We start from the raw sequence: 72,089 nt of genomic DNA, 5'->3' as shown, positions 1-72,089 counted from the left end.
TTGGATTTTCCATAGAGATTTTGTCTTATCGCATTTATTTATTTATTTATTTATTTTCTTTCCTTCTTCTTTAATGGTGTTTTTCTACGTTTTATTTTCATCGTAAGGCATAAAGGGTGGGATCGACCTGCATATAGCAGGATCGATCCACCCATTGCTACATCAACAAAATGCTTCATTCCAACAGAATTTCCCCTTTCCTGTTCTTATTTTGATTTTCTTTTGATTTCCAGTTTATTCTGATCATATGTTTACACTCGGTTTCTTGTTTTGACAGTAGTCGATGAGCGTTCTCTTCCTTTTTTTTCTTTTTGCAGATCTGTCGTTATGTTTTTATTATCCACAGTTATTGTTGTTATTTTGGATTAATGTATAGTCAGATTGCTAGCAATTCCCTCTGATCCATGCTCTTACCGTCATTATCATTTCTCATTTCCGTTTCATGACATTTTGTTCCTCTTTAGTGTTTAATCTTGTTTGTACCAATCCAACGTGATATAGCATTTGCATTTCAAGTTAAGCTTGAACGGTTGAGCATCGACATTCTGCAGATATTAGCATCTACCGTGGAAGGTCATGCTCAGTTGATCGAAAGTGGGTCCTCATTTGATTTATCATAGAGAGGGGCCCTATGTTAGTTTATTTTCTTTCCAAATCAAGGGCCAACATCACTTTTTATTTCATCACGTCTTATGTTCTTCTCTGTATATCTTCATTTTTTTTTAATCCCTGCATTACAGGTGTTTAGGTAGGGAATTATATTTTTTGTATCTCACTAATGCCTCTTTCCATTTATAATATACCATCAACATGCTACGTTTTGCATATATATGAAAGATTGGCCTCATCCCTATATCTGATTATCCCCTGCTCATCTATGTATATTTGCATTTTTAATGTCATAGTATGTTCCAGCGCCATCTTCTGTACTTCAGGTGCAAATCAGCATCTCATTTTATATAGTGTATCTCATTATATTTATGCTCGTTACATTTCTTCTGCAACTTTATTTTATGTTGCGATTTCCTTCCTTCATTCACTCGTGTCACATACTATCTGCAAAAACACCTTAGTAGGGATATGATCTCTTCACAATATCCCTACTGTCATAGCACTTGCAATCACCGTCCCATCCCTTGTACATAGCTTCTATCATCATTGATCATACTTCATGCCCTTTTTGCCATTCATTAGAATTTATTATTGATCTCTTAAGTTTGAAACGTTCAAAGAAATTGATTCTGGAAAATTGTGAGAAACCCCTTTGCATCTGGTTATTGGGCTGAAGAGATATTTACAGCATGCCATTCAAATCACTGTTTTGTGTTTCTGTGACATGCATTGAAAAGCAGTGTTTAGATGCCATTCACTCGTAGATGGTCATCTAACGTTTTCTTTTGTTATGAACTCACTAAGGTCACTTACTGGGTGTCATAATGGTGACGTTATTGGTAAGTTTTAGCTGGGCTTAGCTAATTCTTTGTCTGAGATCTCCTGAGGGGGGGAGAACTTGGGATCATTGATTCAAATTTTGCAGGTTATACAGTGAAAAGAAGGAGATATCAATGTGGTCTTCGGTGTGATTTCTTGTCTGTCAATCAATAAAGTAATGATATTGCCTTTTCTAGCATGTGGGTTGTTGTTATAGATCCATGAATGGCAACAACATACCAGAGTTTATTTTCAGTTGTGGATACTTCCAATGAAGAAGCGTAGGAAGGATTATGAAATTGACTAACGTGGAATGTTTGAGTCAGGTTGTAGTAATATCGTTACATTGATAGAGAGCTGGTTGATGAAATTGGCTGAATCAGATGTTGGATGGAGGGACTAAGCTGGAAAGAACAACCCCTAACACGATATTGCGTTTGTCAGAAAGATTGCTGAATTTTCATGCATTAACATCCCTTGAGCATGTTTTGCAAATTACTGTAAGTATTAAATAAAAAACCATACCTATATGGATGTTGTGCAATTGAATTGATCCCATACAACAGGTTGGATTGGCCGGATATCTGTGTCGAGGATACAAGGTGTTTCATACCAACTGCTACTGATATAACTAAATGTCCTCCATTTGAAAATCTTTAGTCACCTCTCTTCCAGGCCATGAAGTGATCTCTTTATCAGTGCATTCTTAGTAGTAGTATTTTATCAGCTGAGATCTTCAATAGATACGCTGCTAATCTCATTGTATTTCATCATACATAGTATATACATCTAGCATCCCTTATACCCTTACACCGCCCCCTGCTACCTCACCAATGACACCCTTCCACAAACCACCATCCCTACAAAGTATGCTTGACATTTAAGCTTTTTCCTGCAAAATATACTATTCACGTCACCATCTCTGTTTTCACTTATTAAACTGGCATCATTTCAGCATACACATTCACCTTACTGTGTTCACTATATTTCATCTTCTGTATGCACCCTGCTGTGGTTACTTGCTTGCACTCGTCTCCTGCATACCCCGCTGCCTGATGCTATCTTCATCATCGGCCTTCCAACCCAGCACCATCCTCACTGAACCTCTTTTCTTTTACAGCAACACTCTGTTATGTTTCATACATACCCATATGCCTTCATCTACCATATGTATACCCTATGTTGCTAGCAACTACCTGTTGCTGAACCACCGATTACAGTTTTTTTTTCTGCAAAATCCCCTCCATCTATGCTCTAGCCTTCATCCTACCTATATCCTACATAACTGCCCATCCTTCATGTGTCAGCTTCATCATACTATTACCATCCCATCTGCAATATGCTCACCTATTTCCAACTTCACAGACTTGCCCACAACAATACTTACCTTTGCACAACTCCACTTCATTACTATCATTAGCAGCTATGCCCATCTACTATCCATTGTCATCCTTCATTTTCAACTGCCTTCTATCATTCCAGTATATCACCCTCAGCCAACCCCTTTGTTGCTACCTTGGTGCTATCATCTGCCACCTCCATGGCCAAAACCCACCTGTACTTCATCATTTTAAATACATTAATTATCAGCTAGCATGCCTTCATTTAGTGTATAAAATATGCTCCAACCTATGTTTTCATATAAGTTCAAAGCTTTATACATATATTTTTTACAATCATTTCTTGATTAAAATTAGGATATCATATACATTTTTCTCTCTTTTACATCAGTTACATTTTTTTATCATTCATATGCTTTTTCAATGTATTTTAGTTGTGTACTAACCATGTTTTTTTGCAGGAAATGTATGAAAAGGGCTATTTTTCTTAAAGCTTAGAAATTGTAATTTTCATCCCAACGATATAATAGCTAGATTATAATGAGAAATTTTCATTCCTTACATTAGATTAGAATGAATGAGCATGTAAATATCATGAATTATCCATTTTCATATCATTCTCTTATTTTTTCAAAAATTCATGAATGGGAACACGAATGGCACGTGCACCATTCTAATAAGAGGTGATTAAATCCTAAGTTGATGATTTGCATCAATGGCCATAGTCAAGGTGTAAAGAAAATTTAGGATTTTCATCTTTTATGGAATAACACTGGATCCACCCTGGGTCTATTTTCAAAAATCATCATATTTTTTATATTCCTTTATCAGAGTTTAATTTAAAATTAACTCAAAATATATATCAATAGTCATAGTCAGGATATATTGAGAGTTAATTTCATTTTAAACTCTATAAAGACACCAAAAATGTGTTTTATTCTTCACTTGAATTTAAGTATGATTATTATATAATACATCTTATGACCATAGTCAGAGATATATTATATTTTCAATCTTATTTCAATTCATTTAAAGAACAAGATATGATTTTCAAAAGCAAATTTTAAATTCTTTAATTCATTTCATCATTTTGGATAGAATTGCATCATATTTTCAAAATTCTTCTTCAAAATCCAAGTGATTTTGAGATATATTTTCAAATATCTTCTTCATTTCTCAAATCAATCTTCAAATTGCTATTTCAATTCATTTTTCTATCTCATTTCAAAATTCAAAATTTAATTTCAAAGTTCAATTTGACTTTGAAATTTCAATTTCATTTTTTATACTCAAAATTCAATTTCCAATTTGAATCAAATTTCAAAGTTCAATTCAACTTTGAAATTCTAAATTCATTTTCAAAACTCAATTTCAAGATCAATCCAATATTCCAGATTAAATTTCAAAGTTCAATTCAAACTTTGAAATTCCAGATTCATCTCCTGATTTCAAGATTCAAAATTTGAAAATCAAGTTTCATTCTCTATCCTTCTTCCCAAATTTTGAAAATTAATCTAGGATTTCTCAAATCCAACTTCAAGTTCTATCTGAGTTCCCAAAATCCAAATCCCATCTATATTTTCAAAGCCCAAACCCATCTTTGGATCCCATCTGGATTTCCAAAATCCAGATACATCTTCAAATCTCTTCTGGATTTCCAAAATCTAGATCCATCTTCTAATTTCATATTGGATTCCAGACTTCGAGTCCAATTCCATTTTGGATTATTTCAAGTCTTAGAATTTCAAATATCTTTTCAGATCTATCTCAAGTTCTAAGTTAGATTCAACTATTCAAAAATCATTTCTTCATTCCATTATCACATTTACTTCAGAATCACTTAGAAAATCTCAGATTTCCAAAAGTGTTTTCTCAAAAGCATACATTTTTTGCATTTTTATTGCATAAGCATGATTCTTTATGTATTTTAGACTTAGAATAAATTCTTAAATAATATTTAGGCAAAGCAAAAAGGCATAAAATTTGATCCTTGGTTCGATTACCCTTGGTAAAGGCGTCATGAATGGTCGAACCTCGTACCGACGAGCGAACCCCATCTCCCTTTTCCCCGCAAATATTTAAAAATAGAGGCGAGTAATCTTTTAAATCTTTTCAAAAATTAAGGTCAAGTGAGACCTTCGCAAAAGAGTTCCTCTCTCTCTTCTCTTCTTTTCTCTTTTCTCTTCTTTTCTGTCTTTTATTTTTCTCTTCAAAAAGGGAAAATAGAGGCCAGAAAGAAAAAGAGGAGGAAAAGAGAGAAGGAATATAAGAGGAAAAATTTTGCGATGATCATAATCGCGTTAGGTCTAGATTAGGGATTTAGACCTCGACAATGGGTTGGGTCGGGTTACTTCTCCAACTAAACCTATCACACAAAATGAAACATTGTTCAGACTACATAACTTGCTTCGATAATTGCAATTTTAATTCATGGAGGTTGAGCAATACAACAATTTCTAGGCAGCAAACATCTCTTCTCGCTCTGCACTATTTTCATTTACGATGGGCAAACATTACATTGCCTTGACAACAGCATAAAGCGGAAACTTAATTTTGTGATTTTCATTCACAGAGGTTCAGCAATACAGCGATTTATGAGGAACAAATATTTCTTATCGATAATTACTTGTCATTTTGTAAGGGTGAACATTACAAGCCTTTGTTCATCGCATACATCGCAAATCTATTTTTGCAATTTTCATTCACGGAGTGTGAGTTATACAACGATTTCAAAATAGCAAACCACTCTTATCGTTGTGCAGTATTTCTATTTACGAAAGAGAAACATTACTAGCCTTGGTTCACCGCATACATCACAAATCTATTTTTGCGATTTGTAATCACAGAGGTTGAGCAATTCCATGATTTCTGAACCGTAAACATCTTTTATCGCTTACAATATTTTCATTTATAAAAGACAAACATTAGAAGCATTTGTTTACCGCACACATCGATAATCCAGATCATAATTTTAATTTACGTAGATGAAGCATTACACCGATTTACAAGCGTGTTTAGTAAAGTTCAAATTTTATTTCAACCAAGAGCGATTTACATAATTTGTATACAGTCTTACAAAATTTGCCTACGCAAATTGGTGTAGATAGTCTCCAAAATCTATTTACATCATATTAATCCTGGCTGGATCATGCCATTTGTTTTCTTGTAAGTAGTCTTGTTGGATGATTATTTATGTCTTCCGAATTTTTAAACTCAGTCAAATTTTGCCATAGTTTATTGCAGAATCCCGGTATATCTTTCTGCAATAAAAAATGTAATATGAAACCAATATATAAATGGAGTCTCCAATAACAGAGGATACAAAAATCATACAACGTTGAATCAAGGTTCTCGCCCATTGTATATTGCTTAAATATACTTTATTACGAATATGCCACAATCGACCCTATTACTTTGTAAAGGAGCATGGTCAGCACAGAGCAAGATCCACTCACCAATGTTGACACCACAAATGTTGTTTAGGAATCTGGCCTGTGAGTAATAAAGAATCTATTAAAATTTGGGCCACCGCAAAAGATATGATACACCTATCGACATAAGCTTACCAAAAGCATAACGTCATGTTGTACACCATTGTGAAAGTCCAATGAGTTGTAGCACCATAGTTATTTTTCCCATAATTTCATCACGTATAAGACCTAATGCTCAACAGTTTGCCAGAGTGTAGGATTCAAAATCTGCGATTGGATACAAAATTTTATAAATCGATAGACAAATCGTTATATGAATGTTAGGCCTATACCTTGGACAAGAGGTTTGTTCACTTACCTTTTCACTCATCTAAAAGTCTCCACAGTGATCATCGTTATTCCAACATAGTAGTGCATCTTCAAATCCAATGGTGTATGGCTTTCAATGAACAGACGTTTGTTTAACAAAATAGTGATAATAGTAAGGTTTAACCACCACGAAACATGAGTAAATCATAAAAGCAAATAAAACATTAACAAAACAGATATACCATGAAATAAGAGGGGACGATGCATATAGTATTGCTTATTGCATTGCTTTGAATATAATTGATGAAATTGAATATTGTCTGCTTGCAAAAATTTACGAACTTGTTAACATACAAACCAATGACATAGAAACTGGTAGTGGTTACATACGTACAAAATTACTGATAGTGTTCTTGTGATCATCGCAAAAATTTTTCTCTTGTGTTTCTTTCTATTCCTTCTCTTTTCCTTTTTGGCCTCTATTTTCCCTTTTTGAAGGGGAAAACAAAAGACAAAAAAGAACAGAGAAGAGAAAAGAAAAGAAGAGAGAGATGAACTCTTTTGCGAAGGTCTCATTTGACCTTAATTTCGAAAATATTTAGAAAAATTACTCACCTCCGTTTCAAAAATTTGCGAGAAAAATGGAGAGACGGGATTCGCTCGTCGGTACAAGGTTCGACCATTTCTAGCGCCTTTATCAGGGGTAATCGAACCAATGATCGAATTTATGCCTTTTTGCATTGCTAAAATATTATCTAAGAATTTATTCTAAGTCTAAAATTCACAAAGAATCATGATTGTGCAATGCAAATGCAAAAATGTATGCTCCTTTAAAAAATGATTTGGAAATTTCTAAGTGTTTCTGGGATGAACTTGATAATAGAGTGAAGAAATGGTTTTTGAATCTAACTTAGAACATTGAGATAGATCTTGGAAAGGTATTTGAAGCTCTAAGTCATGAAATAATTAGAGTCGGAGAAATAAATCTTGATTTAAAAAGAACAAAAAAAGGGGAATTTGAAGCTGAGATAGAAAAAATAAACTTTCAAAAGTAAAAAGAAACGGATTTTAAATTTGGATTTTGAATCTGGATTTCAAAGTAGAGATGGAATTTTTGAAATGGAATTGAATTCCAGATTTAAAGTTTGAAGTCAGGATGGAGTTTTGGATTTAAGAGATCCCAATGGAGTTTGAAAATAGAATTGGGTTTAAGAAATCTAGATGAGATCTGAAAAATGGAATTGGTTTTTGAAATCTGGAAATCAAGATAGAATTGGATTTTGAAATCTGGAATCCTAAATGGTTTTTGATCCAAAGTCTAGAATTCTAAGTGAAATTGGATTCGAAGTTTGGAATCCAAGATAGAGTTGGATCTGAGGATTGGAATCCAAAATGGAATTGGATCTGAAGTCTGGAATCCAAGATGGAGTTGAATCCTAAATGGAATTGGTTCCAAAGTCTGGAATCCAAAATGAAGTTGAATCCAAAATATGGAATCCTAAATGGAGTTGGATTCGAAATCTGGAATCCAATATGGAATTGAATCCATAATCTGGTGATGAACCTGGGAACTTCAAAGTTTAAGTTGAACTTTGATCCGAGATGTTAAATTCGAAATTGAATCCTGAAAATGAATTTGGAATTTCAAAGTTGAACTTTGAAATTTGGTTTGAATTTAAAATGGAATTTTGAATATAAAAATGAATTTGAAATTTTAAAGTCAAATTGAACTTTGAAATTGAATTTTGAATCTTGAAATTAGATAGAATTGAATGTGAATTTATAAATAAGAATTGATTTGAGAAGTGAAGAAGGTATTTGAAGAATATATCTCAGAATCACTTGGATTTTTAAAAAAAGAATTTTGAAAATATGATAAAATTCTATCCTAAATGATGAATGAATTAAAAGAATTTTGAAATTGGGTTTTGAAAAGCATATTTCATTCTTTAAAAGAATTGAAATAAGATTGAGAAAATAATACATCTCTGACTATGGTCATAAGATGTATTATACAATAATCGTATTTAAATTCAAGTGAAGAATAAAATACATTTTGGTGCCTTTATAGAGTTTGAAATGAAATTAACTCTCAACATATCCTGACTATGACCATTGATATATATTTTGAATTAATTTTAAGTTAAACTCTAATACAGGAAGAAAATATTTGAAAAAATATGATGATTTTTGAAAAGGGACCCAGTGTGGATCCAGTGTTATTACATAAAAGATGAAAATTATAAGTTTTGTTCACATTCTGACTATGGCCATTGATGCAAATCATCAACTTAGGATTTAATCACCTCTTATTAGAATGGTGCACGTGCCATTCGTGTTCCCATTCATGAACTTTTTTTTGTAATAAAAGATAAAATGATGTGAAACAATATATATATGCTCATACATTCTAATCTAATGCAAGGAAAGTAAACTTCTCATTATAATCGAGCTATTATATCTTGGAATTATTGAAATTACAAAATTCCTTAATCTGACAGGAGAAATAACATTTTTTACCAACTCCCTGCAAAGCTAAATTAGCATGAAGCAAAATGCAAAATATGGAGGTTGAGGAAAAAATTTAGACAAAATCTAAATGTTGTGCGGGAAATGCCAATACGAATGGATTCACATAAATGTATATGAGAAATATCTATGAAGGCATACATGCATGCATATTTACACAGATGAGGTACATAAATGATATATATGCAGTACATAATACATATGCTTGTATATGAATGTTATTAGTAGATAACAAATGAGATGTATGAATGGCACTGAATTAATTCTTGCAAAATGCGCATGTGATGGATGTTATATGAATGAAATTGTAGTTGGTGACAGGTATGAGCATATAATAAGTAATGAGAGGATGTTTCTAGGTACTTTGATTATGTTAATGAATGCATAGTGAGCATGCTGGATGGTGAAGATAACGGTGTGGGTTTAGCATGCTGTAGGTGTATGGTAGATGGACATAACAAAACATTGTTTAATGGCTAATGGAGGCCCTCAACGAGTGTTTTGTGGTAAAAGCAATAGATGGATGGGATTTTGTAGGTTGAGGGTGTTGGAACTAAGCAGTTTAAGTGTTGGGTATATAAAGTGGTGAAAATGGAAAGCAATGGGGTTCTTGCAGTAGGGAGAATGATGTGGGACAGCTAATGGATGTGGAGGAAATATATGGAATAGGGTGAAATAAGGTTACAACAGGAGATTGTTGTAACAATACAAGGAAATGATAGGCGGGTAAGGGTGATACTTTAGATGAGGGTGCATCTCAGCTTTATATGGGATGTCCTATGACTGGTGACAGGTGATGGAAGGAGGTCTTATGAAGGTATGACAGCTACTATAGTAGCTATATTGGGCTAGTGGTGCGGGTTGAAGGCTTCAGCAGAGAATAATTGAACCATTATGGGGTTCAGGTGAAGATGAAGTGCAGTGGTGGGTGGACAACTGTGAATTTTTGACCCCTAGAAAGCTAACTATGCATTTCAATCACAGACCTCTAATGCAGTATGAATGATCCAACAACTGGATGAGATTTGAAGAAACAACAGATTTTATAGCAACAAATTTCCTATCACGCCTCCTAACTAGTAGCATTATAAATTCTCCCTTTTATGTACACCATCCGTGGCCACAGAATTGCATGGCACTCCCCTCAAGGGATTCTAAACCACCCCAAGTCTTACAAAAAAAAGACTAGATCAGAAGCCGCAGAAAACAAAGGTTAGGCAAATCTGAAATCGAACGTGACTTTGAAACCTATTGGTTTTATTCTCCTCATAGCCATCATCCAACCATATGCTAGGTTCCGCCTAGCTACTACAGCTCTGTCGATTTGAGTAGATCGCCAGACAAACCTTCAGAGACCTCCAGAAGGTCAATCTATTAACAAGATCAAACCCAAAGGAAAACTAAGCTTCATAGTGGAATTCAGAGCAAGAAGTCCAGAACTCCATTCCTAAACCAATGATATTCACAAAGAAGATATGACAACACTTTTAAGATGGACTGGATGTTTAACAGATGACCAAATCAAATTAATGGTAGCATTATCATGATTATTTATTAAATATAATGGTTACTGGGCCCCTTCACAATTCAGAGATAAGATCTTCATCTTGGAAATGTTAGAGCAGAAGCACGCTTGTGGCATAGGGCAATTCCATCTTATGAAACTTAAACCACATTGTTATTCCTGTTCGGTGGTTGTGGGCATATATAACTCACACCATGGTGTGTATCACGCCCCTTATGAAGGCTCTTGGTAATTCATAACCCACAGTTGCAGATTTTAGCAAGGACAGAAACAAGAATGGCAATCGTAGAGGACATGAAAAAAGTGGTATTTCAGAACAAACTTGTAGCTTCCTTTTTACAAGGTAGAGCATAATGATGGAAGAAAAACAAATTTGGTTACTAACAATTGACAGTAACCAACCTGTAATTGAAGCTGAGGCATATGTACTCAAGAATACAGTTCATAGAGACAAAAAAAAAATCACTCCTAAATCGAGATCAGGTAGCTACTAACATAAATTAAAAATAGATCATGGGAATGCAAAATAACTTAACAATCGTGGTAACATAGCAACATTATTATTTTGAAGCTATTGACAACTTAACTTTGAATAGATTGGGAGTTTTATCATAGCCCAGCAGGCTTAAGTTATTGAATCGCAGGTAATGGCATGCACAGAAATGTCCACTAGTAGAAAAAAAAAACTGAACGTAAGAAGAGTAAATTCCTCAGAGATGCCAGAAATCAATACATTGTCATCAGAGGTGTTCATCAAGGTAATACCCGACAAGAATATTAGCGATAACAGGTATCAGAATTGGTAAAAACGAAAAGCACACGAGGTGATGGGATCGTGTTTTGTGAGAACATAATTGACACACAGTAAAACACAGGAAGAATCAAGTCGATTCTAAATGCTCTTATGATGAATGATCAATGATGGATGAGAAAACAGACATGGTGAAATGAGGGAATCGCATCCCATAGGAAAATTATAGAAAACAAAGAAATAAATAAAATCAACCAGTGAAACACATTAATGTAATGAAAAAGAAAGGAAAAGAGAAAGAAAAAGAAAAGAAAGAGAGAAAGAGAAAGAAAAAAAAAAGAAAGGGGAAAAATCAGCAACTAAGATGGCTACACTCACAGGGGAAAATATGAAACATATTGATGATTCCTATAGAATGAATCCGATCTGATACTAGATCAGATCAGATATCATTGTAGAAGTCGTTCCCAAATGCAAACATGAGGGAATTGAAAGAAGAGAAAAAAAATATATGGATGAAGGGGGATATTACAAACAAAAGGGTATGACGCATCACCGAGCACTATTAAAACGAGAAGATAAATGTGAATCAGATAACCAGATTAAAACTAAAAGAATGGAAACAAAAGATGATGTTGGAATCAGAGGATTCTTGTCACTATTACATAGTGATGCACTGAGGTTGCCATATACAACTCAGCGTCATCCATGGTGTATTAATGGGGGCCCAATTTTAAAATTTAAGAGAAAGACTAGTGAAAATGAAGGGGGAAGATGAAACACTCACTGATGCCTCCAGACCTGGAATGAGACTGGGAATCTTCTCTTTGTTCTACTGTCAGGAGCTCTTGTTGCTGAAGGAGGAGGAGGGAAGATGGTGATTCTGAAGAGCTCTTTTAAGAGAGGGAAGTGACAGAGGAGGAGGAGAAAAGGAAGAAAACGTCAATGGCAATGTATAGTGGATTGATCTTTGAAGGAAAAAGGGAAAAAATGCGGGAATGATGGGTGATAATCGTTGGAGGTTGTTAACAACGGATGTCTCTCTTCTTCCCATTGCTTTGTTTATATAGAGAGGGAAGAAGAATTGAGAATGGGGGAGGTTAGGGATCGACGGACGAGAGGGGGGGGGGAAGCCACCGATCGGAGGGTCGAGCCTCTTTGGGAAGGATCCAGAAGAAGGGGTAAGACGGCGAATGAAGCCTCCTTTGTGGTCTCTCCCCTGCAAAGGAGAAGGCCATTAGGCTATTTGAGGCTTTGGTCCCTCCAAATTAAAAAAATTTCAAAACAGTCCCTTTTTCAAAAAAAAAAATTTGTTAAAATGTTGTTAACACAAACGAGTTTCCAAAAGAGGCTTAAGAGCCATTTTTTATTTTCTTTGCATTTTCTCTCTCTCTATATATATATTTGTATTTTTTGAAATAAAATTCTAAAACTATGGAAAGATAAAGGATTCAAAAAAAAATTTGTATTTTTTTTAGAAATATCTAAAAAAGAAGATTTTCTGAGAATTCGGGGTTAATCTTTTGAAATTTCTTCAGAAAATGGGTTTAGGTCTGAATTTTAAAGAAATCTTTGAGTTTTGAACCTCGAATCAAGAAATACAAAGCAAATGGATCCAAATGGATATCGGACGAACTCTCTGAGCCTTTCAGAGTTTTTTTTTGTAATTCTGTGAATTTGGTTCAAAAATTGAAAAACGAGACTCAGATTTGGATTTTAACACTAGGTTCAGATCCAAAATCGAGTCAGATATGTAACAATGGGGTTTATTCCAGAAAATCATAGAAATAAACTGAAATTTTAGCTCAAAAATCGACTCAATTACTCAGAAAATGAGACTAAGGGAAAAAAGAAAATATTTTGCAAAATTTTGAAAATTTTGGGGTGTTTATAGATGTCCCTCTTTGCTACTAAGCCGGTTGAAAGCCGAGCTTAGTGGCAAAGAAAAACACTCCAAATTTTGAAAAATGCCCCATTCAGCAGATCTAAACTGGGTGTGGAAGAATTTATTCTGAAAGACATGGTTTTTAGGTTTAAAATCTTATCTGAATGGCCTCGAAAAATGACAGAACTGGATAACAGAGGATAAGGAAATCGTGATGGGACTTTAAGATGAAGATCCCGGAATGGTGAAAATGGAAGTTTTGATCAAGTCTCATGAGTGAGACAAGATCATTTTTCTTTTTTGAATGACTCAGGTTTAGCCCTTAACATGGATTGGAAAAAGATATATCAAGACGATTTGAATAAAGGAAAGAATATATGAGGACCTTGATGGGACATTTTTGAGAAAGATGCCCTGTGATATGAAGCTCAAGTATGATCCTTTGCAGGATGGATATACAAAGCATGAATTCTTTGATGAGGAAAACCATGATAGGACTGAGAGAACTGCCTCATCGAAACGAGGCTCAGGTTTAACCCAAACATAAACGGAACGACCATATGAAATCCTCAAACGAAGAAACCATGATGGGACCTTCGAAATTTGGATGAACAAATCCGAGGGGGGGTTTATGAAAGGAGAAAAATGGGGTTCTCTAAAGCCTGGAAAAGGGATGATCTTGGGCGTCTCATTGCTAAGACTGAAATAGCTATTGAAATGGATGACCTTTCACAGAAAGTTTAGGTTTTAACCCTTATCCTGAGCGGGTGCAACCATACGGAATTCTCGAATGAAGAAACCGTGATGGGACGTGAAGAGATACCTCTCCTAAACGAATTAACTCTTTTTTAAAATGCAAACAACTCTAGGTTGCAATATATGGAGCATTTATTTCATTTTTGAATAGCTAGAAAATTTTGCCAATAAGATAAAATTGTAGTTGACTCAAATGCTTGAGAATGTGCACGTGTGCGCGAAAGATATTCCTTCTTTTACCTAGAGTATTTCCTTTAATGAGATTAACTCCCCGGATCTCAGAGTCAAATTCAAATTTTAAAGTTGTTGAGTTTCTTCAAGAAAGTTATTCATTTCCTTGACATGAATAGAGAAGAAGTATTCTTAATTTCATAAAAGCAAGCAGTGAAAAGATATTGATGAAAGGATTTTTTATGAGAAAAGATGATTTCTAGCAACTTTGGCAATTTGATATCCTGAGGCTTTTCCCATAATGATCTTTCTGGCACTATTTTTGAGTCATTGAGCCTTCTCGGGGTTTTTCATCATCCTTAATTTTGGAGATGTCCTGGTTTTTCTTTCTTTTTCATTGGAGAAGGGTACGTCACAAACTCCTTCATCTTGGAGATGCTCCGATCATTCTTTTTCTCAGGAATTATACTGGTGATATTGGCTCATTGGTCATGAATCTTTAGATAGCAGAAATTAAATATCTTTTAGGGTTTGTCGGGAGGTTCAGCACAATTGCCTTCATCTTGATGGTGATTTGAACGTTCCCTGAAAGGATCTGTCACAAACTCCTTCATCTTGGAGATGATCCAAATCTTCTTTGGCCCCGGTGGTCGAACTCGCATATTCATCTTCATCTTGATGATAATTGAGAGATCCCTTTTGCGGATATTTGATTACAACTTAAATGAATGAGGAGATATGGATTGAGTGAATTCTTTTATCGCTCAGAATATTTCCACTGTCTGATTGCCAAAAAAAAATCATCTTTAGACATGCGCTATAACTATGATCAATATCAATTCGCTTCTGACTCTTCAATATCATTGAATATTTCTTTCGCTAATCATACCGAGGACATTTCTTACATCCTTTTGGTTGATCAACAGGGAAAAGATTTGAATTTTATCCCTTTTTAGCAAAAAGTTTCACCTTTTTGGAAAGAATACTAAAGGTAATATGAGATGATTTTTTTGTGCGGTAAAATATTGGAATCAACACATTTTTAGCAGATTGACAAAGTTTTCAAAAATCCTTTTATGAAATAATCACTCAATATAGATTTTGATGAGACCTTTAGCTGAAATTTAGAGAAATGGTGTGAAAATCTGAATTTGGAAATCTTGACTGGTGAAAGACACTAGATTTCAGAAATCCTGACCAGTTATAAGAAACTGGATTTTGATAATCCCGACCAGTTATGAGAAACTGGATTTTGAAATCTTGACCAGTTAAGAGAAACTGGATTTTGATAATCCCAACCAGTGAAAAATGCTGGATTTTGATAATCCCGACCAGTGAAAAATACTAGATTTGAAATCTCGACCAGTTGTGAGAAGCTAGATTTTTTAAAGTCTGACCAGTTGTGAGGAACAGGATTTTGATAATCCCGACTACCAAAAAATATTGGATTTTGATTTAGCTTTGGAAGAAATAATATGAAAATTATATTTTGGAAATTCGAACCAGTGAAAACACTAGATTTGAAATCCCGACCAGTTATGAAAAACTGGATTTTGATAATCTCGACCAGTTATGAGAAACTGGATTTTGAAATCCCGACCAGTTATGAGAAACTGAATTTAAAACCCCGACCAGTGAAAAATACTGGATTTTGAAATCCCGACCAGTTTATAAGAAACTGGATTTTTTATAATCCTGACCAGTGAAAATTACTGAATTTTGAAATCTCGACCAGTTATGAGAAACAGGATTTTTGATAATCCTGACCAGTGAAAAATACTAGATTTTAATTTAGCTTTGGAAAAAATAATATGAAAGTTACATTTTGGAAATCCCGACCAGTGAAAAACTGGATTTTGATAATCCTGACCAGTTATGAGAAACTGGATTTTGAAATCCCGATTAGTTATGAGAAACTGGATTTGAAATCCTGACCAGTGAAAAATACTGGATTTTAAAATCCCGACCAGTTTATAAGAAACTGGATTTTTGATAATCCCGACCAGTGAAAAATACTGGATTTTGAAATCCCGACCAGTTATAAGAAACTAGATTTGAAATCCCGACCAGTTATGAGAAATTTGATTTTTGAGTGAAAGATTTAATCTGATGGTTTGAAAGTGATTGAATTTGGGAGATTATAACCTGAAGGTTGAGAAAATGATGAAATATCGAGAATATTACAACCCAAAGGTTAGGAACTGATAGAATTGAGAGATTGAAATATGAAGGTTTGGCTGTGAAGTAAATTGATTTGGGAGCTCGACCGACGCGAGTTGAAGCCTTTGAAATATATGACCAGTGAGAACTGGATCCTTTGGAATACATAACCAACAAGTGTTGGATCTTTTGGAATACATGACCAACGAGTGTTGGGTCTTTTGGAATATATGACCAATCGAGTTGGATCTTTTGAAATACATGACCAGAGGGAGCTGGATCCTTTGGAATGCATGATCAGCAAAAAGCTGGATCTTTTAGAATATATGACCAACAGAGTGTTGGATCTTTTGAAATACGTAACCAGTGAGAGCTGGATCCTTTGGAATGCACGACTAGCAAAAGCTAGATCTTTTGGAATACATGACCAACGAGTGTTGGATCTTTTGAGATGCATGATCGGCAGAAGCTGGATCTTTTGAAAATAAGTCAAATTTGGAAGCTCAAGTCAGCACTTGATTTATAGCGGGAAAAACTTTGATCAGAAGGTTGAATTTAGAAAGTTACTGGTGCGAGGACTGGATTTTGAAAATGAGCTCGGTATATGATTGAAAAGTTTAAGAAATAACTAGTGCGAGGACTGGGTTTTGAAGATGAGCTTGATTTTCAAAATGAATTTAGAAAGTAAAGATTCTTGGTGAAAATTCTAAATTCAATGGCCATCATAGTTTAACTGTATGCGGTCTACTGTCAGGATTTATCCCCTTATCCTGAATGGGGAAAAAAATAAAGGACTACCCCATTGAAAGGAGGCATCAGGTTTATCCCTTAACCTGAAAGAGTATTAGAAATGAAGATTGATAAAATTTAATAATAAAATTGCTAAAACTTGACAAAAATTGACAATAGATTGATGAAAATTTGATTAAATTGAGAAATGAATCAAAATGAATGAAATTAATAAAGATCACAAGATTAATTTTGAGAAAAAGGGTTTTTGTCTGATCCTACCTGCATATGATGAAGGGAAAACAGATATATAAAAATGCCCCAGTATTATGGAGAAGAATGTGAGAATTGATAGAAGATCACTGTTTTATTGAAAAGGCTCTTTAAAGAGTACAAAAGGCTAGAATGAACATTTCAAGTATAAAACTTCTTCAGATGCAGAGCATTGACAGGATCTGGCATTTCCACCCCATCTGCATTGATCAGACGATATGAATTGTGAGGCAGTGCTTCCTTAACCACATAGAGGCCTTCTCAATTGGATGACCACTTGCCCCGTGGTTGATGCTTGAGATGAGCTATCGATCTGAGTACCAAATCGTTAATTCAGAATTTTCTCTCAATGACGGACTTGGCATAATGTCGAGCTATCCTTCGACGATAAGCTTGAGCATGCTCTTCTGCCTTGAGCCTCTTTTCATCCAGTAGATCCAGCTACACAAATCTCTGCTGCTGATATTGATCAAGTTGCAATTCTATAAGGGAGGCAAATTTGAGAGCGGGCTTCTGAACATGGAGAGGTAACACTACTTCAGTTTCGTAAACAAGTTCTGAAGGAGTGGCATTAGTCGAAGTCCGAATAGTAGTTCGGTATGCCCAAAGTGCATCATAAATTTTCTCGTGCCAATCTCGATCTGTTTTCATAGTCCTTTCTAAAATGCAGATCAAAATCTTATTGGTAGCCTCCGCTTGGCCATTCCTTTGAAGATAGTAGGGAGCTGAGAAATGATGACAAGTTTTGAATTTAGAACAGAAGGTTTTCATCCTCTCATTTTTTAAATGACTTCCATTGTCTGAAACAATATCATGTGGTATGCCGAAGCGGCAAAGAATGTTCTTGTGAATAAAAGAAACCAAATGACGTCCTTCTACTGTGTGCAGAGTAACAGCTTCAACCCATTTGGTGAAATACTTTGTAGCAGACAGAAAATACTTGTGGCCATTGGAAGCGGAAGGAGTAATTGGGCCTACGTCATCGAAAGCCCACATAGAAAATGGCGTCAGAGAAACAACTGATTGTAGATATGCGGTTGGCGCATGAATGAAAGATGTGTGCATTTGGCACTTGACGCACTTCTTCACAAATCGATGACAATTTTGTTGCATGGTTTTCCAGTAACACCCTGCTCGGATGATTTGTTTGACGAGAGTTTGATAGCCAACATGGCCACCACAAATCCCTTCATGTGCCTCTTGGATAATTTTCATAGCTTCATCTTTATCTAAACTTCTGGCATATTCAGAACTGAACCCACGATGGTAGAGAACATTGGCAAGGATGAAATAACGGGTGGACATGCGCTGAATTGCACGTTGCTCCTCTTTTAGCATTTCTGGTGGAAATTTACCAGTTTCAATGAAATCTTTGATATCTTGGTACCAAGGCTTCTCTTTCTGATCGACCTGGTTTACTTGCATGGTTGAAATGAAGGTGGATTTTTCAAGCCTACCAACTTCGAAAGAACGACATGATTCGCTGCCCTTAAAGGATAAGATGGAGCTCAAGCTGGCTAAGCCATCGGTTATTTGATTACGCTCTCTCCTGATGTGATTGAGCTGAAACTATTCGAAGTTGTCCATAAGAGCTAGGAGGATCTTCTGATAGAAGATCAATTTTTTATCTTTCACTTGCCACTCAGTGTTAACTTGACTGACGACAAGTAACGAATCGCCAAAGGCATGCACTCTCTTGACCTTGAAATTTTGCAGAATTTTGAGGCCTTGTATTAGCGCTTCATACTCGGCCATGTTATGAGTGCATTGGAAACTAAGCTTGAGAGAATAAGGGATCATTTCTTTTTTTGAAGTGATTAACAAGATTTTAATCTCTATGCCAGACATATTTTTAGAGCCATCGAAGAATAGGTTTCAAACTGAAGATTGTTGAACATTGTAGATGTGCTCATCAGAAAAGTCATCCTCTGCTTTTATTTCTTCCGTCAGGGAAAAATCTGTCAACTGATCTTCGATAGCTTGACTTTTAATTGACTTTTGAGAAACACACTCTAAGTCATATTGCATTAGAAGGACCTGCCATTTCGCAATCCGTTCAGTGAGAAATGGTTGCTCAAGAATGTATTTAAGAGGATTAAGTCTTGACAAAAATTTGACCTCAGAGGCCAACAAGGAATGTCTCAATTTCTGGCACATCCAAACCAGAGCTAAACAAGTCTTTTCCATATGAGAATATTTCTTTTCATAATCAATGAAAGTTTTTCTCACATAGTAGATAATGTGCTCTATCAGTCTGCCTTCTTCATATTGCGCAAGAAATCCACCACAGGCGTTTTGATTGACAGAGATGTATAATAAGAGAGGCTTCCCCAATTTTGGCGGCTTCAAAACTGGTGGATTAAGGAGATACTGCTTGATGCGCTCAAACGAGAGTTGACACTTCGATCCTCATTCAAATTTTACTCATTTTCGTAGCAAATGATTGAAAGGTTCACATCTCATGGCCAAATTGGAGAAGAACCTGCGAATAGACTGAATACGCCCTTGGAGGCTTCGCAATTCCTTGAGATTGGTTGGCGGTGGCATATCAATAATTGCTTTTGCTTTAGCATGGTCCACATCTATTCCTATTTTGTTGATTATGAAACCGAGTAATTTGTCAGACTCTACTCTGAAAACACATTTCTGAGGATTAAGTCTCAACTTGTAAAGAATAAGTCTTTCAAAGACTTGACCAAGAGCATCGAGGTGATCTTCCTCTTCTTTAGACTTGACCAGGATGTCATCCATATATGAGTCCATATTTTTGTGCATCTGATCATGGAAAATAACGACCATTGCCTTCTGATAGGTTGCTCTGACATTTTTGAGCCCAAATGACATGACTGTATAGCAGAAGGTTCCCCATGGTGTAGTAAAGGAAGTTTTCGACAGATCACAAACGGCCAGTTTGATTTGATTATATCCTGAATATTCATCCATAAAGGAAAACATGGAGTGTCCTACCGTGCTATCGATCAAAAGATCAATATTGGAAAGTGAATAATCATCCTTCGGGGTAGCCTTATTGAGATCCCTGAAATCAATGCAAATCCTAACTTTGTCATTCTTTTTAGGAGCTGCTACAATATTTGCCAACCAATCTGGGTAATCTATGGCTCAGATGAACTCTGCTTTTAACAAATCTTCAAGTCCTTCCTTAACTTGCTGCTTAACTCAAAGGTCTAACTTCTTTAGTTTCTGCTTGATTGGTTTGAAATCTGGTTTCAATTTGAGTTCATGCTCAACCAGCTTGGGATCTAATCCTGGCATATCTTCATAAGTCCAGGCAAATACTTCTTGATGTTGCTTAAGAAATTGGATGAGTCTTGCCTTTTCATCTGCATTTAGACCTGAACCGATTTTAAGGATTCTTGGATCATCTTCCGAACTAATGTTGATATCCTCAGTTGGATCTTGAACCAAAGAGGATGGTTCATTCTTCTTTTGAAGGTGAGCAAATTCTAGCAATTCTTGAATAGTTGAATCAAACTCTGCTAGCTTTTCGGTCTGCTCTATTGCCTGGCTGACCTCTGCTCTGACCTTTATCTTATGAATTCTTGCCAGTTTTGATTTCTTTTGGGAGAATTTGGGATTGATAATGAACTTCTTCATCGATTTAGGAGCTATGTTTCAATGATCTTCTGAAAATGCCAAGAAGGCTTTTAAGAGAAACTACAAGCCAAAACAAACTTTTTGTACAAAAGCAAAGAACAATGGCACAGACAAAATATAAGCAAAAATGATAGATGCCCAAATATGAAGAGAAGATCAAACTTTCATTGATTGAGAATAAGATATTTATAAGACCGACAAAAGATTGGGACTATGTTGTCCCTATAAGACTAACTGAGAAACAAGAACAGGAAGCAGGAAAATTAAGGCATTATCTTCCTCATTTGGTTCCTTTGATAAATAGGGTTCCCTCGCTGGAGGCTTGGCCGACGAACCCCAACCCTGAACTGGCTTAATGTTGAGCAGGAATTATTGACTCCAATATACCGTCCTCATTTTTCCCACGCCTCAGAATGGCTGGTACCCGTGTTTTATCAGCAGATCAAATCCTCTTTTGGTCTTAGAAAATTGAAGAAATAAGGGATGATCTTTAAAGGAAGTGTAGTTGATACGTCCTCCTAGCTTAAAGAAATGAGGTCCTTGCCATTGGACCATGGCTGCAATATTTTCTTCTTTTTGAACATCTTTTAGCTTCAACATTTCTAAACTCTCGCTGAGGTTGATCTCATCACTTTCTCGGATGCTTGGAATGTTTGTTGTAAATGTTGGACGGGGGATCATAAGTTGTGGTAGCCTCTCTTCGGGATCTTCTCCCAGAATGGTGGTGATCATCCCTCCCTTAGACCATTTTATACATTGGTGAAGGGTTGACGAAACAACATTAGCATTGTGGATCCATGTTCGTCCCAACAAAAGATTGTAGGTCGGTGGCACATTGACGACATGGAATAGAATTGTATGCATTGAGTAGTTAATGAAAAATTCTAAAAAGATCTTGCCCTTGGCAGTCTGCCCATGGTTATCGAAGCTGTAAATTGTGATTGAATCAGGCACGTATTCTTCCTCTCTTAATCCCAAGGCTTTCGTTGTCATCTCTGGGCAGATATTGAGGCTGCTGCCTCTATCGACAAGCACATGTGGGACAGTTATGCCCATGGTTCTTACCACGATATACAACACATTGTTATGAAAAGAATGAGGTTTTGGTACATCCTCATCAGAAAAGGTAATATGTGCATTGGTCATCGCCTGATTCACTATCTGTGCCATATCTTCTGGCGTAGTGTCTGGTTTCACTTTGATCTTTCTCAACAGATCGTCTAGCATCTCTTGATGTTTTGGGGAATCATGAGTTAGCTCCAAGATTGAAACATTGGAGAGCGCTGTGATTGGCTTCTACAACAGATTGGCTTGCTCTTCAGCTGCTTTAGAGGTTTCTGCTTCTTCTGCAGGAATTTGCTTTTTAATTAATTTCTTGGGGAATTTAGGGACCCTTTTGTCCTTAGCTGACAAGTTCCTCTGACTCAGGATGGAGATGATGTTCATATTTTTGGGCACGAACTGGTCTCGATGCAAGGCCATGACCTGATGCTGGAGACTTATGTCCTCATTGGAGCATGGGCATATATGGTTTTGTGGAAGAAATGAGCATTCTGAGATGGTTGCTGCAGAATGATTCAGGAATTGAGCTGACAAGATTTCCATTTTACCTTCCTCTTCATCTTCTATGAGGATATTCTTATCTATGTAGTCTTGTATCAAGTGCTTGAGGACGAAACAATACTTTGTATCATGCCCCATTGCACTGTGGAATTTGCAAGATTGCTCTTTGAATCTTCCCATGATCATTGGAGGATCTGCGATTTTGGGAAGTTTAACCATTCCATGGGACAATAGGTATTCTAGGACTTTCTTCAGAGGTTTGTCCAAAGGAGTGAATTCACGATCCTTACTCCAATTGATATGCTTGGGTTTTTCTTGAAGATCCCCTTTTTGTTGAGAACCGCTTGTAAGAGGCCTATCATTGTTCTTGAAGAACTTTCCTTTTTGTCCTCTGTTCTGATCAGGCTTTGTGCCACTGTTATTGTTGTTCTTGTTGCCATGATTGTTACCTGGGGCATCGGCTGAGCAAGCGACATGTGCCTTTTTCTTTAGATCCTGAGCATTCTTGACCAGAGTAATGCCCTCATACACCCCATTTTTCATTCCCATTTCGAGTCATTTTGCTTGTTCTGTCAGCTCAATAAATGACTTAGATGGGTATGTGGAGATGAGGCTTCTTAAAGGCTGTGAGAAGTTGTTGAGGATAACCTGAAGAGCATGTTCCTCAGAGATGGGATTCCTCATTTTGTTGCAAATACTTCTCCATTTACGAATGAAATCTCTGGCCTTCTCATTGCCTTCTTGCTTGAGGTTGTACAAATGATTGAGCGTGGGCAAAGCTTCTATATTGAACAGAAATCGCTCGATGAACATGTTAACAACCTTGTCAAAATCTCGTAACTCAATGGGGTTGACATGCTCTGCATACCATTTAGCAGCTATACCTTCCAAACTGTGAGGGAAGCAGAGGAAAAGAGCACGGTTATCTTCGCTGAACCTGGCGCATTCTGCGAAAACATTGCAAGATGGGCCTTGGGATCACCAGATCCATCAAACTTAATAAACTTCCTGAGGAGGTTCTCTAGATTATTATCTCCTTCCAATCCGAGGTAGAAGTCTTGTCTGGTATATAATTTCTTTCCTTTGTCTCAGATTTGCAGATCCTTGACTATCTTGGTCAGCGTTTGGATTGGATCTTCTGCGGGGGGGGGGGGGCGTATTTAGGTCTGCTCACTAATACAGGTTCTTCAACTGCCCTCTTAGATTGCCGCAGATGTTTTGGGATATACATTTGCTGCACTTCTTCTTCAGAATCCTCTTCTGCCGATTCTATTTCCTCAGAGGTGTTGTCATGTTGGACTTTCTGTTTACTGATCTTGACATGCTTTTTCATGGGTTTTCTCTTGATTTTGTTTTGAATGATGTTTTTTTCAGACCAGCACCAGCCTGCTTAAACATCATCTTTGACATTATCTTCTGAAATATCTTGTACATGGCAGGATCAACATCATCTTCTTCTTCTAGGCCATGTCCTCTGAACAACCTGGGAGAGTTCATTTCTTCTACCTCGCTGTCACTGTGCTGCTGAACAGTTTGCTTGCCAGTTCTTGTCTGAACCATTTTGAGATGCCAAAGTTTTCCTACAGAAGAAAGGAGTGGTTAGAGTGCGAAAAAAACTTTTTAAAAACCAAAATTTTTGAAAAAAAGCGAGAATGAAGGGCCTTGGTAGACAATTTCAAGAGGTTATCCTATTACTCGGGATCGGGTCATCACAAGACTTATGATAATTGTGTTACAATTTTCATGATAACGGAGAAAAATATGCATTGTTACCTAGCCGAGGTCGTTAACCATGATAAAAGATTTGAAGAAGAATATGAGAAATGTCCCCATTACTAGGGGTGAGGTCGTCATCAGAATCGTGACCATTTATGCTATAAAACATAGAGTAAAATTTGGCCTTAAATAACTTTTCAGTAAAGCAAAAGGTAAATTTTATTGATAATAGATTCAGAGACAAAGAGAAGGTGGACAGACAGTGCCACCATTCTTGATATTCAGTAGATGTATTTGATCCGAGAAATACAGATAGAGAAATGAAGGAATCCCAAGTATATTTGGTTACATGGTATGCCCCAGACTACTGATATGACTGCAGATTGAATTCTGGCATGTTACCCGTCGGGAAGAGAATGTTGGCACGAACCTGTCGCTGTGAAAATTGTCTAAGACACTTTTCTGGCTGATAATCGACACAGAAGAAGGGGCCAAGCAATCTGTAGCGCTTGCTACGAGTATAAGTGTAGCGAGGAACTGATTCTCGCCTGTCGAAGTAATCCCAAATGATCTCCTCCTGATGCAGTTTCTTGATCAAAGCTCAATACTGAATGACAGACTTTGGCTTTTTACTGTTGAACCTCAAGGAACTAGCCTTTAATGGTACATGTCGCAAGAACCATGATTGCAGGGCATAGGTGCATCCTTCCACTAGGATGGTCTCTCCAAGAGCAAAACTAGCCAAACCTCGGTAAAGAAAAGCTAAGGCTGTCATGGAAACTGAAAGTTGACGGGTCTGCTTGCTTCCCCATCTTCGAAAGAGTTAGACAACTCTAACGTCGATAAAGTTCTGACCATCTTGGAAAAAAGTTAATCCCACTATGCATAGGATCATGGCATGCTGAATTCTGTCTTTTGCTGCTCGAGACAAGGTGCCAACCTCTTTGTAAGCTCTGTACTTGTGATAAAGTACAAACAGGTCGATGAACTGACTTCCGTTTATCTCAGTGAGAGGCCAAGATCTGCTCCCTTTGATGTTGATCAGGAACTGTTGCTCGACAGGATCATCTGGCTGACCAGCTGGTTTGGGCAATCCCATAATATCATTGAATTTGTCCATCAATAGAGTCATCTCTCCCCATGAAAACCAAAATGTGCAGGTACGTGGGTTCCACCGTTCTGCCATAGCCTTAATCATACTTTCATTGATGGTCCTCTTGCCTACTGCCGATGTCGTCTCCAATCCACAATCATTCAAGTGGTCTGGGAACATACGTGAGAAGGTGGCGAACCAAGAGTAATACCACCTGGGGAAGAAAGGATGAGTCTGGATAGCCCGATGATCCAAGGATCCATCCTTTATCTGATAGAAGACATGATCCTGGGGAAAGATAGCATCGGGGGAATTGGACGCCATAAAAAATAATACTGAAGCAAAGAAGAATGAGAAGAATTAGATAGAATGCAGGACTTATGGATAGACTTTTGAAAAATAGATACAAACTTAGAAATTTTTGAAAGATCGAGGAAATTTTAAAAGAATTTTCAGGGTTTTGAAGGAATTTGATACAAAAGGAATGTAAATAGAGGAAAAATACGCCTGGGTCTTTGAAAATAAAGAGAGAATTTGAATAATATACCCACGGTTTGAAAAAGGTTTGATATGTACAGGAGAATACAAAAAAACATCGCATAACTACAACTGCACAAACAAGGATGTGCATATAGCACCCCCTAAAGGTTGACTCTAAATGCAATATTTTGAAATGGCTTGTAGGACCTTAATCCTAACTCTATAGCTCAGATCGTCTGATTTTAATCAAGGTACGCCGATATATTCAAGCCGAAGCTTGAAGTACGTGGCGTAAACATATTTCTCTGGTTCTAAGGTAATGACTTCCCAACATCCTTGAGCACATACCGATAACCTCGTACTATGGCCCTTAGGTACGTGGTAGGGAGCACTAACCCAAATAAGTGGTCTAGTTGTGAGGCTCTCTCCCAAACTACGGTTCAGTGAGACAGCCCAGCAACGTGAAGACCGGGACAATATAGGTAGAGATGTTTTCAAAAATATGTCCAACATGCAAGAAATCAGATGGCTCTAATGCAAGTCCTAAAGAGATAGAATTTAAATGAAAAGAAGCATACACTTGCATATATTGTTTGCATTCAATCCCTAGAATTAAGGAGAGTTGTATTTCAGACCTAAATCTAATGTGAATCATAGAATAATCTCCTCAATATGGTCCTACCAAACCATACTTAGATCCTATATGCATTATGTCAGCTAGGACAGAGTCTAGGCTCCTAAGGTTTGCATGAAAAATGAAGCTGACATTTGTAGAATAAAGACTTAGATAAGATCAAAGCAAAGCAAAAGGCAAAAAAAATCGACCGGACGGAGATGAGTCCCATCTCGGTCGCCAAATCTGTGATCATCGCAAAATTTTTTCACTTGTGTTTCTCTCTCTTCCTTATCTTTTCCTTTTTGGCCTCTATTTTCCCTTTTTGAAGGGGAAAATAAAAGACAGAAAAGAAGAGAGAGAGGAACTCTTTTGTGAAAGTCTCACTTGACCTTAATTTTGAAAATATTTAGAAAAATTACTCACCTCCATTTCAAAAATTTGTGGAAAAAATGGAGAGACGGGATTCGCTCGTCGGTACGAGGTTCGACCGTTCCTGGCGGCTTTACCAGGGGTAATCGAACCAAGGATCGAATTTATGCTTTTTTGCTTTGCTAAAATATTATCTAAGAATTTATTCTAAGTCTAAAATGCACAAAGAATCATGATTGTGCAATGCAAATGCAAAAATGTATGCTGCTTTAAAAAATGATTTGGAAATTTCCAAGTGTTTCTAGGATGAACTTGATAATGGAGTGAAGAAATGGTTTTTGAATCTAACTTAGAACATTGAGATAGATCTTGGAAAGATATTTGAAGCTCTAAGTCATGAAATAATCAGAGTTGGAGAAATAAATCTTGATTTAAAAAGAACAAAAAAAGGGGCATTTGAAGCTGAGATAGAAAGAATAAAGTTTCAGAAGTAAAAAGAAATGGATTTTAAATTTCGATTTTGAATCTGGATTTCGAAGTAGAGATGAAATTTTTGAAATGGAATTGAATTCCAGATTTAAAGTTTGAAGTCAGGATGGAGTTTTGGATTTAAGAGATCTCAATGTAGTTTGAAATTAGAATTGGGTTTAAGAAATCTAGATGGGATCTGAAAAATGGAATTGGTTTTTGAAATATGGAAATCAAGATAGAATTGGATTTGAAATCTGAAATCCTAAATGGATTTGGATCCGAAGTCTGGAATCCTAAGTGGAATTGGATCCGAAGTCTGGAATTCAAGATGGAGTTGGATCTGAGGTTTGGAATCCAAAATAAATTTGGGTCCAAAGTCTGGAATCCAAGATGAAGTTGAATCCGAAATCTAGAATACTAAATGGAATTGGATCCAAAGTCTTGAATCCAAAATGGAGTTGAATCCAAAATATGGAATCCTAAATGGAGTTGGATTCGAAATCTGGAATCCAATATGGAATTGAATCCATAATCTGGTGATGAACCTGGGAACTTCAAAGTTTAAGTTGAACTTTGATCCGAGATGTTAAATTCGAAATTGAATCCTGAAAATGAATTTGGAATTTCAAAGTTGAACTTTGAAATTTGGTTTGAATTTGAAATGAAATTTTGAATATAAAAATGAATTTGAAATTTTAAAGTCAAATTGAACTTTGAAATTGAATTTTGAATCTTAAAATGAGATAGAATTGAATGTGAATTTATAAATAAGAATTGATTTGAGAAGTGAAGAAGATATTTGAAGAATATATCTCAGAATCACTTGGATTTTTAAAAAAAGAATTTTGAAAATATGATGAAATTCTATCCTAAACGATAAATGAATTAAAAGAATTTTGAAATTGGGTTTTGAAAAGCATATTTCATTCTTTAAATGAATTGAAATAAGATTGAGAATATAATACATCTCTGACTATGGTCATAAGATGTATTATACAATAATCGTATTTAAATTCAAGTGAAGAATAAAACACATTTTGGTGCCTTTATAGAGTTTGAAATGAAATTAACTCTCAACATATCCTGACTATGACCATTGATATATATTTTGAATTAATTTTAAGTTAAACTCTAATACAGGAAGAAAATATTTAAAAAAATATGATGATTTTTTAAAAGGGACCCAGTGTGGATCTAGTGTTATTCCATAAAAGATAAAAATTCTAAGTTTTGTTCACATTCTGACTATGGCCATTGATGCAAATCGTCAACTTAGGATTTAATCACTTCTTATTAGAATGGTGCACGTGTCATTCGTGTTCCCATTCATGATTTTTTTTTGCAATAAAAGATAAAATGATGTGAAACAATATATATATATGCTCATACATTCTAATCTAATGCAAGGAAAGTAAACTTCTCATTATAATCGAGCTATTACATCTTGGAATTATTGAAATTACGAAATTCCTTAATCTGACAGGAGAAATAACATTTTTTACCAACTCCCTGCAAAGCTAAATTAGCATGAAGTAAAATGCAAAATATGGAGGTTGAGGGAAAATTTTAGACAAAATCTAAATGTTGTGCCTATATTAAATGGGAAATGCCTATACAAATGGATTCACATAAATGTATATGAGAAATATCTATGAAGGCATACATGCATGCATATTTACACAGTTGAGGTACATAAATGATATATATGCAGTACATAATACTTATGCATGTATATGAATGTTATTAGTAGATAAAAAATGAGATGTATGAATGGCACTAAATTAATTCCTGTAAAATGCACATGTGATGGATGTTATATGAATGAAATCGCAGCTGGTGACAGGTATGAACATATAATAAGTAATGAGAGGATGTTGCTAGGTACTTTGATTATGTTAATGAATGCATAGTGAGCATGCTGGATGGTGAAGATAACAGTGTGGGTTTAGCAAGTTGTAGGTGTATGGTAGATGGACACAGCAAAACATTGCTTAATGGCCAATGGAGGCCCTCAACGAGTGTTTTGTTGTAAAAGCAATAGATGGATGCGATTTTGTATGTTGAGGGTGCTGGAACTAAGCAGTATAAGTGTTGGGTATATCAAGTGGTGAAAATGGAAGGCAGTGGGGTTCTTGCAGTAAGGAGAATGATGTGGGAGAGCTAATGGATGTGGAGGAATTATATGGAATAGGGTGAAATAAGGTTACAACAGGAGATTGTTGTAACAATACAAGGAAATGATAGGCGGGTAAGGGTGATACTTTAGATGAGGGTGCATCTCAGCTTTACATGGGATGTCCTATGACTGGTGACAGGTGATGGAAGGAGGTCTTATGAAGGTATGACAACTACTGTAGTAGCTATATTGGGCTAGTGGTGCGGGTTGAAGGCTTCAGCAGAGAATAATTGAACCATTATGGGGTTCAGATGAAGATGAAGTGCAGTGGTGGGTGGACAACTGTGAGTTTTTTACCCCTAGAAAGCTAACTATGCATAGGGATGGCAGTGGACCGGGGGAAAGCGGGGCCCCGCCCCGCCTCGCCCCGTTTGGACCGGGGATGAAGGGTATGAAACGGGGATGGAGGCGGGGATGAAGGTTAAAATCCATCCCCGTCCGGGGGTGGAGGCGGGGATGGACTGGCACGTTCCCCCGCCCCGCCCCGCCCCGCCCCATCCCCGCCCCGGCCCATCCCCGCCCCGCCCCCGACCCATCCCCGTCCCGGCCCCGCCCCATCCCCGCCCCCAACTCAGATGAACTGTTTACTAACCCTAACTCCCTTCCCTAATTTCCTAACCCTGGAGCCGGGCGACGTTACTGTGCACGTAGGACGCCGGGTTCTCGATAGCGTACCGGACTCCGGCCTGGGCGGCGAGGTGCATCACGTGGGTGAAGGCGACGAGGTCGAAGAGCTTGGCCAGGAGCCGGGCGTCGTTGATGTCGCCGGCGATGACGAAGACGCCGTGGTCGCCGAGGATTCGACGGCGGGCCTTCTTGAGCGAGGGGTCGTAGTAGTCGTTGAAGTTGTCGAGGCCGACGACACCGTCACCGCGCTTCCGGAGGGCGAGCGAGACGTGGGTGCCGACAAAGCCAGCGGCGCCGGTGACGAGCACGCTCATCCCGCGGGGTCGGGGACGGGGGCGGGGTCGGGACGGGGACGGGGCGGGGGCGGGGCGGGGACGGGGACGGGGCGGGGACGGGGACGGGGACGGGGCGGGGGTGGAGGACATGAAACGGGGATGAAGGCGGGGGTGGAGGATAAAATCCATCCCCGCCGCGGAGGCGGGGCGGGGGTGGAGGATAAAATTTTGAGGCGGGGCGGGGGTGGAAACCTTGTCCCCCGCCCCGCCCCGCCCCACTGCCATCCCTAACTATGCATTTCAATCACAGGCCTCTAATGCAGTATGAATGATCCAACAACTGGATGAGATTTGAAGAAACAATAGATTTTATAGCAACAAATTTCCTATCACGCCTCCTAACTAGTAGCATTATAAATTCTCCCTTTTATGTACACCATCCGTGGCCACAGAATTGCATGGCACTCCCCTCAAGGGATTCTAAACCACCCCAAGTCTTACAGATAAAAGACTAGATCAGAACTGCAGAAAACAAAGGTTAGGCAAATCTGAAATCGAACGTGACTTTGAAACCTATTGGTTTTATTCTCCTCATAGCCATCATCCAACCATATGCTAGGTTCCGCCTAGCTACTACAGCTCTGTCGATTTGAGTAGATCGCCAGACAAACCTTCAGAGACCTTCAGAAGGTCAATCTATTAACAAGATCAAACCCAAAGAAAAACTAAGCTTCATAGTGGAATTCAGAGCAAGAAGTCCAGAACTCCATTCCTAAACCAATGATATTCACAAAGAAGATATGACAACACTTTTAAGATGGACTGGATGTTTAACAGATGACCAAATCAAATTAATGGTAGCATTATCATGATTATTTATTAAATATAATGGTTACTGGGCCCCTTCACAATTCAGAGATAAGATCTTCATCTTGGAAATGTTAGAGCAGAAGCACGCTTGTGGCATAGGGCAATTCCATCTTATGAAACTTAAACCACATTGTTATTCCTGTTTGGTGGTTGTGGGCATATATAACTCACACCATGGTGTGTATCACGCTCCTTATGAAGGCTCTTGGTAATTCATAACCCACAGTTGCATATTTTAGCAAGGACAGAAACAAGAATGGCAATCGTAGAGGACATGAAAAGTGTGGTTTTTCAGAACAAACTTGTAGCTTCCTTTTTACAAGGTAGAGCATAATGATGGAAGAAAAACAAATTTGGTTACTAACAATTGACAGTAACCAACCTGTAATTGAGGCTGAGGCATATGTACTCAAGAATACAGTTCATAGAGACAAAAAAAAATCACTCCTAAATCGAGATCAGGTAGCTACTAACATAAATTAAAAATAGATCATGGGAATGCAAAATAACTTAACAATCGTGGTAACATAGCAACATTATTATTTTGAAGCTATTGACAACTTAACTTTGAACAGATTGGGAGTTTTATCATAGCCCAGCAGGCTTAAGTTATTGAATCGCGGGTAATGGCATGCACAGAAATGTCCACTAGCAGAAAAAAAAAACTGAACGTAAGAAGAGTAAATTCCTCAGAGATGCCAGAAATCAATACACTGTCATTAGAGGTGTTCATCAAGGTAATACCCGATGAAAATATTAGCGATAACAGGTACCGAAATTAGTAAAAATGAAAAGCACACGAGGTGATGGGATCGTGTTTTGTGAGAACACAATCGACACACAGTAAAACACAGGAAGAATCAAGTCGATTCTAAATGCTCTTATGATGAATGATCAATGATGGATGAGAAAACAGACATGGTGAAATGAGGGAATCGCATCCCATAGGAAAATTATAGAAAACAAAGAAATAAATAAAATCAATCGGTGAAACACATTAATGTAATGAAAAAGAAAGGAAAAGAGAAAGAAAAAGAAAAGAAAGAGAGAAAGAGAAAGAAAAAAAAAAGAAAGGGGAAAAATCAGCAACTAAAATGGCTACACTCACAGGGGAAAATATAAAACATATTGATGATTCCTATAGATTGAATCTGATCTGATACTAGATCAGATCGGATATCATTGTAGAAGCAGTTTCCAAATGCAAACATAAGGGAATTGAAAGAAGAGAAAAAAAAAATTATATGGATGAAGGGGGATATTACAAACAGAAAGGTATGACGCATCATCGAGCACTATTAAAACGAGAAGATAAATGCGAATTAGACAACCAGATTAAAACTAAAAGAATGGAAACAAAAGGTGATGTTGGAATCAGAGGATTCCTGTCACTATTACACAGTGATGCACTGAGGTTGCCATATACAACTCAGCGTCATCCATGGTGTATTAATGGGGGACCAATTTTAAAATTTAAGAGAAAGACTAGAGAAAACGAAGGGGGAAGACGAAACACTCACCGATGCCTGCAGACCTGGAATGAGACTGGGAATCTTCTCTTCGTTCTACTATCAGGAGCTCTTGTTGCTGAAGGAGGAGGAGGGAAGATGGTGATTATGAAGAGCTCCTTTAAGAGAGGGAAGTGGCAGAGGAAGAGGAGAAAAGGAAGAAAACGTCGATGGCGATGTATAGTGGATTGACCTTTGAAGGAAAAATGGAAAAAATGCGAGAATGATGGGTGATAATCGTTAAAGGTTGTTAACAACGGATGCCTCTCTTCTTCCCATTGCTTTGTTTATGTAGAGAGGAAAGAAGGATCGAGAAAGGGGGAGGCTAGGGATCGACAAACGAGGGGGAGGGGCACCGATCGGAGGGTTGAGCCTCCTTGGGAAGGATCCAGAAGAAGGGGTAAGATGGCGAATGAAGCCTCCTCTGCGGTCTCTCCCCTGCAAAGGAGAAGGTCGTTAGGCTATTTGCGGCTTCGGTCCCTCCAAATTTAAAAATTTTCAAAACAGTGCCTTTTTCAAAAAAAAATGTTAAAATGTTGTTATTAACACAAACGAGTTTTCAAAAGAGGCTTAAGAGCCATTTTTTTTTTCTTTGCATTTTCAATATACATACATATATATATATATATATATTTGTATTTTTTGAAATAAAATTCAAAACTATGTGAAGATAAGGTATTCAAAAAATATTTTTTGTATTTTTTTTGAGAAATATCTAAAAAAAAGATTTTCTGAGAATTCAGGGTTAATCTTTTGAATTTTCTTCAGAAAATGGGTTTAGGTTCAAATTTTAAGAAAATCTTCGAGTTTTGAACTTCAAATCGAGAAATACAAAGCAAATGGATACCGGATGGACTCTCTGAGTCTTTCAGAAATTCTTTTTGGTAATTTTACGAATTTGGTTCAAAAATTGGAAAACGAGACTCAGATTTGGATTTTAACACTGGGTCCAGATCCAAAATTGAGTCAGATATGTAACAATGGGGTTTATTCCAGAAAATCTGAGAAATAAACTGAAATTTTAGCTCAAAAATTTGACTCAATTACTTAGAAAATGGGACTAAGGAAAAAAAGGTAATATTTTGCAAAATTTTGAAAAGTTTGCGGTGTTTACAGTTTCCTTCTGCAAATTCATCTTGCATCTGATTGATGTTCTCTTCCAACTCTTTATAGCGTTGTCGACCACCCTTTTTTGTGGATGTGCCACTAACATGAGCAAAGCATTTGACATTGTAATTGTTTTTTATAGTACACAACACAAATTAAATATGCAACATAAAAAGGCAAATGTTGCCTAAACCGGTCATGAGGTTCAGAAAATATATGCCTGAATCGCTATTGCTGGTCCTGTAGCTCTGGTTATCTTCTTCTTCATCAACGCTAACTGTCTATCTATCATCGTCTTCTTCGGTGCCATCCTTGGATGTATTGCTCTCATCGTCTACTACGTAGATATCGACATCCCCTTTGCGATGAGGCAATGTTCTTTTAAGAGCTACAGCCTGCCGAACTGCTTCGACGTGTCAGTCATATATAAAGAAAACATTGTTTCACATACTTCTCTTTTTTAAAAACAGCGCGCAAATTAATTGATTGCGCTTTAAATAAGTAAAAAAACATTGTTTCGACTGCCTAATATAACACTAGTTAGGTGGGAGATTGACCCAACCCGTTGTCCAAGTCTAAATCCCTAATTTATTTAACATCTCTTCCTCTTTCTTTTCTGCGGCAGAGCAACTTGTTTTTTTTCTCTTATGACCTTGTCTTCTTCTTCATATTTTCCCTACTAATTCTTTCATGTTTTTTTTCTTTCTTCTTTATTCTTTTGTGTTCCTAAACTTCGATGTACTTTATGACAAATAATGTTAGTCTTGTTGGATGCATCTTCTCTGCCATTTGGGATCCATACCTTTATCTGCTGCCAATATTCATCATGTACAAAAAACTGCAAACAGATAAGGACCTCCATTGGTAGATAGATTTGCCTGCGATCATTTTTAGTGACTAGCATACGCCACACAGTAAACTAAAGGTGTTGCTGCTGCTGATGATGATAATGTTGATGATGTCTGTTTCGAAGCACATCACTATATGGACGTGGGTTGATGCTGTTGATGATGTCAGTTTTCTTTGTTGATGATGATTGAGTAGCCTCTATGTATCGCTATATGTATCACAAACACATCACTATATGTATCGCGATAGAGCAGCCTCTATGAAAAACAAAACGTTGTCTCTTACATAAAACTAATTGCAATGAAATCATGATCTCTTATAAAAAAAGCCTTTACAACAATTTATGATCATCAGAAATTTTCTTATCGATGTTGACTTACATCATTTTTGAAGAGCGAATATTACAAGCCTTTGTTGATCACATGAATTGCAAACCTATTTTGCGATTTTCATTTATGGTAGATCAACAAAGAAGCGATTTCTGAGCAGCAAACAAGCCATTATTGACCGCATAAATCGCATGTGTTTTGCGATTTTCATTCAATGACAATGAGGAATATAGTGATTTCTGAGCAGCAAACGTTTCTTATCATTGTTGACTTTTATCATTTAAGACAGGTGAACATTACCATGCTTTGTTGACCGCATACATCGCAAATCTCTTTTGTGATTTTCATTCAAGGAGGGAGAGCAATACAATGATTTCTAAACATCAAACATTTCTTATCGATGTTGATTTTTATTATTTTCGAACATCGATTACATGCCTTTGTTGACCGCATAAAACGCATATGCGTTTTGCGATTTTCATTCAATGACGATAAGGAATATTGCTATTTCGGAACAACAAACATTCCTTATCGTTGTTGACTATTATCATTTAAGACGGGTGAACTTAGCCAACCATTGTTGACCTCATACATCACAAATCTCCTTTGCGATTTTCATTCATGGAGGTTGAGCAATACAACAATTTGCAAACATCAAAATTTTCTTATTGATGACTTTTATTGTTTACTAAGGCCGAATATTATAAGTCATTGTTCACTGCATGAATCGCAAACCTATTTCACGATTTGCATTTAAGGAGGCTCAGCAAAAGAGCGACTTTCGAGCAACAAACACTTTTTTATTGATGACTTTTATCATTTAAGACGGGCAAACATTACCAGGCTTTGTTGACTACATACACTGCACATCGCATTTACAATGTTCATTCAAGGAGGGAGAACCACACAACAATTTTTGAACATCAAACATTTCTTATCGATGTTGACTTTTATCCTTTATGAAGGTCGGATATTACAAGCCATTGTTGACCGCATATATTGCATATGTGTTTTGCAATTTTCATTCAATGATGACGCGAAATATTGCGATTTTGGAACAACAATCATTTCTTATCACTATTGATCGCATACATCGCAAATCTCTTTTGCGATTTTCATTCATGGAGGTTGAGCAATACAATGATTTATGAACATCATTTTTTTTTATCGATGATGACTTTTAATCGTTTACGAAGGCCAAATATTACAAGCCTTTGTTGACCGCATAAATCGTAAACGTATTTTGCGATTCACATTTACGGTAGATTAGCATAAGAACGATTTCTGAGCAGCAAACATTTCTTATCGCTATTGATTTTTATCATTTAAGACGGGCAAACATTACCATGCTTTGTTGATCGCATACATCGTAAATCTCTTTTGCGATTTTCATTCAAGGAAGGAGAGAATTACAACAATTTCTGAACATCAAACATTTCTTATCGATGTTGACTTTTATCATTTCCGAACGTCGATTATATGCCTTTGTTGACCACATAAATCGCATATGCGTGTTGCGGTTTTCATTCAATGACGATGAGGAATATTGTAATTTCTGAACAACAAACGTTCCTTGTCATTGTTGACTATTAGCATTTAAGACGGGCGAACTTGTCCAGCCATTGTTGACCACATACATCACAAATCTCTTTTGTGATTTTCATTCACGGAGGTTAAGCAATACGGTGATTTATGAACATCAAAAATTTCTTATCAATGATGACTTTTATCGTTTACTAAGGCCGAATATTACAAGCCTTTGTTGACCCCATGAATCGCAAACCTATTTCGCGATTTGCAATTATGATAGATCGGCAAAAGAGCAATTTCTAAGCAGCAAACGTTTCTTATCGTTGTTGACTTTTATCATTTAAGATGGGTGAACATTACCATGCTTTGTTGACCGCATACATCGCAAATCTATTTTGCGATTTTCATTCAAGGATGGAGAGAATTACAGTGATTTCTGAACATCAAACATTTCTTATCGATGTTGACTTTTATCATTTATGAACATCGATTACATGCCTTTGTTGACCGCATAAATCACATGTGCGTGTTGCGATTTTCATTCAATGACGACAAGGAATATTACGATTTCTAAACAACAAACGCTCCTTATCGCTGTTGACTATTATTATTTAAGACGGGTGAACTTGGTCAGCCATTGTTGACCGCATACATTGCAAATCTCTTTTGCGATTTTCATTCACGGAGGTTGAGCAATACGGCGATTTATGAACATCAAAATTTTCTTATCGATGATGACTTTTATCGTTTACGAAGGCCGAATATTACAAGCCTTTATTGACCGCATGAATCACAAACCTATTTTACAATTTGCATTTATGGTAGATCGGCAAAAGAACAATTTCTGAGTAGCAAACATTTTTTATCGCTGTTGACTTTTATCATTTAAGACGGGCGAACATTACCATGCTTTGTTGACCACATACATCGCAAATCACTTTTGCGATTTTCATTCAAGGAGGAAGAGAAATACAGCGATTTCTGAACATCAAACATTTCTTATCGATGTTGACTTTTATCATTTCCAAACATCGATTACATGCCTTTATTGACCGCATAAATCGCATATGCATTTTGCGATTTTCATTTAATGACGATGAGGAATATTGCGATTTTGGAACAACAAACATTCCTTATCATTGTTGACTATTATCATTTAAGACGGGCGAACTTAGCCAGCCATTGTTGACCGCATACATTGCAAATCTCTTTTGCGATTTTCATTCACGGAGGTTGAGCAATACAACGATTTGTGAACATCAAAATTTTCTTATCGATGATGACTTTTATCGTTTACGAAGGCCGAATATTACAATCCATTGTTGACCGCATGAATCGCAAACCTATTTCGCAATTTGCATTTACGGAGGCTCAGCAAAAGAGCGACTTTTGAACAACAAACATTTTTTATCGGTGAAAAACATACATTTTTTATCATGGTTGACTTTTATCATTACGACAAACTTGACCAGCCTTCGTTGACGTAGACATCGCATATCTGTTTTGTGATTTTCATTCACTAAGGGTGAGCAACACAGCGATAGCGGAACAACAAACATTTCTTATCGATGTTGACTTTTATCATTTCAAACATTACAAGCCTTTGTTGACCACATACATCGCAAATCTAATTTTGCGATTTTCAATCACGGAGGTTGAGCAATACCACTCTACAAAATCTTTGCGATTTAAATTTACATAGGTTACGCTTTACTACAATTTTCAAGATTTGCAAGATTTTAATCTTTTGTATAGTTTTACAAAATTTGCATACAAAAATTGGTGTACACACTCTACAAAATCTATTAGAAATCTATGTATATCATATTAATCCTAGATGGATCGCGTTGTTCGTTTCCTTGTAATCTATGGATCTTGTGTTACAACGATCTGTTCAACAGAACATGTGTGTTAGAAGTACTAAAAAAAATTAAACTATTAAAGAATGTTACATATAGGCAAATACTTACAGAATTACAACAAATAATTATAGGGATAAAAAGAATAGCTATGGTTTATTTAGTATCACTTGACGATTCAGATGAAATATGACAGACAACTCATCTCTTTATTTTTCTTGGTGGACTGTCTATCCTCGGTGGCCTCTTGGTTCCCTCGATCGTATTGTAAACACTGGTCATCATCTCTACTAGTGAGTGCAATTGTCTCCTCATATTTCTTACCTTCTTTCATAAGTTCTTATTCTCCCTCTCCAACAACTCGAACCTTGCGGGGGAGACAACGTTCTCTTTTGTAAGTTATATTCACTCTCCATCGTATACTGTTACTAAGAGAATCATTATTGTAGCCGAAGGGAGACGATGGACGGATTGTAGATGTTGGGATGCGACATGAAGGAGGGCAGTTGGGACACATGGGTTCCCAATTTTTATAATCTTCATATTTCGCCGCATAGGTTCCCAATATCTTTGGAAATAAAAGGGATCAAATTGTCGCCCTTTATAATCATACGCTATGGCACATACACCTTCTGTGTTCCAAATAACTAATTCATCCATGTAGTGTTCGTGCCAATTCACGTTCCTATCCCCACCACTATTCATCTTCCTTCTCACTTTCAAAGGCTTCTTTGGCATAGACTGTCCCAAGCCAAATTGTAGGAAAACTCGACTACCATGCTGCAACTCGGCTTTATAATTGCAAAACAGTCAGATATCGCGGTCAGACAATCTCGCAGCCCCAACAACAACCTCTTGGTCCTCGTCCTCCTCATCTCCATACGGTCTCCACACAACCTGTACATTGGTAATTTTTTTTAATAACGAGTGTTAAATATATTATAATGACTGTTACTAAGAATGCTTACAATTATTAATATTTACAGTACTAAAAGATAAATGCTATGGCGACAACGATTTGTGCTAACGAAGACAAAATCCTGCAGCGATGATTACTTAAGAATGCTAAACATTTCAACGATTTATAATACTAAATGATAAATGCTGAATCGATTGTAAACAATTTTATACAATTTACCTTATTTAGTTGCAGTCCATCTAAAATGAACTTAGCATTATGCACTGTGACATTTATTCTAGCCCACCAACCGATCTTTGGAAAATCATAAATTGCAAGGTCACACTGAGGACACAATGGGATAATATGTTCCCACGCCCAAGCCTACAAAAACATTATATTAGTAACACTACAACCTTCAATGAGATTAGTATGCAAGTATTAAATATGTAATAAACAAATGCTTGAACAAATGACCAAAACCCCTCGATAGTTTTTGTACCCTTACTCGCACGATAAAATTGACTGTACAAGTGTGCGAACATAGCGGACCACATGCATAATTGTCAACTATGTCTAAGTCTTCTAGGTACTGCAACCATATGTAACTTATTCTCGAACCAGAACAATCGAAAAATAAAGTAAGACCAAAAAAATAAAGAAGGAAGTCGTGCAACTCTTGGTCAACTCTTTCAGATGCACAAGTAGCGGACCGACCTTCCCATTTTTTATAAAAAGAAGAGACTTTTATTGATGTGGAATTGATTCCACCAGAAATACATTGACTCTAGTCGTCCATCGACATTCCTAGAAGGGTCATGCGTTTTTCCCTTACGTTATAGTTTGAATCCCGTAATAGGACAACACTGTCATCGCACTTAAGGCCAGTGATTCGCGCCACTTCTTCTAGGGTCATGGTGATCTCAAAAGAATCAAACTGGAATGTGTTCGTCTTATCATTCCACTTATTTACCAAGTGGGTCATGGTGTTCCAACATGTTTCAAAATAATGCTGGTCCAGAAGGCCACCAAAGTGCATATTTTGTAATCGATCCTTCTGATATACACCATGCTAACCATACCACGACAGAACTACAAGCCACTGACACCACCCTCCGAGCTTTTCACCTGGTACTCTACTTCTCTTCTGACCTCCCTGTAACACAAAATAGCATATTATCCGTACCAATTGTAAATTAGTCTCATTTGTACTTATAAATAATATTCTACTAATCTCTATAAATAATATTGGTTGCACACACACTATCACAATAATCGCTATACATAATAATACCTATCACAATAATCGCTATAAAAAAATCGCTATACATAATAATCGCTAACACATTAAATCTTGACAGACAGGACGAATTTATGTACCTTAGTCACACTTTTCTTCTCTTCAACCCATCCCTTCAACCTAGGCCTTTCTTGTTGGTCCACTGCCTCCCACTGCTTTTCTTCTATTACAGTCCCTAGTTTCATCACCTCTGTCATCTGCTTTTCAATTTGTTCATTTCTTTCCCTTTCCTTCTCTTCCTCATACTTTTTTCTTTCCTTTTTCTTCAATTCCTCCTCCTATTTTTTCCTTTCTCTTTTCTTCTCTTCCTCGTACTCCTTCTCCTTCCTTTGCTTTTCCTTCTCTTTCTCAACCTCCTCCTCCTTCCATCGCCTTTGCTTCTCTTTCTCATATTTTTTCCTTCTATTTTCCTCCTCTTCCTCCCTCTGCTTCTTTCTTTCTCTTTCGTTATCTTCCTTGTACTCCTTCTCCTTCCTTTTCCTTCTTTTCCTCAGCCTCCTCCTCATTACGTCGCCTTTGCTTCTCTTCCTCATATTTTTTCCTTCTCCTTTCCTCATCTTCCTCCTCCTGCTTCTTCCTTTCTCTTTCCTTTTCTTCCCCGTCCTCCTTCTCCTTCCTTTCTCTTTCTTTTCCTCATCCTCTTTTTCCTTCATTTGCTTTTCCTTATCTTCCTCAAACTCCTTCTCTCTCCTCCGCCTTTCCTTTTCTTCCTTATCCTGGAGCTTCTTCCTTTCCTTCTCTTCCTCATATTTTGTCAATTTCCTTTGCCTCTCCTCCTCTACGTCCTTATTCATTTTTTGCCTTTCACTCTCCTCCGCCTCCTTCATTTGCTTTATCCTCATTCGCATAACTTTATGCCCCATCAACATCTTTTGCATTTCCCTCATATCCTCCTCCTCTTTATTCTTCAATTGCCTTTCCTTTGTTGAGAAACTCTGTTTTGATGTCACATAATATGATACACTGTCGTATTTGATTTTATATGATATGATAATATGTTCTCTTGAAAAATGTTATATTATGACTGAATATGTTTTGCCATAAATCTAACGAGTATTTGATGCAAGGATATCTCACCCAAAAAGGATGGAGACTTCCTGTTCAAGTACAACTAGTGCAATCATACTCCTTGAAGAAAAAGCTTGATGAGCCATGCATTCCTAAAGATCAACTGAAGAGATCGGCTACCTCAAGATGAAGATTTTTTTCTTCTTTAGAGTCATATGTAACAGAACCTTCAGGAACATGCATATTGCATATTACATACTCATTTATAAAAGCTATATCATAAAAGTATACGATAGTTTCAAAAAGCTCCTTTTTGAAAACTAATAATTGTACCTTCTTACAACCCTTTATGAAAATGTATTTTGACATGATTTCAAAATATAATAATTGTACCTTACATCATATACAAGACAACATGAAAAGAAATGTAGGAAAAAGACAAAACATGAAATCGGCTACATAACAAATATAATATATTTTGAAAAGACTCTAGTTACCATCTTTAAAGAAATGATTTTAAATATAGGAAAAAGACAAAACATGAAATCGGCTACATAACAAATATAATATGTTTTGAAAAGACTCTAGTTACCATCTTTAAAGAAATGTTTTCAAATATAGGAAAAAGACAAAACATGAAAATCGGCTACACAAAGAAAACAAATATAATAAAGGTTTTGAAAAGACTCTAGTTACCTTTTTACAAACCCATAGAATGTCGACTTACTTGAAGTCATCATTCTCTTTGTATAGCATTAAATACCTCCTGTAAGAAATCCTTGTTAAATATCCTTCTCAAGAATGTCGACTTTCTTGTAGTCCTCATTCTCTCTGAAGACTTTGAAAAACACAACATAAAGAAAACACTTGACATGACTATGTACAAATAAATATCTCAAAGCACTCATTGTACTTACACTCATTTAAAGTAAAGAAGTACTTATGTACCTCAAATCATTAATTAGAATAAAGACAAAACCACAATCCAACGTTCAATGTACTATTATAAGAAATAGACTTTTTACATAAAATATGTATTACCTAAAATATTGCAACGACTAGTGTACCCTATATTTTACTTTTATGGAAAAAGACTTTTTCGAATTTCTCCAAAGATGTTTTTGAAATGACATATCATTTCACATCTCAAGAAGGCTACGATTTCAAAATGTAACGACTACTTTTTTAAAAAGCTATATAAACACACTCAAATAAACTATTCAACATGGAATGGAATGGACGTGTGAGCTTACAACGAGAAAAATTCCTATTCATTATTTGAAAAGAGAGCCTTGAAAAAGAAAGAGAAAAAGAAAAGAAAGAAAAGAGAAAAAGTCAAGTATAGCTCTTTGACAAAGAGTATCCTCTGAGTGACAAACAGAACATTCTGAGAATCCTTCATTCGTGCATTTATATCATTCTGAAGGTTCTATAGGAAGTATTGTAACTCTGTTATTCACTGTTTTCCTTCTTTGTTGAAAGAAGTAGACCTCTGTGAAAGAGGGTGTTGCCCTTCTCTGTTGAGAGAAGAAGACCTCTGTGAAAGAGGGTGTTGTCCTTCTCTGTTGAGAGAAGAAGACCTCTGTGGAAGAGGGTGTGCCCCTTCTCTGTTGAGAGAAGAAGACCTCTGAGGAAGAGGGTGTTGTACTATTTATCCGGTGACTCGGATGTTATAGTGGAAAGCTCAAGTGGTTTGCTTGAAGACTGGATGTAGGTCTGGGTATTGACCGAACCAGTATAAATTCTGTGTTTTATGTGTTGTGCCTTATTGCCTGATTATTTTATTTTATCGATCTTTATCGTATTTCACTATTCACCCCCCCTCTAGTGGAATTTCATTTGGTATCAGAGCAGGTTTGCTGGTTTCGACATAACAAGTCTTCCAGCACAAATGGCATCTACCTCTTATGCTCGTGATATTGAAGGTCAACACGCATCTCGTCCTCCTTTCTTCAACGACTCCAACTATGGATACTGGAAGTGCAGAATGGCTATATTTCTCAAGTCCATAGATTTTGCTGTATGGAAAATTGTTGAACATCCATACACATCTCCATCTGCGGACTATAACTTATGGTCTGATGAAGAAAAGAAAATGGCAAACCTAAATGCAAAGGCTATGAATGCCTTATATTGTGCCATTGATCAGAACGAATTCAATAGGATATCTATATGTGAATCTGCATATGATATTTGGCATTCTTTAGAGGTTATTCATGAAGGAACCAACAAAGTGAAAGAAGCCAAAATCTCATCTCTTGTCAAAAAATATGAGTTGTTCAAAATGAACAAAGATGAACCCATCACAGAGATGTTTACCAGATTCACCAACATCACCAACGATCTGAAATCTCTGGGTGTAACATATTCCCAGACAGAAAAGGTGAAGAAAATCTTGAGATCTCTCACAATTGATTGGGAGAAAAAGACTACAACTATTGAAGAAGCTCAAGATTTATCTAAGCTTACTCTGGACGACTTAATAGGCAATCTTATGGCCTATGAAGTCCACATGAAAGAAAGAAGGGAAGAAGAACAACCCTTGAAGAAAACTCTAGCCTTCCCAGCCCTTTCTGAGGATAAAGACTCAGAAAAACAAACTGAGATTGCGCTACTCACTAGAAAATTTCAGCGCTTTATGAGAAGGAACCGACTTTCAAATAAGCACAAAGAAAGAAAAGACCTAAAAGAAGATTCTATGTGCTACCAGTATAATAAGCCAGGTCACCTGAGACGTGACTGTCCTCTTCTCAAAAGAAAATCCAAGTCTGAGGAACCAAATAAAAGGTTCTTCAAGAAAAAGGCTCTGCATGCTCAATGGGATGATTCAGAATCATCCACCAGTGAAGAGTCAAATGATGAAGAAGCAGAAACCGCCAACAAGAATGGTATTGGCTACTCTCATTTCAACAAGCCTTCTTGTATGAATCAAAAGACCACTTTTTGTGAAAAGTTTGTCTGAACCAAATAAGGAGTATTATAATGTTAATTTTTTTAACTCCTCTAAGGTTGTAGACAAACCCAAATCCAAATGGATATGGGTTCCAAGGTCTAACAAAAAGGGACCCGATTGGGTACCAAAAAGAAATTTTACTTAATGATTTGCAGGCTCCAAACAAGAAGAACAGATGGATTCTAGACAGTGGATGTTCAAAACACATGACTGGACATTCAGACCTCTTTGCTGTTCTTCATAAAAAAGAATGAGGAACCGTCACCTTTGGTGATAACAACAAAGGTTTGATAATAGGTATTGGTAATATTGGAAATATAGATAAACCTCTTATCAAAGACGTTCTCTTGATTAAAGGCTTAAAACATAACCTTCTAAGTATTAGTCAAATGTGTGATACAGGTTATAAAATTAGCTTTAATCATAATGCTTGTCTTATAGCAGACACCAACGAAAATATTATCTTAAAAGGTATAAGAAAAAATAATATATATGAACTATACCTAGAAAACATCACAGAACATTGTCTCATAGCTAATAATGACTCTCAACATCTATGGCACATGAGAATGGGTCATGTCAATTCTAAATACATGTCTAAATTAGCTAAAGATAAGTTAGTACGTGGGTTACCCAAAATATCTTTTAAAAAGGATTATTTTTGTGATGCATGTCAATTAGGAAAACTGTCAAAATCTTCTTTCAAATCAAAAAAATATCATTTCAAGCAAAAGACCTTTAGAGCTTCTCCACCTGGATCTTTTTGGTCCTTCTAGGATAGCTAGTCATAATCACAATAAATACGTTTTTGTCATTGTAGATGACTACTCAAGATTTACTTGGGTGATATTTTTGAAAAACAAAAGTGATACGTTTTGTCAATTTGAAATTTTATGTAAAAAATTACAAAATGAAAAATCTTGTTCTATTGTTAAAATCCGTAGTGACCATGGAGGAGAATTTGAAAATGAACTTTTTGAAAATTTTTGTAACTTGCATGGTATTTCTCATAACTTTGTCTTTCCTAGAGCTGCACCTCAAAATGGTGTAGTAGAAAGAAAGAATAGAACCCTTCAGGAATCTGCTAGAACTATGCTCCAACACAATAATCTTGCTAAATCTTTTTGGGCAGAAGTTGTTAATACTGCATGCTACATAACTAATAGAGTTCTCATTAGACCCTTATTAAATAAAACTCCCTATGAACTATTCTATGACAGAACTCCAAGAATAGACTATTTCAAAGTCTTTGGTTGTAAATGCTTTATCCTTAACACAAAAGATAGCCTAGATAAATTTGATGCTAAATCTATTAAAGGCATATTTTTAGGATATTCAAGTCATAGTAAAGCATACAGAGTTTTCAATAAGTGTTCTAAGTCTATTGAAGAATCTATGCATGTTAGTTTCTGTGAATCTATTGATCAATCTGTTCATAAGCAAACTAACGATGATAATGTTGAAAGTACAGATTTATTTTTAGATAACACAGCTAAGTCTAATGAAGATGATCATCAAAGAACATTTGTCGATATCAAAGATCATCCTCAAAAGCAGATTTTGGGAGAACTGACAAAGGGGGTTCCGACTAGAGCTCAGCTAGAACGGATTGCAAATATGGCATTCATTTCTCAACTTGAACCAAAGAAGATTGATGAAGCCATCATCGATGAGTTCTGGATGCTAGCCATGACTGAAGAACTGAATCAATTCCAAAGGAATGAAGTTTGGGATCTTGTACCAAGACCAAAGGATCATCCAATCATTGGTACAAGATGGATCTTCAGAAACAAGCTAGATGAAACAGGTAATGTTATAAGAAACAAGGCAAGACTAGTAGCTCAAGGATACAACCAGGAGGAAGGTATTGATTTTGATGAAACATTTGCTCATGTTGCTAGACTTGAATCTATTAGAATGTTTTTAGCATATGCAAGCTATATGGATTTCAAATTATATCAAATGGATGTTAAAAGTGCTTTTCTAAATGGTTTTATAAATGAAGAAGTTTATGTAAAACAACCTCCAGGATTTGAAAATGAACAATATCCAGATCATGTTTTCAAACTCAAACGTGCTTTGTATGGTTTAAAACAAGCACCTCGTGCTTGGTATGATAGACTTAAAACCTTTTTGTTAAAAACTGACTTTTTTGTAGGCAAAGCAGACTCTACATTATTTGTAAAAATAGTGAATAATCATACCTTAATTGTTCAAATATATATATACGATATCATCTTTGGATCATCTAACAACACTCTTTGTGAAGAATTCTCTAAGTCCATGCAGAAAGAATTTGAAATGAGTATGATGGGAGAACTCACCTACTTTCTTGGACTGCATATTAAGCAAACCAAGGATGGAGTTTTCATCAATCAGTTTAAGTATGCTCGTGAACTTCTGAAGAGGTTCAACATGAACTCAACTGCTTCAAAATCTACTCCTATGAGCACTACTACTGTTTTGGACAAAGATGAAGATGGTAAGTCTGTTGATACAAAGGTATACCGAGGTATGATAGGATCACTTCTCTATTTAACTGCTAGCCGTCCAGATATTATGTTCAGTGTTTGCTTGTGTGCTAGATTTCAGTCAAATCCAAAAGAATCACATCTTAAGGCTGTAAAAAGAATAATGAGATATTTAAAAGACACAGTTGATTTTGGATTATTCTATTCAAAATCCTCTACATTTGATTTAATCTCATACAGCGATGCTGACTTTGCTGGAAGTAAATCTGACAGAAAAAGCACAAGTGGAACATGTCATATGTTAGGGCACTCACTTGTATCATGGTTCAGTAAGAAACAAAACTGTGTATCCTTATCAACTACTGAAGCCGAATACATTGCTGCTAGCCTAGCCTGTACACAAGTTATCTGGATGAAACAAACCTTAAAAGATTTTGGTTTAAAATTTGAAAATACAACTATTTTCTGTGATAATACGAGTGCTATAAACTTATCTAAGAATCCTATTTTACACTCACGAACTAAGCACATTCAAATAAGACACCACTTCTTAAGAGAACAAGTCTTAAACAACATAATTAAACTAGAATTCATACCCACTAATCAACAGTTAGCAGACATATTCACTAAACCATTGAAACATGAAGACTTTACACGAATTAGAAGAGAACTAGGAATATGCAAACTAAGTGACTTATAAATTAATCACACTTATTATAATACTTCTTATAAGTTTTGTTAAAATCTTATTTTAAAAGTTTTTCTTCTTATCGATTTTTTGTTAGTCAAACTAGGTTTCCATATTCACGTACACTTTAAACTCTTATAAGACACATTCTTTATGTCTTTCAACTTGTCATCTTTTCAAGTACACATCCATTATGACTCCTTGTCCTATCTCCTTTCACTCATATCCATAAAAACTAATTATATTAAAAGCTATCATAACATTGTTCACATCACTCATCTCATAACTCCTTTATTATTTTTGTCCTTTTGTGAAAACCTCTTTTACGATAAAATTGACTCACCTTCAACATGATAACATATTAGTTTTTGAGAACTCTTGTTTTTCAAATTATTAGTTAAAATCGAATGTTTATTTTGGTTCTTTTACCTTTCTCTAAAGATCTAGTTGCTATGTTCTCACGTAAATTTTTACTATATCATTTGATATATCATAGATTACGTACACTCTATTATATCTCACGTAAATTTTTACTATATCATCTTTTATATCATAGCCTAAAGAACTATCTATTATCATCTCTTCATGCTTTACATCTTTTACAAAAAGTATCATAAAAACACTTGTACTCCACCCATTAGTACGTTTTGTATCACCTTTTTATCTCTCTCTCTATATATATATATTATACGAAGCTCCTTCTCATATATTTTATATCTCTCTCCAATCGAGACTCATTAAAACCTTGTCTTTCATATTTTTTTATTCTCATTAGTACCTTTAGTACTTTCTCTCTCTCTCTCATAAGAATTGAGCCTCTATTCTTGTCAATTCGTGTTTGTGACTCCTTTACTAGTTTAAAACTTAACTTTATTCTCTAAAAACTATGAACTTCCTCAAATCGAGTTTCTTTAAAAATATGTTTATCAAATAAACATTAATTCATGTCAATCATAACTTTATCTCATGTCTTTCATCTCATATCAATCATGAATTTTTTTATTACTTCTTATCCTACTAAAAAATCCATATATGTCATCTCACTTCTCTCTATGACTACTCACACTCCTTCCACGCATATCCACAAAAATAATTCTTATGTAAGCAATTATTACTCTTCACTCATGAATATCTTTTTGTCTCATCATCTCTCTCACCACTATTCATAGTCAAAGTATGTCCCTCTCATATTTACGTATACTCATAGAAATCACAAATGTGAAGACACATTAATCATGACACATTTTTTTAAGGCATTCTTTTCTTTCAAAAATGTCATATCTTTCAAACCACATATCCGTATCACCCTTCTTTATGTCTATTCATTCTTTTTCCACACATCAAAATATATATACTTATTAAATAACAAATTATTGCCTCTCACTCACTCATCTTTGTTTGTCTTATTCCAAAATCACTCTTCACGAATTTGGAATGCTTCCACATCAAGTAATATCATGTAGAAAAAGTTGTTTGTTTTATTAGGCCATTATTTTCTTCACTCTCTTCAATATGACACTCCATACTCAATTCATGACATTTCTCACTACTCGATAAACTCTCCCATAATATATTTGTTCAAATCTATGTCCTTCTTAACTTACATACCAATATGATACACTATCTTCCACCATTGATTTGATTTGTCATTCACAAGCCCCTTAACTTACAACTCACAAATTTCCTTATTCAAACTACAATCCAAAAATCATTCACTTCCATTGTCATTCAATTATTGTCACAATTATTTTCTCTCTTCTATTTAATCGATTGGCTCATTCTTCACCAATACCACTCGTAGCTCACTATCTTCATACATACTTTCAAACTCGTTCCTCCTCTCTCAACTCCCTTTTGTAATGGCTTCCTCCTCAAACTCTGCAATCACTGCCGCAGATCTTAGGTATCCAGATCTTTTTCATGACTACAACTTACTTTGTTCTCGACCCATTCATGAAGGAAAGTTGGTTCACTATGAAGACTTCATGTTATTTGACCTAGACAGCTATCTCCTCGAACTCAAACACCTACTAGGATCTTCATCCTAAGCTGCCTACTATCCTGAACTAGTTCGACTATTCTACATAAATTTTTCTTCTGATCATGAACAAACTACCATCACCACCAAAGTACGCGGACGCCTGATGTTCTTTCATGCTTCCTCATTAGGTCGTATTCTAAACCTTCCTTCCACCGGTACAGACCTCAACAACATAGTACCAATCGAACGATCGGTACTTCGAAAAAATCTTCTCTGCACCAACTGCTACCAACTTCCCTGGCACATGAGGAATCTCCAACCTCATGCTCAATTGCTTGCCCAGATTCTTCTCCACAATATCTATTCCAAGCCTCCACGCAAGAGATTAGTACCAAAAAAAATCTCTCTCCTTATCTACGCAATATTTTCTTCTACTCCGATAAACTGGTCCAACATTCTTTTCGACCTTTTTATTCGTTATCAAAAATTCAAGCATCTTCTTTTCGGGTGTTTTATAACTCCCATCCTAAAATACTTCAAAGTACCCCTTCACAATGAAGTTATCCTCCATCCCTCTCAGGTCCTCGATGCTACTACCTTCAATCTCAGGTCCCTGCACCTGCCCGACTCTGATGAAGAAGATCCAACATCCACCTTTAATTACTTTCCTGCTCTGATGGATGTCCAGCGTTCTCAGGATCGTATTCTTCGCCGTCAAGCCTCGTTGCAGCAAACTCTACAGATTCTCCAGTCGAATCAAGTCAACCGAACACATCAACCTACTCCACCTTCGGGATAAACTTATTTTTTGACTGTAATATTTATTATTGGTCTGTAATAACTCTCTTACTCTGATCCCTTCCTTTTTGTCTATGACAAAGGGGGAGAAAACCTGTCTTCATTATTGGAGAAATACTCTCTTTAAACATTTTTCAATATTTTATAATATTACTATTTCTATGCATAATGTCTTTTTGACAGGGGGAGCATATTTTGTCATCATAAAAAAGGGAGAGAATGTTGAGAAACTCTGTTTTGATGTCACATAATATGATACACTGTCGTATTTGATTTTATATGATATGATAATATGTCCTCTTGAAAAATGTTATATTATGACTGAATATGTTTTGCCATAAATCTAACGAGTATTTGATGCAAGGATATCTCACCCAAAAAGGATGGAGACTTCCTGTTCAAGTACAACTAGTGCAATCATACTCCTTGAAGAAAAAGCTTGATGAGCCATGCATTCCTAAAGATCAACTGAAGAGATCGGCTACCTCAAGATGAAGATTTTTTTCTTCTTTAGAGTCATATGTAACAGAACCTTCAGGAACATGCATATTGCATATTACATACTCATTCATAAAAGCTATATCATAAAAGTATACGATAGTTTCAAAAAGCTCCTTTTTGAAAACTAATAATTGTACCTTCTTACAACCCTTTATGAAAATGTATTTTGACATGATTTCAAAATATAATAATTGTACCTTACATCATATACAAGACAACATGAAAAGAAATGTAGGAAAAAGACAAAACATGAAATCGGCTACATAACAAATATAATATATTTTGAAAAGACTCTAGTTACCATCTTTAAAGAAATGTTTTCAAATATAGGAAAAAGACAAAACATGAAAATCGGCTACACAAAGAAAACAAATATAATAAAGGTTTTGAAAAGACTCTAGTTACCTTTTTACAAACCCATAGAATGTCGACTTACTTGAAGTCATCATTCTCTTTGTATAGCATTAAATACCTCCTGTAAGAAATCCTTGTTAAATATCCTTCTCAAGAATGTCGACTTTTTTGTAGTCCTCATTCTCTCTGAAGACTTTGAAAAACATAACATAAAGAAAACACTTGACATGACTATGTATAAATAAATATCTCAAAGCACTCATTGTACTTACACTCATTTAAAGTAAAGAAGTACTTATGTACCTCAAATCATTAATTAGAATAAAGACAAAACCATAATCCAACGTTCAATGTACTATTGTAAGAAATAGACTTTTTACATAAAATATGTATTACCTAAAATATTACAACGACTAGTGTACCCTATATTTTACTTTTATGGAAAAAGACTTTTTCGAATTTCTCTAAAGATGTTTTTGAAATGACATATCATTTCACATCTCAAAAAGGCTACGATTTCAAAATGTAACGACTATTTTTTTAAAAAGCTATATAAACACACTCAAATAAACTATTCAACATGGAATGGAATAGACATGTGAGCTTACAACGAGAAAAATTCCTATTCATTATTTGAAAAGAGAGCCTTCAAAAAGAAAGAGAAAAAGAAAAGAAAGAAAAGAGAAAAAGTCAAGTATAGCTCTTTGACAAAGAGTATCCTCTGAGTGACAAACAGAACATTCTGAGAATCCTTCATTCGTGCATTCATAGCATTTTGAAGGTTCTATAGGAAGTATTGTAACTCTGTTATTCACTGTTTTCCTTCTTTGTTGAAAGAAGTAGACCTCTGTGAAAGAGGGTGTTGCCCTTCTCTATTGAGAGAAGAAGACCTCTGTGAAAGAGGGTGTTGTCCTTCTCTGTTGAGAGAAGAAGACCTCAGTGGAAGAGGGTGTGCCCCTTCTCTGTTGAGAGAAGAAGACCTCTGAGGAAGAGGGTGTTGTACTATTTATCCGGTGACTCAGATGTTATAGTGGAAAGCTCAAGTGGTTTGCTTGGGGACTGGATGTAGGTCTGGGTATTGACCGAACCAGTATAAATTTTGTGTTTTATGTGTTGTGCCTTATTGCCTGATTATTTTATTTTATCGATCTTTATCGTATTTCATTATTCACCCCCTCTAGTGGAATTTCATCCTTGTCCTCCTTATTCTTTTTTTGTCTTTCCCTCTCCTCTGCCTTCTTCCATTAACTTTTCCTTTGCTTTTCATTCTCCTCCTTATTTCTTTGCTTTTCCTTCTCTTCGTCATCCTTCTTCTTCTTTATCTTTAGTTTTTGCTTATTCTTCCTTTGGTCTTCAGCCTCAATATCCGATGGATAATCCTCTGCATAATACAATTCCAATGCTTTCTTTCTGTCTTTATCATTCTCAATCTTCAGTATATTTTGGTATCTTTCAAAACGCTCAGATAGATGAGACTGGTGGACAACTTCTCGAATACACAACCCATAAAACATCGGGGTATTTCTTCTCTGATGAGTTGCAAACATTGCTAACCTGCACAACACATTAATTTAACCACATCATTATACGTTACAACCGTCTTCCTAAGTATATAATAATATAAATGATCCCATTTGTTAAACGATCACCATCATTACAAATCGTCGCAATATTTGGCTTCATAAGTAAACATCGTTGTAAGATTTAGTAAACTTAAGTACAAATTGAGGTATCTTCATAAATACACATCGTTATTGCTTTGAATGTATAAATCGTTGCAGATTCAAACTTACAAATCGTTGTATAAATCACAACCTTCATAAGTACATATCGTTGAAAGGTTTGGTCTTCGTAAGAACCAATCGTGCAAACAATTTTTCGATGCCCACAAGGTGGATATGTACAAATTGATTTCTTTTCGTATGATATTAGGTGTTATTTAGCATGGAGACGTCCACCCAGTTGTAAGATTTAGCATTCAGATTTACAAATCGTTTCGATTGCATAACGAAACCTTACACGAAACTCACCGAAATGATAGGAGTTTGGGTAATCCAACTGTAGAGTAAGAAACACCCAGAAGGTAGATGCAACAGATGGTGACAACGATACTGCCACTGCGCATAAGACGAAAAAGGATGCTCTGACGATAGTAGAAGAAAACAAATGATGCTACGACGGCAATAAAAGAAGGCAAAGGCTGCTCCAGCGACAACAGAAGAAGGCAAATGATGCTCTGGTAGACTTTTCTGCTTAGGGCGAAAATGAATTGTTTGAACTTTTTAAATCCTATAGATAAACCTTCCTACCTGTGCAAACTTTACTAAAAATTTTGGCGCGTTAATGATGCGTCGTTTCACTTTTCTAGATGGAGGTCAGTTTTGTCTTTTTCACTAACCGACAATTTAGTTTTTTAGATGAAGGATATTTTTGTCCGTTTCAAAAAGAGAATGGCGTTAAAAGGTACTTAAGTCTTTGCAACAACACTATATTCTGATGCTAAGTAATGCATACATATATGGGGATACAAGCCGCACATGCTTACGTACAGGGTGCTCTTTGGGACCCCGAACACTGTTTTGGGGGAAACATATAACCTTGCTTTGAAGGACTGCAATGTTCGTTCTATTAATTTCCAAATATATATATATATATATATATATATAGAGAGAGAGAGAGAGAGGTGCGAATATCCAAATCCTCTATCCAACTCCCCCTCTCTTTCCTCGTTTTTGCTCTGATCCTAACGATTGCGGCAAGCAATCCCAAGACCCCAACCCACTCTCCACTTCCGTTTTCTTGACCCTCAGTCTCCTTTCGTTGCCCTTACTCTACGCCCCCCTCTCTCTCTCAGAGATCGTCTGAGAAGGTAGGGCGTTATTTTTAGGGTTTCTCTTCCTTCCTATCCTTGCGTAAATCTGGATGATCGATCCCCAAATTGCGGAATCTGTCACTATCGGCGTCTTGGGGGACGGTAGGATTCGTACAACGGACGATTTTGAGGTCCCTTACTGTTCATGACTAGAGTTCCGGAAATGGGGAATCCAAAGCGAGCTCCAAAATTAGTTGCCGCTGCCGCCGTTGATGACAAGAATCTCGCGGTCTCTCGTGAGTGTTGATCTTCCTCCTCCTTTCTGTATTTTGGTTGGTTGATCATTTTGTGTTGGCTTTCCATTTTTAGGGTTTTTTTATTCGAGTGATCTGCGTGTTCTGAGTGAGTTTGGTAGCTGGGAAAGTTTTAGGGTTTTAATCTCCTGTTTTGGGTGGTCTCCGTTTGATTTGTTTAACGTGGAATCGGTAGAGGGGATCTTTAATACAATGAAAATGTCGCTCCTGCGCAATTGTTGAGCGGTTGGAGATTTTATATTTCATCGTCTTGTACGTGCCTGCTTGAGATAAAATAAAATAACTGGCTTGGCTATTCAGGTTAATTCATGGACTTTATTTGGCTCATCAATGGTAAGGTAGATATAAATCCTATTTTGGTTTTTGGGAGCTGCAGATGGCAGAGGGGTTCCGTGCAAGGTACCAATCTGATTTTGGACTAACATAAATGGGTCTGAGTTACTCCTTGGACTGGTTACCACCTATACTAGATAAACTTGGCTGACAATTGATTTATTTCTACTGCTTCCGGCCGAGGACATGGCATTGGATAGAAATGATTGGAGGAGAAGGATTCATGTGGAAGACCCAGAATGATTTTCTTTTTTGGTTCATATCGCCAACCCCAATTGTTTTGGGATGAAGGCGTAATTGTTGTTTGTTTGCTTCCGGCCCTGCGATAGCCACACATTTGGTCCTCATTGCTTAATTACCTTTTTATGACAGTGTTTTTATTAGATACCTAACGCTGTTAGATGGTGATGTTCATTTGTTATTAATAATGTTATGAATCTCATTCTCGGGAAAATGTCACAATATTTTATATATCAGATCATGGCCACCACAAGCCCTGATCGTCTCCACTTTTGAGCCTTCTTCTATAACTTTGTTTCTCCGTACATAAACATGTTAGTATACAAAGTCTCTAATTCTTAATCTCCCTATTCCCATTCCTTCTCTTTTGATCTTTTTCTTTTTCCTTACGTTCTTTTCTCTTTCTTTCTCACAGCTAGTTTGGTCACTTGTCTCATATTGAGAAGCAAAGCTTGAAGATGACAACAGGCTTTGTGTTTGTCCCCACCGATCAAGAGCTCGTGGGGCACTTCCTTACTGAGCGAATGCAATCCTCTACTTCAGACTATGCATCTAAAGACATCATTCTGACGGTAGACCTCTATAGTTGTGGACTAAAGAAACTTCTTGATATTCATCTAACTACAAAATTTTTCCTTTGATCAGAAGATCTTGTCCATCTTTGTTAGGACTAAGAAAAAAAAAGATGACACACAACATATGGTTGTGTGTATCAAGATGGTAAACAACCTAAGCAGGCATTATTTACCACACCTCCATGTTTTGGCCAAATGTCTGAATGCATTCCCAATATGCTTTTTTTTGTCGAGCAGTCCAAACAGGATGCATGTCAGCTTTGTCCTCCAAAGAGTATGTAACCATGACAAGTTGTACAAATTATGAGGACCAAGTGACCCTTTCCCACTGAAGGAAACTCTAACCCTAGTTTTTTTTTGAAAGGCAAGTTGGGGTTAGGCAAAACCCTACCAGTTATACAACTATACCATTGGGTTTTAAACCTTCCATGTCCGAACACAAGGTAACTTGCACTATGTTGTAATGGGCATCGTTGTCCTCCAAAGAGTTGGTAACCATGACAAGAATCCACCTTCTTTGCCAACATTATCAAGACGTTACTTGGTGTTTAATTGTTTTCATTGTTCGGAAGAAACGAACATGCATCAAACTTGTACCAAGACAGACCTTAATCCAAACCATAAAACAAACCAAAAGGGTAAATATGGGCTATCATGTGGTATCTGGTCATACCCATTAATAATTGGGCGTATGGTTTTCCATCTAAATCTGAATATGAATCCAAACTAAATGGATAACACGATCCTTGTACATGTGAAATATTTTAATCGTATCTTAACCCAAATTAGTTTGGGTCAAGTTTAGATCTTATTTTTAGTCTCGATCCTGAATCGGGTTTGACAAGACCCAACCTGTTGGGTCTGACCTGACCCAATTACACCTCCAATCAAACTTGATTTTGGTATTACCTTTTCCCAACGTGACTCCCATCCTGAATCTAAATCAATCTGATTAAGATTGATCTAACCTATTATACTTAAGTTTCCTTTTAACTTTGGTATTGAAATGACTGACTTTTCTTTTTTTTTCCTGTTGCCCCAACTATGAGAGGTACACCTTCTACTGCAAATGGAAGGGATGTGAGGTACTACTTTACTCCAAGAGAGAAGAAGTATCCAAATGGCAAGTGCCCTCGCCGATCTGCTGGAGAAGGCTTTTGGAAATCCATTGATGTCGACTAGCCCATCCTTAACAAACATAAGCGAAAGATTGGAGTGAGGAGGGCGCTCACCTACTTTGAGGTAAAATAATCCTGTGAAAAAAAAACTAGGTGGAGGATGTATGAATATCGGCTACTAAACACTGACACCAAGATGAACATAAATAAGAGCAACAATTCAATGATGGTGACCCTATCTCTCTTTCTGTTAATTATCCTTTAATACATGTATACAACAAGGAGTATGTAGCTTACCTTCTCTTCTCTTCTCCTCTTGCTAATGAATAACTCAACGTCTTTTGCAGTTGGATGATTGTGTATTGTGCAAAGTGTACTCGTTGTCTGTGATGAAAAAAGATAAAACTGAAACCGAAACTCGAAAGAATGAGGAAGCAGGAGAAGAAGACGTAACGAATGATGAGAATAATGTCATCATCTCCAACAAGGAGGTGAATAAGAGAAACGTCGAAGAAGCATCGAGTCAGGAAGGCAACTTTCCGAGTGTGGCATATAGTGGAGAAGGACCTGTCGAAAGTGTAAGATGCGAATCTACTGATCTTGTAGATGAAGATATCGCCCCCACGTTAAATGATCTATTAAAGATGGAATTTGATATACTTTTGTTAGATTTTCCTTGAGAAATTCACACGAGATTTTCTGAGAGATTTGTTGAAGGATGGGCAGGGAGCTGTAAAATCAAAGTTAAGAAAGAAATGTTCAGCAAAACAATCATGGAAGTAGAAATAAGTATAACAACTTAAGATGGTACATCCATAATCCATAATGGAAAAAACCTTATACCTTGATTGCCGGACAAAACTCTTCGGGAAAGCAGGCTACCGCTCAAAGGTATTATTACAAGGTGTTTGATTCTCATAAACATATTATTAATAGATCAAGTTTTGAAATAGAAAGGTTTTAGATTGGCTGGTAAATGCTCTTTATGTTAATTCACATGTACTGAGGAAAATATTACACAATACATTTTTGAGAGTATTATATTATGCAATATATTTTCGAGAGAATGTGGCAGATCTCATCACCAGAGGTGGGTAGTTTATAAGATTTAAGAGTACTTATCTCTGCCAATCACATAAACACAAGAGACAGTTATTTGGCTATGTTGGTTGCTTATAACTTGGCGTTGTATTTGGATGAAAAGTTTTTATATTACACAATCAAGATCGTGTAATCGGATTTAGATCCAGTGTTGTTACTCAGATCCATCTGGACGGTCCAAAGAAGTTTTCTCAAGCAAGGAGTCTTATAAAGCTAGACTCCTAAATCATGAAGACTTCAAAGAAAGAAGAGTGCTGAGATAATAGAAAATATCTCATTGAGACTCTTGTAAATTCAAGAGTGTCACACAAGGACTCCCCAAAATAGCCCCCCTCTTTTACTTTACTCTTCAAGAGCCCATGCTATATGGCCTCTCTTGCAATCTCTATATAAAGACATTAATGGATGACATCCCTCACAGTTGTGAGTGTTGTCGTGAGGGGATCTTTGAACGTAGGATCATTTGGATCAAAACCACATTGCATCTTTATATCTATCATGCTCGGTTTGAAAGAAACAATAAACTCTTGAGAGAGGAGGTCCATTATGTGGATCAAGTTTGTCTTAGCATTAGATGTGAATTGAGGGTAGATATTTATTCTCATTGACACCAGGTTTATTTTTATTTGATTTTGTGTTGCTTTCTAAAATTGTTATGCCTCTTTCTTGTTCTATAGTTTAGTGACATCTCATCACTTAACATCCTTATGTCAATATTCTTTCAATCAATAACACTGAAGTAATGTTTCTTAAAAAAAAACATATAACAATGTGAAAAATACAACCACATCAGATTAAAGTGGGTCAAAGTGAAATGATAAAAATGGGTTTGAGACTTTATTTACAATATGCAAAACCCAACTTGTTTTTATTATGGGTCTACTATATTTTGAACATGACCAGAACTCATAGGTTCACTAAAATTGGGTTGAGTTGGGTATAATATGTTTGAGATGTGGGGCCAGGTCGAGTATACCTAACCCAATTGCACCCCTAGATCTGATTAGCTGGTTGAACATAGTTCACATGTAAATGGATTGTATTGTCCATTAGTTTGAATTTATATTCAGATTTAGATGGACCACCACACGCCCTATCCAAATCTGATTATTAATTGAATTTCATTTGCTTTACCAAATCAGAATAATTATTAGATTCAGGTTTTACCAGATATCTAATCCAAATGGATAACAACACTGGATTTGAATCCGATTACACGATCTTGATTGTGTAATATAAAAACTTTCCATCCAAATACAACGCCAAGTTATAAGCAACCAACATAGCCATATAACTGCCTCTTGTGTTTATGTGATTGACAGAGATAAGTACTCTTAAATCTTATAAACTACCCACCTATGGTGATGAGATCTACCACATTCTCTCGAAAATATGTTGCATAATATAATACTAAAAAAAAAATGGTGTTGTGTAATATTTTTCTTAGTACATGTGAATTAACATAAAGAGCATTTTTTAGCTAATCTAAATTCTTTCTATTTCAAAACTTGATCTGATAATAATATGTTCATGAGAATCAAGTACCTTGTAATAATACATTTGAGCGGTAGCCTGCTTTCTCGAAGAGTTTTGTTCGGCAATCAAGGTATAAGGTTTTTTCCATTATGGATTATGGATGTACCATCTTGAGTTGTTCTACTTATTTCTACTTCCATGATTGCTTTGCTGAACATTTCTTTCTTAACTTTGATTTTACACCTCTCTGCCTACCCTCCAGCAAACCTCTTAGGAAATCTCGTGTGCATTTCTCAATGAAAATCTAACAAAAGTACATCAAATTCTATCTTTAGTAGATCATTTAACATGGGGGCGATATCTTCATCTACAAGTTCAGTAGATTCACATCTTGCACCTTCGATAAGTCCTTTTCCACTAGCTGCCACACTCGGGAAGCCGCCTTTCTGACTCAATGCTTCTTCGATGTTTCTCTCATTCACCTCCTTGTTGGAGATGATGACATTATTCTCATCATTCGTTACGTCTTCTTCTCCTGCTTCCTCATTCTTTCGAGCTTCGGTTTCAGTTTTATCTTCTTTCTTCACAGACAACGAGTACACTTTGCACAATACACAATCATCCAACTGCAAAAGATGTTGAGTTATTCATTAGCAAGAGGAGAAGAGAAGGTAAGCTACATACTCCTTGTTGTATACGTGTATTAAAGAAGAAATAACAGAAAGAGAGATAGGGTCACCATCATTGAATTGCTGCTCTTATTTATGTTCATCTTGGTGTCAGTGTTTAGTAGCCGATACTCATACATCCTCCAACTAGTTTTTTTTTTCGCAGGATTATTTTCCCTCAAAGTAGGTGAACGCCCTCCTCACTCCAATCTTTTGCTTATATTTGTTAAGGATGGGATGGTTGACATCGGTGGATTTCCAAAAGCCTTCTCCAACAGATCGGTGAGGGTGCTTGCCATTTAGATACTTCTTCTTTGTTGGAGTAAAATAGTACCTTGCATCCCTTTTATATGCAACAAAAGGTGCAACTGTCATAATTGAGGCAAGAGGAAGAAAAAGAAAATTCAGTCATTTTAATACCGAAGCTAAAAGGAAACTTAAGTATAATGGGTTGGATCAATCTTGATCAGATTGATTTAGATTCAGGATGAGAGTCACGTTGGGAAAAGGTAATACCAAAATCAAGTCTAATTGGGAGTGTAATTGGGTCGGGTCAGACTCAACAGGTTGGGTCTTGTCAGACCCGATTCAGGATCGAGACTAAAAATAAGATCTAAACTTGACCCAAACTAATTCGGGTTCAGGTACGGTTAAAATATTTTACATGTACATGAATCGTGTTATCCATTTAGTTTGGATTCATATTCAGATTTAGATGGAAAGCCATACGCCTAATTATTAATGGATATGACCAGATACCACATGATGACCCATATTTACCCTTAGGTTTTTTTTTGTGTTTTGGATTAAGGTTTGTCCTGGTACAAGTTTGATGCATGTTCGTTTTTTTTTCGAACAATGAAAACGATTAAACAACAAGTAAGGTCTTGATAATCTTGGCAAAAAAGGTGGATTCTTGTCATGGTTACCAACTCTTTGGAGGGCAATGATGCCCATTACAACATAGTGCATGTTACCTTGTGTTCAGACATGGAAGGTTCAAAACCCAATGGTATAGTTGTATAAGTGGTAGAGTTTTGCCTAACCCCAACTTCCCTTTCAAAAAAAAGCTAGGGTTAAAGTTTCTTTCAGTGAGAAGGGGTCACTTGGTCCTAATGATTTGTACAACTTGTCATGGTTACATACTCTTTGGAGGACAAAGTCGACATGCATCTTGTTTGGACTGCTCGACCAAGAAAAGCATACTGGGGATGCATTCAAACATTTGGCCAAAACATGGAGGTGTGGTAAATAATGTCTACTTAGCTTGTTTACCATCTTGATACACATAACCATATGTTGTGTCATCTTTTTTTTTTCTTAGTCCTAACAAAGATGGACAAGATCTTTTGATCAAAGGAAGAAGAATGATAGATAGATGAATACCAAGAAGTTTCTCTAGTCCACAACTGTAGAGGTCTACCGTCGGAATGATGTCCTTAGATGCATAGTCTGAAGCAGAGGATTGCATACGCTCAGTAAGGAAGTGCCCCACGAGCTCTTCATCGGTGGGGGCAAACACAAAGCATGTTCTCATCTTCAAGCTTTGCTTCTCAATATGAGACAAGTGACCAAAGTAGTTGTGAGAAAGAAAGAAAAAGAACGTAAGGAATAAGAAAAAGATCAAAAGAGAAGGCATGGGAATAGGGAGAATAAGAATTAGAGACTTTGTATACTAACCTGTTTATGTACGGAGAAACAAAGTTATAGAAGAAGGCTCAAAAGTGGAGACGATCATGGCTTGTGGTGGCCATGATCTGATATATAGAATATTGTGAGATTTTCTTGAGAATGAGATTCATAGCATTATTAATAACAAATGAACATCACCATGTGAAGTGACAACCTTAGGTATCTAATAAAAACTCTATGTCATAAAAAGGTAATTAAGCAATGAGGACCAAATGTGTGGCTATTGCAGGGCCAGAAGCAGTAAAAATATATCAATTGTCAGCCAAGTTTATCTAGCAGGTTTTTCAAATATTGGCGGTATGAATGATTCTAAAGATATTTTGAAAATATCAAGAATTGATAATATTGAAGACCTTTTATGTAATGGAGCATATGATTGAGCACCCCTTGAAGAGGCACCAAATGAAAGAACTTGATGAAGTCTATGAAGACATTTTGTGTAATGAGTTTTTTCTTTTGTAATTTCAAACTTACAGTGAGTAACTGTAAGTTTGAGGGGGCTGTTAAGATGAATGTATTTTTGTATGTATATAAATACATATATATTGTTTAATATAATATATATATACTATAGTTAACTTAGGTTGACTAAGTCAACTGAGGTTGACTCTTTCTAGCTGTGGGAAAGGGTCCAACTGCTAGATTTCTAGCCATTGGACCCTCTCCAACAGCTAGAAAAGGTATTCCTCTTTTCTCTCTTCTCTACCTTCTTCTTTATAAATCATTGGGTGTGTGCATGAGTGAGTTTTGAGATAGTGATGGGTAGTTTTAGATATTTTTGAGTGTTCTTGAGTGTATTTTGTAGTGAGGTTTTTATGTATTTATTTATTTTTATTGTTCATTATGAATGAAATCATTTATTCAAAAAACTTGTATTAGTTTGTATCTTGTTAGTATTCAAATTTATTTCGATTTGGCATTTGGATTACAATTTGGAATGTCTTGGGTTCCATGCCATTTCATGACATATAAATATATAATATACATGCACTGTGCATGTTTGGACAGAGGGAGGGAGGAAGTATACAGATGGACCTAGCTGCAACTGATACTACCGTAATAAAGAGATCTCCAAGAGATACAAGAATTCACAATGGGCACTAAGGCCAAATACAAGCCACAAAAGGACAATATCACAAGCCACCGAGGGCACACTCAAATGCTCTAAGGCATAATTTCACAATCACTAGAGAACACAATTAAAGAATATTAATTTTATTAATAAAATGCTCTTGAAACAAGCACACTTACAATGGGCATGATGCCCATATTTATATACAATAGAGATGAAAGAGAGACATCCAATCTAGCCGTTAGTCATGCCTAATGGCTAGCTTTCAACAGCTAGTTCAAAAAGATGATAAAAAAATAAAAATACAAAAGAAAAAAATATATCTTTAATAAAATATATATAATTATATATGTATGCAAAAGTATATATATACACATGCATGATAATATATATATATATATATATATATCAAGTATTTAACAATTACCTACCTTCTAAGTGAAACTTATCAACTGGAAACATGTCTTGTTTGGCGTCTATGAGCTTTTAGAGGATTTTTGTTTTGTTTTGTGTTCGTGGAGCTTTTATTACGGGTGTTGGTTATTGGCTAGCTAAATGCTATTGTAATTGTACATTTGGCTTCATAATTAGGTGGATGTCAAGCATGCATTAGCTGTAGATGCCTTAGAATCTCTGATAAAGGAAGGTGAAGCTGGCAGGTATATCCCTTAAAAGGTATTAATTGTTTCCTTTGTGTATGATAGATAGCTTTCAAATTTTGTATTAACAATGCTTTAAAATGGCAATCCTAAATGAAAATCAGACCTACAAATATGCTAAGTTTGTTGTGTACTGGTTATTCTATATGTGCGTTTATTGTTAGGGTGCAGTTGTGCCTTGTATATATTTTTTGCTTGACAAAATTTTTAATATCTTATATGCTTGATGTCATGGTGTCAAATCAATGTCTTTAGCTCCAGGTTTCCGCTGGCACTTATTTTTGGCTTCATCTTGTTCTAGTGTATTTCTGTTTTTTTCTTATATGTGATGTGTGCGTAAATCTATATGAGCTTTTGCATGCAACTCCTAAGGCTGCATTTGGATGACATTGAGTGGAGTTTAAATGGGTCGAGCCCAAGCTAGCTTGTCTCGTTGTGAATCCCTATGTGCGCTTATTCAAAAAGCTAAGAATATAGTCAAGCAATGATGTTTCTGGAAATAGGTCTGAGAAAGATTGTTGAACTCCAGCCAACAAAACCTCTCCGGAGTGATCACATAAGGCATAAACTAAGCGTACTTTAAAAAGGGTGATGTCTAGAACAGGCTTGTTTGGATACAGCTGGCCCGGCGTGGAGGTGTCTTCAACATCTCGAGTTTTTGTCTCATGTTTTATTTATTTATGTTTTTTTGGTTTTTGTCCTGGGTGTCCTGGACACTACTGTTTCAGGAGGAGGGGTGGAACACATGTCCTGCTGGACACGCACGACGTCATGTTCTAGGCATCCCATCCGCTGTTTGTGTTCGCTGCTGTCCGTGCAAGTGAACACCCTCCTGATGGGTCGGATACCTGTTGAGTGGTGTTTATAATTCGAATCCAACCCGGAAATTTGATCCACTTCCAAACCCAATTAACCGAGGCAGGGATCGTATCAGCGTTTCCTCATCTGAGACTCTGAGTGCCTCTCTGTCCATTTTTTCTGAACTTAGAAACGAAGATTTGAACTCTCTCTCTCTGGTGATACGTCGCTCCGATCCCTGTAAATTGTTTCCTTCTCATCCTTTTTCTTGTTCTTTTATTTGTGGAAATTCTTTGCTTGCTAGGGTTTCAGAATACCATCTTTTTTTCTCGAATGATATGCTTAATTACTCCGACAAAAAGAAAAACTACTGTTTTGGGGTTTAATTGACAGCTAAAGTGAGCTCTAACCAGATCTGACACAAAGAAGTTCTTTCTCGTTACCTTTTTTTAGTGATTTTTTGTGATCGAGATCATGTTTTGGGCTGCCATGAAGCATCGAAGTGTCTCTTGTCAAGAAGTTTTTGTCTATCTTCTTGTTGCTTGTATGTATTTTCTGTGGCTTTAGGGTTTCACTGTTTTCTTTCTCCCTAGATTTCTTTTTCCTCTCTCTGTTTCTATCTCTATGACGATGCATTTTGATTTTGCGTTTTTGATCTTCAACGGGCGCTGCCAAAATTCGGGTTTTCACCGAGGGTTTGGATCGAAGTGATGTGGGTAGAGAATTTTTAGTCTTTCTAATAAAGAAAATTATGACCTAGAAATTGTACTTTTTTTTCTCTCAACTTGAAAAGCACAGTTTGTGCAGAATTGTAGATCATTTCTTTTCCTTGTAAGTAGGCCTGATGATTCTTTCGTCAGTAGGATTGAGGACCCATTATTATTGCATACAATGAAAATGTCAGAAGAAAGAAAATTGTACTGATTGCTTCATATCTCCATTCATTAGGGTCGATGTTATCAACTACCAATGGATTTGACTCCCACTGATAAATGATAAAGAAGATAAAAAAAGGAAAAATCAAATAAAAGGTTCCAATTCCTATCTCAGTGTATTCAAAATATACCATATATATAACTACCGTTGGAATATATTTAATAACAATAACCAGAAATTCATTACATTACCTAAATGTTTATGATTTTCTTTTGTGGGGCATTTTTCTTTTTGGTGCTAGGAGTTGGGGTTGGTGGTTTATTGCAGGATTTACCTTGCATGTCTATTTTAATTTCTTCAACTCATACCAGTAAATCCCACTTGAATGTTTTATGTCATGTCGAGAATCAAATTTCAGACCAGTTCTCTCTGACCTGTGATTCTAAATGCTTGGAGCTAACTTCATGAATTCGAAGCCATCTAATGATGCTAGATCCTACTTCTAGTGGACTGTATGAATGACTAGATAGACTCAACTACAGACCGATCTCTCTGACATCTGATTCCAAATGCTTGGAGCTAACTGCTTGAATTAGAAGCCATCTAACAATGCTAGATCCTAGTTGTAGTCGATTGTATGAATGATTAGATACAAACCGTAGGATTTGTGTACTATGCCTGTGACATGTACTCCACATTTTCTCTTCTCTTAATTGAAGGTTTTTAGTTTGTAAAATGGTTTTCTATAAATTGTAACTGGACAAATTCCTCATTTGTATGAATTGTGCACTTCAAAAACCTCAGAACCTGCTTTTCCTTGAGGCCTTACTACTGCTGTAATCCCACAGTATTTATGTGATTCTGATGCATAAATGCTGGCATTTGAAGTAGGTTGGATATTTGAAACCCTGAAGTTAGGTTGCTGCTGCATCCTGAACACAGACTGCTGGGGTTCAAATAGCCAACACTCATTTCAGAATCTGTATCATTGGTTGAAACATCAGAAACCTTAATCCTTGTGCAGCAGTGATGGCACTATCCATGCAAATGGCACCATGGCTATCACACCCAGGATCAGACGAGGGTGCTGCTGCACAATGGATCTTTGGGGTTGCTTATAAAAGAGGAGTGGCATTATTTCTATCTTGTGCTTGAAAAGATTTAAGTATCTTATAAATTGGAGCCCTAGAATGAGATTTTTGAAAATTTTGAAGTCTCGTAAATTTTATTAATATACTGCTTTTACATATGAAATGTTAAGAGTACTTTTTTCTAATAAATTCAGATGAAGAAGTGCACTAGTCTAAGTTCCTCTAAAAATATAAAATGGAACACATAGAACACCACAGATTTCCTTCATATTCTGATATTTGAGAAAACTTTCGGATGTTTTTGGCAGACTTAACAATCATGAAATAATGAATTTGCAAAAAGTAATCATGTATTGAAAAAAACAGAAGTTTAAATGAAAAACCATGATTTTTAAAGTCAGTGAAATGGCAATCATATTTTCGTGATTTTATATATTAAAAAAGAAACTGTTATAACTCCCACTCCCTTGCCTCCTGTCTCTTCTTTACACCATACACTTCTCCCTGTGTCATCATGAACGCTCACTACCCCATGACATACAGTACCTCTGCCTCTATCATTAACATTGGCACCACCACTAAAACACTATGAGAGACTTTGCCTCCAAAACTGTAGCCAATTCTCAAGGTTGGTGCACGTTGCCTTATTGAGGGCTATTCTTTGATCCAATTCTCACCCCTAAAACAGCCACCTCCTTCTCTATCATCCATCTGTCTTTCTTAGACAATGCCTCCAAAGACCTAGCATAACCTCTTTATTCTGAAGGTTGCTGTAAGTCCCCCTGCCAGAGATATTCTTAGTCCCACTCTCACCCATAAAACTGTCTTCTCTCTCTCAGTTATTTTTATGTTTGTATTCCTGTTCTAAACATCAATAATCAATTTCAGTCACAGTTTAACTTTATTTGTCCACATTGCCCGGAGCAGTAGCCTTTCTGGATGCTTATCATTGGTTAGCCATGAGTCCATTATCTGACACATGTTGCTGATATTTCTCCTGATTTTTTTTTGCAGATAAGCTCCTCATATCACGCACAAATGTACGACAATTTAGGCGGGCAGGCTGGCATACCAAGGCAGTCAGCAAATGTTCAACAACCTAATCCATTTGGGAATCCGTTCTATGGAGCTGGACCAGGACTCATAAAAAGTGGTTTGGGTGCATATGGGGAAAGGATTTTGGGCTCTGGCTCTGAATATGTGCAAAGCAATGTATGTCTAATTCTTATGGTCTGCTATATGAATTTATATTTATTTATGCAATGCATTTAGGTAGGGAATCTTCACTTACATATTTAGGTGTGATTTTCAGATCAGCAAGTACTTTTCGGATCCACAATACTACTTTCAGGTAAATGAGCAATATGTGAGGAACAAATTGAAGGTCATAGTTGTTCCCTTCCTACATGGGTAAGTTATCATGTGTGTAATAAACATGACCAAATCTGTGTTAAGAATGAATTGAAGGTCTTCCTGTCATGTTCACAATCCAGGGTCATTGGACAAGGATAGCGGAGCAGATGGGGGGAAGGCTTTCATATAAACCTCCTATTTATGATATCAATGCACCCGATCTTTACATTCCTCTCATGGCATTTGGTACTTATGTGGTTCTCGCTGGCTTTGCGATGGGCCTTGTTGGAAAGTAAGAGCAATGAACTTTATGAGTCCTGTTTTTGTGATGATGGAGTTATTCTTGCTTATCTTAGTGCCATCATGATTTTTTTTTTTGCAGATTTAGTCCTGAAGCACTTACGGTACAGTTCTCAAAGGGGTTGATTGGTTGGCTTCTTCAGATTTTGCTACTAAAGGCCTCCATATATTTCGTAGGGAGTGGTGAGGCCCCCTTGTTGGATGTTGTTGCATATGGAGGATATGCTTTTGTGGGCATATCTTTATCTGTTCTTGCAAGAATTACTTGGAGTTACTCGTATTATGTTGTGATACTGTGGACATGCTTGTGCATGGGAGTCCTGTTGGTGAAGACATTAAAGCGGATGTTGTTTGCACCTTCAAGAAGTTATGACAGGGATACTAGTCGGCATCATTATTTTTTGCTCTGTGTTGCTCTTGCTCAGTTTCCCTTGTTTTTCTGCCTTGGCTACATTGGCGCTTGAAATTGCTGATTCATGTAGGTATGCATATGTTTTGCACGTATGCTTGAACATTTAGATCAATTTCGGTATAGATTGCTACTGTAGCGGTTTCATTTTGTTTGCTTGCCCTTTTTTTCCTAATGGGTTTACTGTATTATAGTCACTTCTAAATGCTATAAAATCTGTTTTGCTGTCAATTTTAGAAATTTTTATAGGTTCCCATAACTTAAAGTTTGATTTTGCTGTCATGCAAATGTTGTTTTACTGACTACAGTGGTTTTTTATTTATTGATGATCTGCTGACTATAGTGGCATTTCACATCGTAATGTATGAGGTAAATAACATGTGTACTTTGCAACGCATATATGGAAGTAACTAGACTACAATCACATGAGATGGAATCAAATATGACTTCATAAAATTTCAAATCACATATTACACCATGTGATTTGGAATCACATGAGATTCACATCAGATGTGATTTCAAATCACATTCAGTTTCTCATTTGCATGAGATTCCAAATCACGTTTGGTTAGCTGTGCAAATAAGATTCATTCTCTCATTTGCATGAGATTCCAAATCACATTTGAATGCAACCAAACCTTAAATATGAAAACTAGTGCCCTCCTTCAAGGCTTCTATTTATTGTTTGAATTATTTTTAGCATGCATACCACGTAATAGCACATTGCCACCAGAATCTCCCATCATTTCAAAGCCACTAAAAAATGTTTTTTTCAATAAGAATTCAGATTCCACGGGGGATTACCTGTCCAGAAATTTTATTAACTCAATCATGTGTCATGAAATCGTTAAGGATTTGCTTGTTTCTGGCTTTATATCTCACTGAGGCTGGGGAAATAAAGAGGTCTATGAATGAGTTGGTTGGAAAGGAAATAGAGTCCTTTAATCGTTTTAGCCATCTGCTTGGCTGCTTGGATATCTTGGTTAGTCCACAAACGGGCCAAAGCCCAGGTGGAGTTTGGGATCTTGGAGTTGGAGTGTATATGGATGTTTCATATCCTCAACTTTAAGGGCACATTTGGAAGCAAAAAAAATTCTCATAAGGAGAACTTTGTGTTGGATGTAGGAAGAGAAGAGGAAGTAATTCAAATAAAGAAAACATGAGGGGACCACTCATTTATGGAGTGTATTTGGACTTTGATGATGTGGAATAGTCTCATATTAAAGAGTCTTAAAAAAAGTTGTGGGCTTTATAACCTACATAGAGTTTCTTATACTTATTCCAAAGAACAAGAGATTGGGATGTCTACCACACACACGCGTGCACGTGCCCACCGTGTCGAGCCGGGTTCAGGTTCGGGTAATTGTCTCTTTAGGGCCATATCCATTCTGAATCCAATGTTCTTTTTGTTCCGCATTATTGTTTTTATTTGGATTAAATAATGGTTAAGAGAAATTGATAACAGATCGTTCCGTTATTGAGTCACGTCTCTTCGTATTTTGTAATGGGTCTCTTCCACGTTTTGTGACCCTTCGAGGATTATAAAATATGGCTAGGGCTGGTGTTACAGAGATACAAAGACGTTTGACTCTTGCGTTCTTGGTTTTCTCTCTCCCCTATATCTCTCTCTTTCTCGATTTTTTCTGAAAGGGAAGTTTTGCAACATCCGTTCGTTGAGGTGGTTTTCGAAGGAGGATCTACCATCAGAGTGCACTGATTCAGATCGTCGGGGCTATTGTATTTTGGGGGAAGGATGTCAGACCCTTTTTGCATCGTATGTGGGGGTGAATCTTCTCTAAGGGAGTATTCTTATACGCCTTAGCCTTTTTTAGAATAATATGTGTTATTTGTTGTTTTTATTCTGTTTCGTGCATATGTTTGATTTTGTCTGGATTTTGGTTTAAAACCAGATATAACATGCTTGAACCCTGTTACGATGTGAATCAAATGTTTTATTTGCATATCATGTTATATGAAAATCTAATTTATATCATGATTTTGGTTTTGATTCTAACAATCTTAGAGAAGATTCTAAGCATGTCGATTGCACCAGGTTTTATACCGAAAGTAGACATATCCGGTATGCCTGAAAAATTTGTCGGTCAAAATTTCAAGCGTTGACAACAACGCATGAAAATCTGGTTCACGACTATAGGCTTGTTATTTGTTCTAGAACTTGAATGCCCTTCGGTTTCTGAGACTGATCATGGTCTTGCTACTGTTAATGCGACTGTAAAGTGGAAAGAGAAGGATGTTATATGTCGTGGTTGCATTCTGTTGGCTCTGTCCAACACCTTGTTCGATGTATACTGTTCCTCATCTACCACTGTTAAAGCATTATGGGATCAACTTGACAAAAAATACAATACCGAAGACCAAGGTCTTGAGAAGTACTCGGTTGCCAAGTTTCTAAAATATGAAATGGTTGGGGGCAAGTCGGACACTAAACAGGCACACGAGCTTCTGCTGTTGCTTCATAGTTTGGCTGAGGCTGATATGAAACTTCCTGAGAAGTTTCAAGTAATGACCATCGTGAAAAATTTTCCTAAGTCTTGGGTAGAGTTTGGTATGTCTCTCAAGCACCGTAGAAGAAAGATCTCCTTGGATGATCTTATAATAGCCATAGCCATTGAGGAAGAGCATAGAAGTCAGAAACAGACGGTGATGTCAACTGAACAGCCTAAAGTGAATATGATGACCAAATCTTTTAAAGGCAAAGGACAAAAAGCGAAACCTGCAATGAAAAACCAATTTAAACCTAAAGCCAAAATCCAGAAGAAGGCAAAGAACAAACTGTGTTGGAACTATGGACAGGTTGAGCACTGGGCTAAGGAATGTCCTTCAAGAAGGCTAAGGCTCATGGGGCCACAGATGGTACGCCTTAAGTCAATATGGTGACCGAGGTCGTTGTGACCAGTACTGGGTATGTTTCTGTTAACCCACAAATCTATCATGTTTATGAGTCAAGTGAGTGGTTGGTTGACAATGGGGCTAATGTGCACGTTTGTGTCAATAAGTCTATCTTTGTTTCATACCAGACTGCTGCAGGCAGATCCATGACTATGGGCAACTCCATAGTTGCAAAGGTGTTGGAGATTGAACGCGTGGACCTGAAGTTTCTTTCAGGACGAGTTCTATCTCTAGACAGAGTGCACCATGTGCCTGTAGTTAGAATACATATTTTAAGTGGTTTATGTCTAATTAGAGAGGGTTATGAATTTAATATTAAATATAATAAAGTTGTTATTTTATATTTTGGAACATTTATTGGCAAGGGGTATTTAGACGATGGTTTGTTTAAACTTCGTGTTGAACATGTTTGCAGTAAAAAATTAGAGAATGATGTTTATTTTGATTCATTGTCTAATGTTGCTTATAATATAGAATCATCTGATTTATGACATAATAGATTAGGTCATGTGAATTTTAATTCTGTAAAACGCATGATGAACTTGAAGATGATTTCTGAACATTTCATAGATAAAACAAAAAAAAATATGAAATCTGTGTGCAAGCAAAACAATGTAGGAAACCATTTCATACGGTTGTTAGAGATTCTGAAATATTTGATCTAGTGCATACAAATATCTGTGAGTTTAATGAAGTGTTAACTAGAAATCATAAAAAGTATTTTATCACTTTTATAGATGATGACATTAAATACTGTTATGTGTATCTGCTAAAATCAAAAGACAAAACTTTTAATAAGTTTCTTATTTTTAAGAATGAAGCAGAAACACAAACTAGTAGAAAACTTAAAAAATTGAGGTATGATAGAGGGAGATAATATACCTCTAACAAACTTGATGAATATTGCAAATCTGTTGGCATAATTCATGAGTTTATCGCTTCATATTCCCCTCAATCTAATGTGATTCCAGAAAGAAAGAATAGAACCCTAACTAAC

The 72,089-nt window shown here is 36.4% G+C and overlaps 1 protein-coding gene across 3 annotated transcripts; it reads left to right on the top strand.

Moving 5' to 3' along the window:
* The first annotated feature begins 54,009 nt into the window (after positions 1 to 54,009).
* On the top strand, positions 54,010 to 68,388 carry LOC149842759 (uncharacterized). 3 transcript variants are annotated; one of them, XM_090001564.1, is made up of 6 exons: positions 54,010 to 54,403; positions 63,288 to 63,355; positions 67,135 to 67,332; positions 67,433 to 67,471; positions 67,614 to 67,765; positions 67,856 to 68,388. In XM_090001564.1, the coding sequence occupies exons 3-6, from the start codon at positions 67,159 to 67,161 to the stop codon at positions 68,235 to 68,237; spliced, it is 747 nt and encodes a 248-aa protein (XP_089857690.1). In that variant the 5' UTR covers positions 54,010 to 54,403; positions 63,288 to 63,355; positions 67,135 to 67,158; the 3' UTR covers positions 68,238 to 68,388. The 3 variants fall into 3 exon arrangements, with proteins under 3 accessions (XP_089857690.1, XP_089857689.1, XP_089857688.1); XM_090001563.1 differs by having other exon boundaries at positions 63,288 to 63,371; XM_090001562.1 differs by lacking the exon at positions 63,288 to 63,355.
* Positions 68,389 to 72,089: the final 3,701 nt, after the last annotated feature.

The sequence above is a fragment of the Nuphar pumila genome, chromosome 3 (genome assembly GCF_984573655.1).
Source record: "Nuphar pumila chromosome 3, dmNupPumi1.hap1.1, whole genome shotgun sequence".
Taxonomy (NCBI): Eukaryota; Viridiplantae; Streptophyta; class Magnoliopsida; order Nymphaeales; family Nymphaeaceae; genus Nuphar; species Nuphar pumila.
This window is presented reverse-complemented; position numbering and strand designations above follow the sequence as displayed.

What these genes read in the sequence shown, in the direction of transcription:
- LOC149842759 (XM_090001562.1), top strand. Translation starts at nt 54,380, where the DNA reads ATGACAAGAATCTCGCGGTCTCTC. An exon ending in CAAGAATCTCGCGGTCTCTC is followed by an intron (nt 54,404 to 67,134) that starts GTGAGTGTTGAT and finishes TTTTTTTTGCAG; the next exon opens with ATAAGCTCCTCATATCACGC. An exon ending in ATCCACAATACTACTTTCAG is followed by an intron (nt 67,472 to 67,613) that starts GTAAATGAGCAA and finishes TTCACAATCCAG; the next exon opens with GGTCATTGGACAAGGATAGC.